Source organism: Astyanax mexicanus, unplaced genomic scaffold, assembly GCF_023375975.1.
Source record: "Astyanax mexicanus isolate ESR-SI-001 unplaced genomic scaffold, AstMex3_surface scaffold_34, whole genome shotgun sequence".
In the NCBI taxonomy this organism is placed as follows: domain Eukaryota; kingdom Metazoa; phylum Chordata; class Actinopteri; order Characiformes; family Acestrorhamphidae; genus Astyanax; species Astyanax mexicanus.
The window spans coordinates 2,752,548-2,824,636 of NW_026040044.1; the positions used below are offsets into that span (position 1 = coordinate 2,752,548).

General features: G+C 37.6%; 2 protein-coding genes across 4 annotated transcripts in view; one reads left to right on the forward strand and one right to left on the reverse strand.

Moving 5' to 3' along the window:
- The window catches only part of LOC125790027 (uncharacterized), an 11,944-nt gene extending 4,141 nt beyond the window's left edge, over window positions 1-7,803 (reverse strand). Inside the window, exons 1-3 of the mRNA XM_049473122.1 lie at window positions 7,770-7,803; window positions 2,576-2,845; window positions 2,189-2,236 (exon numbers count right to left, since the gene is read on the reverse strand). Of these exons, the coding sequence (XP_049329079.1) occupies window positions 2,189-2,236; window positions 2,576-2,845; window positions 7,770-7,803 (352 nt within the window). The remainder of the gene's footprint in view (window positions 1-2,188; window positions 2,237-2,575; window positions 2,846-7,769) is intronic.
- Window positions 7,804-10,076: 2,273 nt separating this feature from the next.
- On the forward strand, window positions 10,077-42,738 carry LOC125790046 (cyclic AMP-dependent transcription factor ATF-6 beta-like). 3 transcript variants are annotated; one of them, XM_049473145.1, is made up of 17 exons: window positions 10,077-10,783; window positions 18,121-18,200; window positions 18,938-19,019; window positions 20,797-20,856; window positions 21,029-21,111; window positions 21,883-22,024; window positions 22,134-22,307; window positions 22,403-22,575; window positions 23,608-23,787; window positions 27,549-27,631; window positions 28,012-28,227; window positions 28,455-28,562; window positions 29,789-29,894; window positions 36,269-36,339; window positions 36,431-36,530; window positions 37,485-37,569; window positions 39,777-42,738. In XM_049473145.1, exons 1-17 carry the CDS (start codon window positions 10,711-10,713, stop codon window positions 40,031-40,033), a joined length of 2,073 nt encoding a protein of 690 aa, XP_049329102.1. In that variant the 5' UTR covers window positions 10,077-10,710; the 3' UTR covers window positions 40,034-42,738. The 3 variants fall into 3 exon arrangements, with proteins under 3 accessions (XP_049329102.1, XP_049329104.1, XP_049329103.1); XM_049473146.1 differs by having other exon boundaries at window positions 10,078-10,783; window positions 36,272-36,339; XM_049473147.1 differs by lacking the exon at window positions 20,797-20,856.
- The last annotated feature ends 29,351 nt before the right edge of the window (window positions 42,739-72,089 follow it).

Genomic DNA, 72,089 nt, shown 5'->3' on the forward strand with positions numbered 1-72,089 from the left:
TCATCTTCACAGTTTAGTGTAGTTAAAATTAAACATCCTGTTATTAACAGGATAGCACACACTTAAAAAACATGCACACTTGTTTCTACTCCCATTATGCAGCATGTTATCAGCTCCACTGATCACATATTTCACTCTGCGGCTGTTTAATAATTACAGACTGTTATTATTATTATTCTCCTTACTTTCATCCTGTCCTTCAATACTCAGAAAACCATAGGAGACACTTAGAAACCACCACAGAGCAGCTATTATTATTATGACTTGGGCATGGTGGTGGTGCATGAGGTGATAGTGTGTCTTTGCTATCGTAACGACAGGAAAAGTACACCTTGCTCGTCTCAAAGCGCAAAGCAAAAGTCATGTACTAATTCTCTTAATTAATCATGGGTGTGGTTAATTAATTTTGGTCATAACGTGAAATAAACCAATCAGAGTGTCTCTTGCTCATCATTCTCTTTAAGAGTAGACCAGGTGAGCTCTGTCTTTGGTGGATTGCTATTGTAACGGTGCAGCTACCTGGACGTGTCCAACAAACTCTTCTCAGCAGAGGAAACTGAGCTGCTGGTTGACGCTGTGAAGGAGCTCCAGCAGCTCATTTACGGGAACAGCAATGTTATTTTATTTACTATTCTGTTTATTGTTGATTGCTGATGTGAGTGCGTCGTCAATTCACTGCCAAGATAGCAATGAACGTCTGACTGTTGTCAGGGTTTTAATCAGTCAGTGGAGCTCCTGTGTTTTCTGTTACCAAGATAAACAAGCAAAACTCCAGAAATGTACCTGAACACACCTCATTTCCAGAACACCACGCCCATCAGTGTAGATATATTCAGAAGATCTGAATCAGAATGATGAAATGAAAAAAGAGAATATTTCTGTTTTTACTCACTTCTTCTTGTTGTTTTCAGATCAGCGTTCTCACACGTATCCGTCACATTAGGACCTGTGATTGATGAATGAATAAATGTTAATTTAATGTATTTACTTGCAGATTAATATTAAAGGCATTAAAACGATTGAGGGACACATATTGAATTACGTAGTAAAGAGTAAAAAAATATTTTTTTAGTTATTCCTCCACATTAATCCCCTGATCTAAACCTGATGAACTGAGGGCACCTTTAAATTTATTGGATAAAACTTTTTTGTGTTTTGAGTTAAAGTTGAGGTAAACAGGTGGGATTGGTGTTGTACCTGGTATGACAGTGAGACAGGCGACTGCAGTGCTGTTACAGTAGTATAATCCAGCGTAGAAGGGTGAGACATGTGAGATCATGAGAGACAGACCGCTGTTTTGGTAAATTTTGGATGAATCATTGGAACGATTGATAAATCCATTTTTAATTACACCAATATCTTCTCTTCTGTTTTCACATATTTCACTCTGCGGTTGTTTAATAATTACAGACTGTTATTATTATTATTATTATTATTATTATTATTATTATTATTATTATTATTATTATTATTATTCTTACTTTCATCCTGTCCTTCAATACTCAGAAAACCATAGGAGACACTTAGAAACCACCACAGAGCAGCTATTATTATTATTACTTGGGCATGGTGGTGGTGCATGAGGTGATAGTGTGTCTTTGCTATCGTAACTACAGGAAAAGTACACCTTGCTCGTCTCAAAGCGCAAAGCAAAAGTCATGTACTAATTCTCTTAATTAATCATGGGTGTGGTTAATTAATTTTGGTCATAACGTGAAATAAACCAATCAGAGTGCCTCTTGCTCATCATTCTCTTTAAGAGTAGAGTCAGGTGAGCTCTGTCTTTGGTGGATTGCTATTGTAACGGTGCAGCTACCTGGACGTTTTCAACAAACTCTTCTCAGCAGAGGAAACTGAGCTGCTGGTTGATGCTGTGAAGGAGCTCCAGCAGCTCATTTACGGGAACAGCAATGTTATTTTATTTACTATTCTGTTTATTGTTGATTGCTGATGTGAGTGCGTCGTCAATTCACTGCCAAGATAGCGATGAACGTCTGACTGTTGTCAGGGTTTTAATCAGTCAGTGGAGCTCCTGTGTTTTCTGTTACCAAGATAAACAAGCAAAACTCCAGAAATGTACCTGAACACACCTCATTTCCAGAACACCACGCCCATCAGTGTAGATATATTCAGAAGATCTGAATCAGAATGATGAAATGAAAAACAGACTGTTTCTGTTTTTACTCACTTCTTGTTTTCAGATCAGCGTTCTCACACGTATCCGTCACATTAGGACCTGTGATTGATGAATGAATAAATGTTAATTTAATGTATTTACTTGCAGATTAATATTAAAGGCATTAAAATGATTGAGGGACACATATTGAATTCCGTAGTTAAGAGTAAAAAAAGATTATTTTAGTTATTCCTCCACATTAATCCCCTGATCTGAACCTGATGAACTGAGATGGTGATTTAATTGGGATCATCATTAACAATTCAGAGAGATCTACTGTATTCCACAAAGAAAAAGAAGAAGAGGATTTTAGCAGGAGGACACCTTTAAATTTATTGGATAAAACTTTTTTGTGTTTTGAGTTAAAGCTGAGGTGAACAGGTAGGATTGGTGTCGTACCTGATATGACAGTGAGACAGGCGACTGCAGTGCTGTTACAGTAGTATAATCCAGCGTAGAAGGGTGAGACGAGTGAGATCATGAGAGACAAACCTTTGTTATTGTAATTTTTGATAGGATCATTGGAACGATTGATAAATCCATTCTTAATTTCGCCAATATCTTCCCTTTCTCCGTCTCTGTCTCTGCTCCACATCACTGAGCCCTCGGTTAAATTTCCACAGGTAAAGGTGACTGGCTTATCCTTCTGGATCCTCTTATACTGAATATCTGACAAAAGATCCAAGAAATAAAGCAGTTTATATAACTGTTATATCACATAACATCAGAATTACATTATAAACCACACAGTAGATCTGCACGATATATCGTTTCAGCATCGACATCGCAGTATTCACATGTGCAATAGATAAATGAGGAACATTTTATTAAATAAATCGGTACCACTTTAAAATAAGACTACCTTTATAAAGGGTTTATAAATTGTTTACAATAAGTTTATTAATGGTTACTATGTAGGTTGTAAATGCCTTAAAAATCATTAATAATCAGTTATAACACATCGTAGAAAGGGCAACAAAGACCTGTTGTTTGCCAAATAGTGAACTACATTACACAGCCATCTATAATGTTGCCCTTTCTTCTTACCTTTATAAAGGTAGTCTTATTTTAAAGTGGTACCGATAAATGATGCTACAATTTACCTAAAATTAAACAACATGAACATTCACAGTGTTTTCATTTTCCATGACATATCTACCATAATATAGACATAGACATCTGCCCAATGCGATTTAACTCACTGCCACTTTTAATACACAGATATATTTTTAATATCATGACATGTTAAAACCAAAAAGCTGCCTGTATGTTTAAATAGCAGAGTGTGAATCACACAATAAAAATACATTACAGTGTCAGCTTTTTTAACAAAAGAAGAAGTAAGAGTTCCTGTAACTTACAGCTCTTTAACTTCTCATTAATTTCTGATATATCTCATTTAATCTGCCCTCCGAGGTACTAGATGGGCTACAGTGTATTGTTCTAGATACGGAGGTACTGTACTGAGGTAGCGCACAGAGGAAAACACTGAGGTAAATCACTACAGTACTGCACTGAGGCATGATACTGGGGTACTCCTGAAATAAAACACTAAAGTACTGAACCAAGATACCACAATAAGGTACTGAAACAAAGTGCAACACTGAGGTAGAACACTAAGTTACTGAACTGAGGAAATGAACTGAGGTACCACACTGTGGAAAAACACTGAGGTAAAACACTAAACTAAAACACAAAGGTACTGAACTGAGGTACTGAACTGAGGTACCACACTGAGGTGGAACACTGAGGTAAAACGCTATGGTACGGAATGAGGTAAAAGATTAAAGTACTGAACTGAGGTAAAACTCTAAAGCACTGAACTGAGGTAAAACATTGAATTACTGAACTGAGGTAAAACATTAAAGTACTGAACTGAGGTAAAATATTAAAGTACTGAACTGAGGTAAAACTCTAAAGCACTGAACTGAGGTAAAACATTACAGTACTGAACTGAGGTAAAATATTAAAGTACTGAACTGAGGTAAAACACTACAGTACTGAACTGAGGTAAAACATTACAGTACTGAACTGAGGTAAAACATTACAGTACTGAACTGAGGTAAAATATTAAAGTACTGAACTGAGGTAAAACATTACAGTACTGAACTGAGGTAAAACATTACAGTACTGAACTGAGGTAAAACATTACAGTACTGAACTGAGGTAAAACATTACAGTACTGAACTGAGGTAAAATATTAAAGTACTGAACTGAGGTAAAACATTAAAGTACTGAACTTAGATAAAACATTAAAGTACTGAACTGAGGTAAAATATTAAAGTACTGAACTTAGATAAAATATTAAAGTACTGAACTGAGGTAAAATATTACAGTACTGAACTGAGGTAAAATATTAAAGTACTGAACTGAGGTAAAACATTACAGTACTGAACTGAGGTAAAACATTACAGTACTGAACTGAGGTAAAACATTAAAGTACTGAACTGAGGTAAAACATTACAGTACTGAACTGAGGTAAAATATTACAGTACTGAACTGAGGTAAAACTCTAAAGCACTGAACTGAGGTAAAACTCTAAAGCACTGAACTGAGGTAAAATATTAAAGTACTGAACTGAGGTAAAACATTACAGTACTGAACTGAGGTAAAATATTACAGTACTGAACTGAGGTAAAACATTACAGTACTGAACTGAGGTAAAACATTACAGTACTGAACTGAGGTAAAATATTACAGTACTGAACTGAGGTAAAACATTACAGTACTGAACTGAGGTAAAACATTACAGTACTGAACTGAGGTAAAATATTAAAGTACTGAACTGAGGTAAAACATTACAGTACTGAACTGAGGTAAAATATTACAGTACTGAACTGAGGTAAAACATTACAGTACTGAACTGAGGTAAAACTCTAAAGTACTGAACTGAGGTAAACTATTAAAGTACTGAACTGAGGTAAAATATTAAAGTACTGAACTGAGGTAAAATATTAAAGTACTGAACTGAGGTAAAATATTAAAGTACTGAACTGAGGTAAAACACTAAAGTACTGAACTGAGGTAAAACATTAAAGTACTGAACTGAGGTAAAACTCTAAAGCTCTGAACTGAGGTAAAACACTAAAGTACTGAACTGAGGTAAAACACTAAAGTACTGAACTGAGGTAAAATATTACAGTACTGAACGGAGGTAAAACATTACAGTACTGAACTGAGGTAAAACACTAAAGTACTGAACTGAGGTAAAACATTACAGTACTGAACTGAGGTAAAACTCTAAAGCTCTGAACTGAGGTAAAACACTAAAGTACTGAACTGAGGTAAAACACTAAAGTACTGAACTGAGGTAAAATATTACAGTACTGAACGGAGGTAAAACATTACAGTACTGAACTGAGGTAAAATATTACAGTACTGAACGGAGGTAAAACATTACAGTACTGAACTGAGGTAAAACACTAAAGTACTGAACTGAGGTAAAACATTACAGTACTGAACTGAGGTAAAACATTACAGTACTGAACTGAGGTAAAACTGTAAAGTACTGAACTGAGGTAAAACATTAAAGCACTGAACATTAAGATAAAACATGACATTAAGATAAAACACTATAAAGGTACTTACGGCCTCTAGCAGCAGATATGCCAGAAAAGAACAGAAGAAAAATAAGAAAGAAGTTAATCTTCATCTTTACATCTATTCTTTCTTTCTGCTGCTCTATCACTCTATTTCAGAGCTTCTGCTCCTCCACTCTCTTTCTCTCTGACACCTAAAATATTCTGTGGTTTCAGAGGAAATGCTTTTAGCGCTTTTATTCACAGAGAGATATGGGTGGGGGGTCATTCTACACACTGCAGTGACACACACACACACACACACACACACACTCACAAAATGACCTCATAACCACAATTTGTTTCCTGCAACCATCAGTCTCTGACATCGAAAGTGTTTCCTACTCCTCCATGCAGAATTCTCTCAGGTTGGTAAAACGTGAGGGGACTCAATCACCCAACAGAATCTCAATATTTTAAGATTACTTTATTTTTTTATTTATTTTGGGCAGTATTTGATGGATTAACTGGAATGTTTTGAGTTATTGTCATGTTCCATGACCCAACTCCACTGATTTTCGACAGTGTCCTCTAGCCCACTTTGGTGGAGAATTTGTACAGGATCTGTTATCGTAAGCTTATCAATATTATATCTCAGATAATATTACTACGGTGTCCGAGAAAGCCCAACGCAGTGCAAATTGAAAAGCGCGGCAAAAGCACAAAACACATCCATCAAAATTACAACACAGGCGCAGCAACTAGAAAAACGCGCTGCAAATAGAAAAATGTGCTGCAAATAGAACCACAACGGAATTTTCCCGGGGGACCTTAAAAGATGCTGTACCAGCTAAGCTGCGTCTTCAGTAACGTCTCGGACTTCACTATGTGTACAAAGGACAATAAGTGGCAAACAAGGCGTTTTGTGAAGCAGAACTTTTAATAATATGCACACAACCGTGGTAATCACAGGTAATAAACATAACTTACTTTTCAGAAGCTTGTTTGCCACTTATTGTTCTTTGTATACAGCTGGTACAGCATCTTTTAAGGTCCCCCGGGAAAATTCCATTGTTTTGTGACTCACTTCCGTTGTGTTGTGGTTGTATTTGCAGCGCGTTTTTCTATTTGCTGCGCCTGTGTTGTAATTTTGATGGATGTGTTTTGTGCTTTTGCAGCGCTTTTCAATTTGCACTGCGCTGGGTTTTCTCGGCCACCGTTATATATATATATATATATATTTCTGAATAGTATTACAATCCCACACTTCCTTCTGTGTACAGCTTTATTATGATGGTGTAAATACAGTACATATAGAAATAGATTTATAAAGTACTTACTGGTCTCTCCTGTCGATAATCAATCAATTTTACATTTAAACTATTTGTAATTGTGAAATTATAAAAATTCACCTGAAAAGAAAGAGAGTTTCCATCTAATATAAACTGTGTATGCTACCACGATGATGAGCTGCATTAAAAACAGCAGAGTATAGAGATTTAATTTGGATTGGTTTTGGTTTTAAATGTATAAATCTTTTCTTATCTTTAATAAACACTTTTATTGTGGTAATTTCTGCCTCTGGAGCTCGTCTCAGGTTCAGCTGTGCTATAGGTGAGGATGATATTTTACTTTGGTACGCAGACACTTGCAATATGCAAATCAGTCAAACAATAGTCCCGTCCCCCTGCTGACGATGTCCAATCATCTGCGTCTCACCTCTATCAGAGACACACTACTGAGGCTCAGCCAATCAGCTCTCCCTCCTGCCACGCCCCTAAACCTATACATCATTTTTTTTTTTTTGAGCTGAGCATAGAGTTAGCTTTAATCAGGGGGTTTAGATACTCTTAACTATATTCTCCTAATTCTGTATCAGAATATCAGAATTCGTACACATGCATCCCTACTCTTAACTCAACTCTTAACTGAGTTCTACACAAATTTTATAAAGTCGGTGGAGTTTCCCTTTATTGACCCAACCCAGTTTTTACCATCACTCAAATACTGATCCATCCACACAGAGCTGAGTCCAAGCCCACCCTGCTTAATCCCGCCCCCAGCCCACAACTCACGTGCTGTAAACGTGAAAACCGGCAGGTGCACCATCCGGATCCGTACCCGTCCACATCCTGCACCCCATCCTCCTCGTGCAACACATACTGCCTACATACAGTAAAATAAATAAATAAATAAGTATGAAGTGGCTGTTAGTTTATGAGTGTGTTGAGATATACATTTAAACTAATGTATATAATTTTTATATTGCACCTTTCATACACAGTGGAAATTCAACCAACTTTACATTATAAAAAATAAAAGCATTAAAACACTCCTGAGCTCCAGCACCTCTAAATAAATATATGCTCTTGGAATTGTAACTATATTTGCAAAAAAACAAACAAATAAATAAAACGAAATAAAACGATTTTGTAATAATTAAAAGTAATTACTAAAAGAAAATATGTAGTAATACAAAATCAAATCATTAAAATATGGATAAATTGGCTTATTACGATTAAAATGTAAAGAAATAAAAGTCAAGGCTTTTTGTAATAAAGTTGCAATTAAAAACACACACAATTAAAACCAAAGGAACATTTAAAAAGGTAATAACCAACATATAATACTTTAAAAATAATTAAAATGAGGTAAAATTAGCTAATTAAAAATAAAGATGATGAAAAAAAATGATTTGGATTGGTGACATTTTGTTTCTTATAGCTTGAACTGTGTTCTTGCAATGCATTTTTAATTTTTTTTTTTTTTTTGTATCATTGACATTAATTGCAACCATAATTTTAACCTTTTTAAAATAAATGTTCTTTTTTCAGTCTGAGTCTTGAACAACAACAGTTATTAGGTTGTTTTATTGTATTTCTTTTTTGTTTGTTTTTTATTGAAACAAGAGCGATTGATTTTTATATCAGGCGCTGATCTCTGACACCTATCCCGGGGTCCTTGGGGAGCAGGATTTTCCGGGGGGGATGTTTTCGGCGCAGCACCGGAAGCGCCGCTGAGAGACGGTTGTTATGTAAAAGCTGCGGCGGATGATTCTAGAAACCCGTTCAGAAATCGCTTTTAGAACCAAATTTCCCTTTCACTCCGAATCCCTGTGTTCACAATTATCATAAATCTCAGTTTTAATCCGGTTTATATGGAAGCCCATTCCCGCCACCTAAAAAATAAAAATACTCCAGGAATTTTTTTTTATTATTATTAAGTAAATTGCTATCTCAATATTTTGAGATACTAAGTCAATATTTTGAGATACTATCTCAATATTTTGAGATACTAAGTCAATATTTTGAGATACTATCTCAATATTTTGAGATACTAAGTCAATATTTTGAGATACTAAGTCAATATTTTGAGATACTATCTCAATATTTTGAGATACTAAGTCAATATTTTGAGATACCTTAAATGCTGGCTGAATATACATGCGGCCACCTGTAGATAATGACCTGGGAATTAGGCCAAAAGTGAGAGCAATAACGTTTTAATTCATATTTAATTTTATTTACATTATATTTCACTCAGAGTTAAACTCTGTCCCTCGCATTGTGTTCTCCCCTTTATTCAGAGCGTTTTCACAGCACTTTGCTTACATGCTGTTTTTTACTGTTAAAATGCGACATCTACAGGCGGCCGCATGAATGTTCAGCCAGCATTTAAGGTGGAACGGAAATCTGAATAAGACACTGGCGAATAAGAAGCTAACTTCAGCCTCGTCCAAGATCCGGAGGCTTATTTTGATATTGTGTGATTCCTCTAAAAGTTCCAATATTTCATGATTTGTGAATCCACGTCTGAAGTAGTCCTCAATGATAGTATCCATTTTGCATCTTTGTCTCACCTGCTTCTGTCTCTGTACAGCCTACTAGTATCTCAAAATATTGAGATAGTATCTCAAAATATTGACTTAGTATCTCAAAATATTGAGATACTATCTCAAAATATTGAGATAGTATCTCAAAATATTGAGATAGTATCTCAAAATATTGACTTAGTATCTCAAAATATTGACTTAGTATCTCAAAATATTGAGATACTATCTCAAAATATTGAGATAGTATCTCAAAATATTGACTTAGTATCTCAAAATATTGACTTAGTATCTCAAAATATTGACTTAGTATCTCAAAATATTGAGATAGTATCTCAAAATATTGACTTAGTATCTCAAAATATTGACTTAGTATCTCAAAATATTGACTTAGTATCTCAAAATATTGAGATAGCAGTTTACTTAATAATAATAAAAAAACATTTTGCTGGATTATTTATTTTTTTTAGGTGGCGGGAATGGGCTTCCATAGGTTTAAAACACAAGCTATGCATAATAAAACGCACTAACGCCGTTCTGGCAGTGTTTTTGCTTGACTAGCATTAACGTGACTAGCCTCAGCTCCTGATTGGCTCGCGTTCGTGTCAATCAGAGGAGAGTGGGGGATGCTGGAACGCTATTGGCTGAAATTGCGGCGTAAAGAAAATGCTGATGCTTGATTGGAAGACAGAATCGGATGGGACCGCCCTCTGGGCGTTGTTTGCACTCATTTGCTGGTGATTCGTCAAATTATGCTCCGCCTCATGATTTGATTGGTCTACCGTGTTGTCGGTCAGCTTTTCTTACGCGGTGATTGGACGCTGCATGCTGGAGTGGGCGGGGCGTCATTTTTCTTTCTGTTTTTTTTTTTGTGTTTTAGGGAAATCGATTTCCTTGTGTGAAAGAGTGAGCTGCGGTGTGAACGTTACGGACATTATGGAGCATTATAAATAGCGGATTATTCGAATAATCATAATAATTCGGATTCATTCTGGACCCTATATGGATTAATCTGATGTTTAGAGGTCGGACCGCGACTCTCAGGGCTGTAGATAGATAGTAGCTTGTGTGTGTGTGTGTGTGTGTGTGTATGAGTGTGTGTTGTGTCTGATGTGTGTGTATTAGAGCAGATAGCAGCTCATCACCTGGATATTAATCACCTGAAACACCTGGTCTCATCAGTGGACATGACCGCCGACCTGCTGTCTGATCTGGACAGTCGATTCTTCGCCGATAATCTGCTCACGAGCGAAGACTGGGGTGAGTCCGAGTCCTGGAGTCTCTATACTGCATCCTGCACCCCCACTGCAGGCCTGGTCCTGATATATACTGTGGGAACATGATGATAATTTCGGTGCTTTGAATTATTTAGGTCGATTATAATAGATAAACTACAAGACAGGCGATTAATCGCAGAATTAAAACCAACCGCACGGTCATACACTGTAGGGCAGGTAGCTAATTACGAACAATTGTCAAAGAAATCACCATAGGGTGGATACACTGCAGGATGAATGAACTTCAGAGCGATAAATTAACATTAATTGTACGATTAATTGTAGAATAATAATGCAAAAGATGGGTAAACTACTTATGTATTTATGATTAGTTGTATTACAGTCCACCTTAATCATAAACTGGTAACAGTTATGGATAAATAACTTAATAAGAAGTATTACCCATAGGACGGATGATGGCAAATAATGGATGAAGGACAAATAAACTGCAGAGCGATAAATATCGAATAATTGTACGATTGTAGACTAATAAACAAACGCACAATCCTGCACTGTTCGGCAGTTAGCTAATTACAGAAAATTGCAAATGAACAATTGACCATAGGATGGACACACTGCAGGATAAATAAACTGGATTGCTAAAAATGACTATTAATTGAACAATAAATCGTAGAATAATCAAGCAAAAGATGGGTAAACTATATGACAATTACTGATGATTAGTTGTATTACAGTCCACCTTAATCATAAACTAGTATTAGTTATAGATAAATAACTGAATGAGAGGAATCAAGCATAGTGATATGACCAATAATTGTGTGATTAATTGTAGAATAATAAAGCAAAAGATGAAGATGAAAAAAGATAAACTACATGGCATTTACTACAAATGATTAGTTGAATAATAATAATAACACAACACGTTATTTACCATAGAATGCTTGTTAATCAATTAATTGCAGAATCATACTCCACAAAATGATTAATCAAAGAATTTTAAACAACCACACAATCCTACACTGTAGGGCATTTACACTGCAGGGTGAATAATCATGATTAATCGTATCACAACAAACACACAGCACAAATATGGAGGTTGCACTAATAAAGTAAAAGTGATGTTGGACGAATAAACTGCATAGCAAATAAACTATAATTGTAAAATGGTAAACAATTGAAAGACAATCCATAGGTTGGACAAACTGCAGGACATCAAAGTTAATCACGATTAATTGCATAATCATATAACACACTGAATGAATAAACTACATTATGTTTACTGATGATTAATTGTATAACCATAAACTCATATGGGCAAAAATTGGTACGATTAATTGGAATTAATCATAGGATGACAAAATGATGGGTATCTTAGCTAAACGTCAGATTAAAAGCAGAACAATGTACCGGAGGATGGATAAATTGTAGGGCTGCAAGTATTGATTATTTTGGTAATCAACTAATCTGCAAATTCTGATTAATCAATTAGTCAGCAATTATTTTCACTATTATGTTTTTACTATTAGTTTAAAACGAGAGAAACAGCTAAACGTGGGATTTAAATGCCCTTCAGATATATAGAAAGTTGTCCTTTAAATGCGGTGCTGATCTTTAGTGAATAAATGTGAAATCTGTTGTGATTTGGTGCTTTTGGAGACACTTATAGTCGACAATTTTTTATAATCGACATTGAATACATCGACTAATCGTCACAGCACTAATAAACTGTAAAACAATTAATCACGATTAATTGTAGGATAACAAACCACAAGACAGTTACAAGATGAACATTAGTAAAAAAACTAATTATTGAAAAACTGCAGAATGATTAGTTAACACACATTAATCGTTAGATTGGTAATCTGTAAAATCGACAAACAAAACTGGATGATTGTTCGCAATTAATCGTCAAACTATAAAGCGTACTGTACATTAACTGTAGAATGATTGATTACGAGTTAAACAGATTTGTATTTATAATGATTTAAATGGAAATTTCTGCTCTGTTTTATTTGCTGATCTTAAGCGTTTAAAGCTGTATAGATGGTAACAGATTGTGTTCCTTTTGACCCGGTTTCCACCCATCTGCCCCCAAAACACACTCAGACTGGCCTGGGGGTGAATGGTGGGGTCTGGGTGGGGGTGAATGGTGGGGTCTGGGTGGGGTTGGGTGGGGTTGGGGGTTAAATGCTGTCCTACATCCTTGAACAGTCAGGGTTACATTAACTCTTCACATGTTAATGCAGGTTAAACACTATTGGTCCAGGCTTCTTTTCTTTTTAGCTACTGTGGGGATCATTCTTGTTTGGACATCTGTCTCTGGTGTAGGGCTGCAACGATTAATCGATAAAATCGATTCCAAATATTAATCGTCGACTAATCGTTAATTAGTAGCACTACTTAAAATACTGAAATTCAATTTCGATACAGTTCTTTAAATTTGATACGATACACAAATGCTACTTTTTTAATATATTTTTCTCTTGGAGTACTATTCTACTTCTATACTACTTCTAATAGGTTACTAATTGGTTGCTTAATATGTTGATTAAAACTACATATTTAAGGCATTTTTAATTTACTTGAGTGCAAATATAAAACAGTGCACATATTAGTTAAACGTGTATTAATGTGTATTTAAATGTAAATTAAATAATCAGCATTAGATTGACCATTTTAAATGATATTATATATATTTATATTAGTGGTGCCAATTACTTAAATATTTGTTAAAATCATGATTATTTTTTTATGCTGGTATTTCCCAGTATTTGAGATCATGAATTTAGTTGATGAATGAACTTTACGTTTGGTTCTTTTTTGTGTCTGTATCTGCAAAGGAACAGTTAACAAAAGTTTCCTAGGATCTGTATCTCATGAGTGTCTTAATCACAGTAAAGGTACTTAGAATAAGTTAAAGGAGGTACCCAGCATCAGTACTAAATACTGGTAGATGGAGGTGAAGACCTCTGCTTGGTAGCATCATTCTCAGAAAAAACTGGTGCCCAGTGCCCACAGGAAAAGGTACCTAGATCCTGGTAATTGATCTGAGATGTCCATAGAAAAAGGTACTCAGATCCTGGTAGACAGCGATATCTGGTTTTCTAAGAAAGATACTCAGAGACTGTAGATTATGGCATCTGTAGACGAGGATACCCAGTGTCTGTAGATGAAGGTACTCTGCGTCCATAAAATAAACATATTCATCTGTCTGTAGATGAAGGCACTTGACTGTCTGTAGATGGAGATACCTGTCCATCTGTCTGTAGATGAGGGTACTTGTCTATCTGTAGATGAAGGTACTTGTCTGTCTGTAAATTAAGGTACCTATCCACCTGTCTGTAGATGAAGGTACTTGTCTGTCTGTAAATGAAGGTACCTGTCCACCTGTATGTAGATGAAGGTACTTGTCTGTCTGTAGATGAAGGTACTTGTCTGTCTGTAAATGAAGGTACCTGTCCACCTGTCTGTAGATGAAGGTACTTGTCTGTCTGTAAATAAAGGTACCTGTCCACCTGTCTGTAGATGAAGGTACTTGTCTATCTGTAAATTAAGGTTCCCTTCCGTCTGTAGATGAAGGTACTTGTCTGTTCATAGATGAAGGTTTCCTTCCGTCTGTAGATGAAAGTAACTGTCTGTTTGTAGATGAAGGTATCTGTATTTCTGTAAATAAAGGTTCCTGTCTGTTGATATACTAAGGTTCCTCGCCATCTGTAGATAAAGGTACATGTCTGTCTGTAGAGAAAGGAACCTGTCTGTCTGTAGAGAAAGGTACCTGTCTGTCTGTAGAGAAAGGTACCTGTCTGTCTGTAGAGAAAGGTACCTGTCTGTCTGTAGAGAAAGGTACCTGTCTGTCTGTAGAGAAAGGTACCTGTCTCTCTGTAGAGAAAGGTACCTGTCTCTCTGTAGAGAAAGGTACCTGTCTCTCTGTAGAGAAAGGTACCTGTCTCTCTGTAGAGAAAGGTACCTGTCTCTCTGTAGAGAAAGGTACCTGTCTCTCTGTAGAGAAAGGTACCTGTCTCTCTGTAGAGAAAGGTACCTGTCCGTCTGTAGATAAGGGTACCCATCCGTCTTTAGACAAAGGTACTTTTCTGTCTGTAGATAAAGGTACCTGTCCGTCTGTAGATAAAGGTACTTGTCTGTCTGTTGATGAAGGTACCCATCCGTCTGTAAATAAAAGTACCTGCCCGTCTGTAGATTAAGGTATCTATCCATGCATCTGTAGATAAAGATACCTGTCCTTCTGTTGATAAAGGTACCTCTCTGTCTGTAGATGAAGGTACCCACACCTTATTTGAGCTAAACTGCTGACAAGGTACAGTTTAATCTGATCTTAGCCGGGAAAAATTAAGAAAAAATGCTGTCTGCTGCTCCATGCTGTTTACATACTGAGCACAGTATGTGCTGCGTTCACTGCTTGCAGCTGCTTAACTCCTTTTGCTACGTGTACATCTGTGATACATGCGCACTGGAAAACAGAATCTTCTTGACAACTCTGACCAATTAGAGTAGACGATGTGCTCACATAGTTTATTGATGCACATTTTATTGCGTTTAGGTTTTTATACCTGTGTGAAACTAAACCAAACAGAGGGAGAAACTGATCCGGATCATATAAACTTTCACAACTACAGATGTGAAAACGCCTTAAAAATCTGTAGCTTAATTTAGCTTAAAGATAATAGCGTGTATTATTATAATAGTGAGAGCATCACTGTTGTGAACAGTGAGCAGCAGGTGTTGAGGGTCTGATTCAGTGTTTGTGTTTCAGTAGATCTGCTGTTTTCTCAGGTTTCAGTGAAGAGAAGGTGGAGATCACGACCCTGAGCTGAGCTTTTATTCTCCACAGCAACCCGTCAAAATTAAAGCAGAGGGATTACACTGATCTTACAGATACCTGAGCTTTATTCTGATCATTTATTCTCATCTTTAATTCAGATTTTACTTACAAAAAAATACAAACTATTTCACAGGTTCTATCTATTAATTCTCCCTCAATTTATTTCAATTTTGTTTGTGTTATTCGATTATGTTTTATTTTTAAGCTCTAAAAGAAAGTTAAGTTGTACTGTGTAGGACTGTGTTCTGTGTTTGTTTTTTGTCATTGATGGGAAATAGTCGCCAGTCGCAGCTCAAAGTCCGTGTCCACACTACCCATAACCCCCTAACCCTGTCTGTGTGTGGAACAGTTCACTTTTTAATGTATAAAACATAACAATTAAGGTTTGTTTATAATTTATTGATTTTTAAAATAAGAAAATTACATTAAAATGTAAATTTCAACACAATATCCAAACTCATATAAAAAACGCATAATAAACTTTACAATATTATTACATACAAACCATATAATTTATTTTTTTAAAAGGTCAGTTTGTCTGAATATTTGTCTTTAAAGTTCTTTTCCTTTTAAGTTTAACCATGATCAGTTTAAAACACTTCCACTTGTAATATTTTGTAATATTTTCTATTAACATTTTCTATTAGTATGTATCTATGCAACTCGTTTTGATACTCAGTGAGGCTTTCTTTACAAATTCCATATTTTATCGCTTTTAGATCATAGGTGATTTATTTTATCATTAATTTGTTTTAATTTATCCCATACTTACTTTGATATATAATACTGAAACAAAAAAAAAAATAAATGTTTCTAATTGGGCACAGTTTGGTATAGGACATACAGAACTATTTATTTCATAGTTCAATTTTATAAGTTTTTGTACTTTGTATTTGCTGTTAGCCATGTTATAGCTCTCATTTTTTCGGATATTATTTTATTAGAGATATGTATAATTGTCTGCCTTTATATGTTTAACTGTTAAACCATTATATGAAGCCAAAATATCTTTCTTAAATATATGTTTTTCAAATTGTATCTGATAATTAGGGGGTTGCAATATCGTATCATAATTAATTTTGGTCTTATAAATGGGCATATGATAAAAATACCAGTATCATATATTGAGTGTTTTGTTATTTATTGTGAAACTTTAATAGTATAATTGTTTGTTTGGAGTTTTTATGCATGCATTAAATATTCTGCACCCTAGTGTTTTTTTTTTCTTCAAACAAAATCTGAGTCTACAAAAATTTACAAAATAGATTTTTTTTCCCTACATAGTAAATGAATAGTAAAGTGATCTATCAGATTATGAAGGAACACATAATGAATCTTGTAGTAACTTAAAACAGTGTTAAACAAACCAAAATACTCTGTAAAAAGGCTTTTATCTGCTCTTATCTGGGGAGCTGTTAACCTGCAGTTTCTTGTCCTGAATGTCCTTTACTGGTGCGGTCCAGATGAGTGCCAGTTCTATCATTATAATTATTTTGATGGTCTTTGTGGTGGCTGCAATTGAGGATACTTTTAAAGTTCTTGAAATTCTTCGTTTTTTGGAGTCATATTTTTCTTTACCTAGTTGAGTAGTTGTTGCTTCTCATAATCTGGATTAGAACATTACTCAAATATTCACTATTCACTGTATTCACTTAGGACTGTGTATTGGCAAAAACTTAGAGATACGATCTGTATCACAATGCATGGGCTTCGATTAAATATATCACAATATATTGCAATACTGTTAACAATGCAATATATTGCAATTTTCAAATAGTTATAAAAAAGCACAATTATTTAATCTGAATAAAAGAACAGGTGGTTGGTGTGGCACAGTGGATAACACCACTACCTGCCAGTCTGCTAACTACCACATCATGTGGGAGACTGGGTTGCAATTCCTGTTCTGGGTCAATGAATGCTGCTCTACACCAATAAGAGTCCAAGACATTTAACACTACATTGACCAAACTCTGTAATAAGAATAACTCCGTTAGTCACTCTGGATAAAAGCGTCAGCTAAATGCCGCAAAAAATAAAGTAAAATGTACTTTTTTCATCCCATCAGAACAGTGGATGGAGCTAAAGACAGGAGCCACAACGCTGCTATGAACCACTTCTGACACCAATCTTTACATCTAAGCTAATATTTGATAAGTATCTTACTGTATTTTTGAGAATCGACACAGTTTTGGGAAACAAAATATCACAAAACTTCGATATATCGATATTTTTTACAACCCTACCAACTCTACCTCTTCACTACTTTACTTTAACTGATGCTCTCAAACACTTTATTAAGAGACAAGAAATTCAAGTAATTAACTCTTGATAAGTTCAGCACAGCTGTTAACTGAAAGCCTGAATTCCAGATTCCCGATTCTACCTCATAAAGCTGACTGAGAAAATCAAATCCAGCAGAGATGTGCAAAACTGATCATCTAAACAATCTTAATTTGATAAAATAAGATAAACTGATTCTTTCTCTCTCTCTGTCTGTCTGTCTGTCTGTCTCTCAGATGCCTGTCTGTATCAGTGTGAGAGTATGGAGGAGGGTGAGGAGGGGGACTTCAGCAGGGGGCTGAAATACGACACATCGGTAGGTATACACACTCATACACACACACACTCACAGCTCCGCTCGAGTTACGAGGTTTTGTTATTTACTCAGAGCTGAATTGGATCTGGGTGGGGAAATATTACATAATACTGTGAAGACTGAGCACGACACGATCACTACCAGATCACTACCAGATCACTACTGTTACAAACACACTTACTAATATACAGCACCAGTCAAAAGTTTAGATACACCTTCTCATTCTGTGTTTTTCTCTGTTTCTTTATTTAATGTATTTTCTACAGTGTAGATTAATATTAAAGAGATGAAAATGATTAAAGGACACCTACTGAATTCTGTAGTAAAGAGTAAAAAATTTAGTTATTCCTCCACATTAATCTCCTGATCTAAACCTGATGAACTGAGATTAAGGTGATTTGAGGCGATTTAATTGGGATGAGCTGGAGCTTCAACTGCAGCAAGAAGGAGAAACATGCTAATTCCTTTCAGTCCTTCTTTAAGGAACATTAAATCATGTTATAAATAATTTAATACAAACTGGAGATACTCTGATTATCTTTACTCATATCACACCTTTACTATGTTACTAAAGCTTGTGTGTTTGTGTGTGTGTGTGTGTATAAGGTGAGGTTCAGTAATAATACCCTGTACAGTCTGATATGATGGGTAATAATGTTTTATTGAACTACTCTGACTGAATAATCCACACACTGACCTAATTCTCTCTCTCTCTCTCTCTTTCTCTCTCTCTATAGCTGGATACTGACCTGGTGTTGACCCTTGACCCTGACAACCCCACGTCACCATGGAAACACCTGGAAGACAACCTGCTCTCAGGTAAATCAGAGTTTCAGAGAAGAGCTTATGTTAATGTTAAACCGGTTTAACTCCACAGTAAAACTGTTCTTTATTAATAATTTATTTATTTTAAACACATCCCTATTGTATCGTTATGATGCAATGTTTTATTTGGTTGTTTGGTAGTTTTAGTTACACAGAATTGAATTTTACGAGTGTTAGTTCTCAGTATATCAGAAAGCTAACAAGAGTGTTACCAATACATTTACCAATTTTACCAGTTTATTTTCAGGATGTATTGAGTACATTTGCTCTTCAGTTGTTCTGATCTGGTAAAAAGATAGAGAGAGATAGAGAGATAGAGAGAGAGAGACAGAGAGACAGAGAGACAGAGAGAGAGAGATAGAGAGAGAGAGAGAGAGAGAGAGAGAGAGAGAGAGAGAGAGAGAGAGAGAGAGAGAGAGAGAGAGAGAGAGAGAGAGAGAGAGAGAGAGAGAGAGAGAGAGAGAGAGAGAGAGAGAGAGAGAGAGAGAGAGAGAGAGAGAGAGAGAGAGAGAGAGAGTGTGTGTTTAAGGTGATGCTCGCTCGACCGTTTTAGAGTTATCTCCGTTATCTAAGAGCTTCAGTTACCCAGTTCTGATCAGGTGTGTGTTTTATGTGTTTATGATGTTGACCCACTCGTAGACTCAGTGGAGCTCAGTGAAGTTTATGATTTGCATATATATGTGTGTGTGTGTGTGTTTTAGTCTCTGAGCTAATAATAAACCAACACACACACTTCCTGTTAGTGGGTGTCACGGTCTAATACTCCCAGCATTACCTCCTGAACCCGTTTATACCCAGCCTGTGTGGAGGAGGAGGAGCTTCTTCAGTTTATACTGGAGATAAGAGGCCGGTTACTTATTAAAACTCTAAGAAGTTGTATTATTACAGTATAATATTTGGGAAAAAAAGGATGTGCTTTGAAAGTGTGCTCACCAACACAGTATATACTAGAGCATCTCAAAAAATAAATGAGAATATCATTGAATCAGTTTAAAATGTGAAACTATATATATATATTATATAGATGTATTAAACACAGAGTGATCTATTTTAAGCTTTATTTATTTTATTGTTAACAATTATGAAGCTTACAGCCAATGAAAACCAAAAATCAGTGTCTCAGAAAATTAGAATATTATATAAGACCAGTTGGTACTTTTGGCAGCGTGGGCAGTGTGCCAAATCCTGCTGGAAAATGAAATCCGCATCTCCAAACCATCACTGATTGGTGGAAACTTCACACTAGACCTCGAGCAGTTTGGACTGTGTGTCTCTCCACTCTTCCTCCAGACTCTGCTCCCTTGATTTACTTTAAATGAAATGTAAAATTTACTGATGATCAGTGATGGTTTAATGGAGAGACATGTCTGTCATCTGCTGGTGTTGATCCACTGTGTTTTATTATCAAGTCTAAACTCAGTGCAGTTTTGTTTTCCCACAAAATCTTACAGCACTTCATATCTTACAGCTTCCCTCTGCTGCTGACAACTTTTATAGAGATGAGGATTTCATTTTCCAGCAGGATTTGGCACACTGCCCACACTGCCAAAAGTACTAGTTGGTCTTATATAATATTCTAATTTTCTGATACACTGATTTTTTGGGTTGTCATTGGCTATAAAACATCACTCTGTGTTTAATACATCTATATAATATATGATTTTTACATTACTGCTTTATAATGTTATAAACTAACTGTGTGTGTGTGTGTGTGTGTGTGTGTGTGTGTGTGTGTGTGTGTGTGTGTGTGTGTGTGCGTGTGTGTGTACAGGAAACATGCCCATGATAAAAGATGAAATGACGATAACACAGCCGCTCCCAGTGGACATGTGTGAGTGTACTTTTCCCATGTGTATGCGTGTATAGTGTGTGTGTGTGTGTGTATATATTGTGTGTGTGTGTATATATTGTGTGTGTGTGTGTGTGTGTGTGTGTGTGTGTATGTATAGTGTGTGATTTAAAGTATGTTATTGTGTTAGATGCTAACAGTGTGTGTATTTCAGTGTTTCAGGTGAAGGCGGAGCCTCCATCACCGTCCTCCTCTCCATCCTCAGAGAGCTCCATGTCCTCCTTACCTGAACCCCAGGTACCTACATTTATATATTTGAGTTTTTATTATAATATTATATAGATTTAATTACAGGTAGACATTCTCACTGATCACTGACTTTATTACAGTATTTTTCGCACTATAAGGCGCACCGTATTATAAGGTGCATTAAGCGACACTAGTAAGGAACAGGGGTGTCACCATGTTTCCGTTCAAATTCAGCAGGTCTCCCCGCTATCTAAACAAAACTGTAATTCTTTAAAAAAAAAAAAGTATTTTTACTTTACTTTTAAAGTTAAACGAGCGCTGGATGTTAATCTACACAGATTTCTCTCCTGAAAACTGTTTATTTGGGTGAGTAAATCGCTTCGTTTATTTACAGTAAGCTTAGATTTCCAGGTTTACACTAAGGCTGGGTGCAGCAGCATTAGCAGTAGCGGCTACACTACACAGCACTACACTGAGTGTTCTGGTAAGCCAGGGTGATATTAGCTAGTGGGTCGTCTGACGTAGCATGTTTTAACACAGTAAACATGCAGACTACAGTCTGATATACTCACCTCTGAACAGCAGTGAAAGAGCTAGCACTTAGCACAGTTAGCGGCTAATGCTAATACTGCTCCAGTCTCGGTGCTGGAGAACTTTACTGAAACTCCTATATAACTCTGTACTTCAGTGGAGTATCTTTACTGCTCCTTAATACCTGACTGGTAGAATTCATACAAAAGGAGCACCGGATTATAAGGAGCTCTGATGATTTTGGGGGAAATTAAATGATTTTAAGGATAATGTTTATTTGTGTTTCAGGTTCTGGTGAAAGGTGAGAATCCCCCCACACCTCCATATATGTATGGAGACGTTCTGTCGCCCCCTCTGGCTACTATGGAGGTTACAGTGGCCACTACAGTCCCTCCTCAGCCTCAGACAGCGGTGCTACCTGCACCTACAGGTATATATATGTGTATATATAATAGTTATATAGATTTTAATAGTAAGGAATATTGTGATTAGTACATTAGTATATATAACCCCCCTCTCTCTCTCTATCTCTAACACAGTGATCTCGTCGGCGGCTACGCTAAAGGCTAGCTCTATCCTCAGCACTAAGCCGTTGCTGCAGCCGCGGCCGGTGTGTGTAGCCACCGTTCCTCAGTCCTCCAGTCCGGCTAAAGCTCTGATCCTGCAGAGCCTCCCAGTATCCGTCCCCAGTATCGACCAGAGCCGCGCCCCCGGTAAACAGTTTAGCCCCGCCCATTCTAATTTAATGTTTAATGATTATTGGTTGATTGGTTGATTGGTTGATCTAATCATGGCTGTGTTCCTGCAGTGGTTCTGTCTCAGTCGGTGTGTTTGGGTTCTGCTCCTGCTATCGTTAAAATGGAACCAGTATCTCCCAGCATCAGCCACTGCAGCAGCCCCACGGCCCCGCCCACCACCGCCAACACCAAGCCCATCATCCCAGCATCCTCTCTGCCCGGCAGCAACTGCAACGACATCGACGTGAGTAACAGCGTTCATCACTTATACATCTGTTATCTAACTGTATCAAGGTTATAAATGTAGATAACTGATTATAATCACAGCAGCCCTGTAACAGATCCTGAGCGGAAAATGCTCCTTTCCTTTCAAACTTCTTAAACTACAGCCCAATTTCCTTTTATTTTTTCGTAATATTGCATCTTTAATCTTTTAATATTACGACTTACGACTAAATTGTTTTTATTTGAGCCACTCTTCAAAAAATAAAAACAGCTCACTTCGAGAATAAAAGGAAATTAGAAGTAATTGAAGGACATTTATAAAAGTAATTTCTTCAGTTAAACTACCTCCATCTCCCAACATTGATCACACAAACATCAAAAACCCAGATGTTTAACAGGGTTCGTACGGTCATGAAAAACCATGACCAAAAGTCATTGAATATGAAAACAGCAATTTCCAGGCCTGGATAAGTTTTGGAAAAATAGAAACACCCATGAGTTTTGGAAAAGTCATGGAAATGTATTAGTTAAAAAGTGTATGAACCCTGTTTAAGTATGTAGCTGGTTTGGGTGGAGTTTGGGCTGTAATAAAAGTAAAGAGTGAACATTCAGTATCATTACAGAATTATTTCTGTATTAATATGGTCTGCAGGCTGGTGTAAGATCTGTGGGGTGGTTTAGTGAAATGTCTGAATTGCAGAACTTCTGATAACTGCAGTTTTAGAGGAGTTACGCTGCTCTTCCTGTCCGTTAACCTCCTCCGTCTGACTCAGCATTACTGCAGATCACGCTGTCCTCCTGCTGATTTTTATACTCTATCTTCTCTGCTAATGTAAACCCGTGCAGCACAGTGAAAACCTGTGTAAAAGTAATATAAAAGTTTCATTTAGCATTTTTATTAGGAAAAGTAAGCAGCTCCTTACAGCAGCTTTTATATTAATTATTGTGCAGAAAAACACCTTATATTTCAGTTAATGAGAACCACAGCTAACATTTCTCCTCTTCCTTTTTCCTCTTCCTGTTCTACCTCCCCCCTGTTCCTCCTCCTCAGATGAAGGTTCTGAAGCGGCAGCAGCGGATGATAAAGAACCGGGAGTCGGCGTGTCAGAGCCGGAAGAAGAAGAAGGAGTACCTGCAGAACCTGGAGACCCAACTCAGAGAAGCTCAGCAGGAGAACGAGAGACTCCGCCGAGAGAACCAGCAGCTCCGCCTACGACTCGCCGGGAAAGAGGTACGGAGAGAGAGAGAGAAAAAGAGAGATCAACATAAATTATTATCAGAGAGAAAAAAGGGTAAAAAAAGAGAAAATGAGAGATAAGAGTGATGGAGAAAAACAGGGAAAGAGAGAGAGAGATGGCGAAAAAAAGGGGGAAGAGAGAAATATACAGGGAGAAAGAAGAGCGAGATAGAAGACCGTGGGAAAAAAAGAAAAGAGATGTAGGCAAGGAGTAAGAGATGGAGAGAGACTGAGAGAGGAGAGATGGAGAAAAAAAAGGAGGAAAGAAGATTGAAGTTGAAAAGAGAGATAAAGGAAAAAGGAAAGAGAAAAGAGGAGGAAGAGTTTGAGATGAAGAAAACGGGGAAAGAAGAGCGAGATAGAAGAAAATGGGAAAGATGAGATGAAGGAAAGAGGTGTGTGAGGTGGATGGATAGAGAGAGAGAGAGAGAGAAGAGTAGAGAGATGGAGAAAAATGGAAAAGAGGGAGGAAAAAGGTAAACCGAGAGATGAAGGAAAGAGGTGTGAGATGTATTTAGAGAGAGAAAGAGAGCATAAACATTAACAGAAAAAACAGAAGAGAGAAGAGTTACCAAAAGGAGATAACAGAGTGACAGGAAAATAAAAAAAAGAGTGAAAGAAGAGAGAGAACACATGAAAGAGAGAGAGAATTAAAAGAAAAAGACTGAATAAAGAAAACGGTCAGAAAAGCTCCATGCTCCATTATATACATCCCCACTGAGAAACAGCATTATAGAACAGCCTCCCTACAGAGTGATGCTGCCGCCACCATGCTTCACTGCTGGTATAGTGTTGGGTGTGGGATGGTCAGTGTTGGGTTAATTGTTTAATTTCTGATGAATGGATCAATAGAAATGATTAAAATTTAGAATTTAAACTGTAATAAATGCAGGGGTGATAGCGTTCCGGCGCCGCGCCGGAAATCCGGCGTAGCGTGGCTCTATAAAAATATATATATATAAATAAAATAAATAAATAAATAAATAGAGCCGGTTCAGGTATTAAGTCCCGCCTCTCAGTAGAAACAGCCAATCAGCTTGCTGTTTTTGCGGCGCGAGGAGGAGTGGGGGAAGCCCCTCCCTTGCTGTGAGATTTAGCAGCGGGATCGGACGCAGCAGCTTCAGCTGATTTAAAAACAGATCTGGATATACGGAGATTTTTCTCAAAAAAGATAACGGTAGGCTAAACACGTAAACTGTGATGATATGTTTCTGATAGCTGGTTAAAAATACACTTCTTGTATCAGCACACAGATTAAACCCACTGTGATTAATAAACTGCAGCTGTGTTAGTGAGTTAGCTTGAGTTTGGAATTAGCTAGATAGGGAGTCAAGGTTTTAGAAAATAAATAAACTATATATGTAATGTAATGTATATGTAACTTGCCCTGTACCTGATCAGCTAATCACTATTTCACATATTTCACTGTCGTTATTAGTTTAGGATTACAGGAGAAAATGAATATAGCTAATTAGCTAGAAGCCAGATGTAGTGGATAGTCAGAATTTAGTACAGTACTTTATGTTTGTAGTTTAAAGCAGTTTCTTAACCCCGATCACTGAACTAAAATTGTGTTTTCCACCTGATCTTCATTTCACCTAGATTTTCACCTGATCTTGATTTTCACCTAGAGTGACAGCTGTCACAGTGAAAATGAAGCGGAGTTATGAAAGTGGTTGTGCTAAACGAAAGAAACGGGCAGAGAGCAAAAGAATCGCAGATGCACTGCCAAAATTCACCTCCTTTTTTACACCTCCTGAACCGATCAGTGTTTTTGGGGCCGATTCCGATCGCCGGTCGTCTTTCACCACGATGGGCCGATCGCCGATACCGATCTTGGGCGGGGCCAAATGCCACATTAATGCCACACAGGTGCCTGGCAAACCTGGCTGGTACAGATTCCCCTAATTACATCCACACCAAAGCAAACACTGGTAATTTACGCTGCTAGTAAATAAACATGAATGTTACTGACCAAAATAAACGCTTTTTAGGAGAGATATAAGTTCTGTGTAAATATTTATAAGACAATACCTGACAAAATCAGTTTTAATGACGTTAAATAAACATCACTGTGACAGCGCTAGTCGCAGTTTCACCGCAGTAAAGGACGAGGAGGTGAATCACTTATCTAACCAGCCTTTACTGATTTCTGCTCCAATAACCCTTTCAATAACCTCCAATAGCCTTTAATAGTCTTCAGTAGCCTTCAACAGTCTAACCTTGCAGCCGTGGTGTGTCCACTAAACTCCGTAGTTATAAACATCATGAGGTTAGCAGCGCGCTAACTGACCTGTTTATAATGTAATCCGAGCAGTGCCTCCGTGACAACTGCTGCTGTTAGCTGCTTGGGCTGAAAGGTGAACTGTAGAGAGCTGTATTATCCGTTTTTAAAACCTTTTCCTACACAGATGAACTTAAAAAAAAAACGTGTAAAAAAAAACGCTCCAGACTGGCTGAGCTGAGCTCTGTAGCCCGTGGCTGGGCTGTAGCTCTGACTGAGTGAAGAGAGCGGGGCTTGTGCTGCTGCTGCAGCTCCCACTAGTGGTTGGATGAGGAACTGCAGCTTCTTGTAAGTGAGCAGTTTCACCGGTTTCACCAGTTTCATCCACACACAGCTCTGATAAACTGCTTAACCCTAAACTCCTGAATCAGATCGGCTAAAATCATAAGAATATCTGCAGAACAGTGTTAATATGCAGTAGAATATGCAGAACAGTGTTAATATGCAGAAGAATATACAGAACAGTGTTAATATGCAGTAGAATATGCAGAACAGTGTTAATATGCAGTAGAATATACAGAACAGTGTTAATATGCAGAAGAATATACAGAACAGTGTTAATATGCAGTAGAATATGTAGAACAGTGTTAATATGCAGTAGAATATGCAGAACAGTGTTAATATGCAGTAGAATATGCAGAACAGTGTTAATATGCAGTAGAATATGCAGAACAGTGTTAATATGCAGTAGAATATGCAGAACAGTGTTAATATGCAGTAGAATATGTAGAACAGTGTTAATATGCAGAAGAATATACAGAACAGTGTTAATATGCAGAAGAATATACAGAACAGTGTTAATATGCAGTAGAATATGTAGAACAGTGTTAATATGCAGTAGAATATGCAGAACAGTGTTAATATGCAGTAGAATATGCAGAACAGTGTTAATATGCAGTAGAATATGCAGAACAGTGTTAATATGCAGAAGAATATACAGAACAGTGTTAATATGCAGAAGAATATACAGAACAGTTTTAATATGCAGTAGAATATGCAGGATCAGGGTTGAGAAACACTGCTGTAATGTGACTTCTGTTCATTTGTAGTTCACAGTAAGACCACATGTCCTGACGTTTATAAAAATCTCTATGAAACAAAGTTACATTATTTTACACAAGGACACCATCTTAAGAAGAGCTCTCAGTAGGAAAAAAAAAAGTGCACTTTTTTTTACAAGAGTGGAGAAAATGTAAATATGAAAATGAAAACGTTATCTAAAATGTGTCACTTGACAATAAGGTTATACACAGACTATTAAATGTTTGAATAATGTGTCAACATTTATGCCTATGTTACGTCACATATGCAGTCTGTTGTCCCTCCCCAACAACCCCCACCCTTCCTCACCCTGTTGGAACAGGAAAAAAAAGTTCAGGCTCAGGATTTTTTTTCACTATCACCCCTGTAAATGTTGCATAAATAACTGTGTGTGTGTGTGTGTGTGTGTGTGTGTGTGTGTGTGTTACAGGGTGGTGAATCTGGTAATAATAAGAGAGCGGTGTGTGTGATGGTGGTCCTGCTCTTCATCACCTTCAGCTTCGCTCCAGTCAGGTACCCACCCCTACACCCTTCTCAACCAATCACAGCGGACCGTTACACTGACATCACCACTGCTCATGAACATTCAAATTTAAATTACTAATGTTATTAATTATTAAATAATGTTATTAATTATAATGTTCTAATTGTATTAATGCTAATAAACACATTAGCTTCAATAATATTTGCATATTAACTATATTAATACTCATCTCTTTATTTCAGTAATGTATTATTGATTATAATGTATTACTGCACTTTAATAATACTCTGTAATTAACTATATTAATGCCAACATTAACGCTTAACTTTATTAATAATATTAACCCATTAACACCATTAATATTAGTGTATTCATATTAATAATCTGATGCTGTAATTCCCCTCTCCAGCATCACAGACAGGAAGCTGGACTCAGTGCTGGAAGAAGGGGCGGGGCCTCACACAGGAAGACACCTGCTGGTGTATGAGAAGAGTCCGGAGCCGAGCCGGGGCGGGGCGAGCGAGGGAGTGATGGAGGAGAGGATAGAGAGTGAGGAGGAGGGAGGAGAGGAGAGGTGGAGGGGAGCAGAGATGGAGAGAGAGAGCGCAGAAACCTTTCACTTCAGGTGAGTTCACTATCACTGATCCGTTATCACTGATCACACTGATTCACAATCTCTGATTCATATACAGGTCAGTTTAAATAATCTAACAAACAATTCAGGTGTCATGACAGGACATTAAATAAAAAAATAAACGACATAAAGCACATTTTCTAACAGTAAACACTGACATAAAATGTTCTATTTTATGACCCACACGTATGTAGATTAAGCATGGTGTCTCTCTGCAGGAATGTGAGCAGTGTGTTCAGTGAGGTGAAGGATCTGGTCCTGCAGGACATCGACCGGCTCTTCTCCTCCTCAGACTGCAGACAGTTCAACCGCTCAGAGTCCCTCAGGTGAGCAGTGAGAAAGTTGGTGAACTCTGTGCACTGTTCCCAGTCTCTTCCACTGTGTTATAATATCACTGACAGTTGGCTGTGGAATATTTAGTAGTGAGTAGTGAAATTTCACCACTGGTGCTGGAGTTCACTGAGCTGAGCTGCTGCTTTTATTAAACACCTGTGGAACCGTGGAAGTGATTCAGGATCTGGATGTACTTTTGGCAATATAGTTTGTTGTTACTGGTTCATACAGTACACCAGAAGGGAAACTAGAACCCGTATGTATTTCTCTCATACCATTGCCATGCCATAACACTAGAGGCACTGCAGAGCACCACGTAGAACAATACCACCAAAGAAGCACACGCAGCTCTGTGGAGTCAAATGCTTCTGCTTCTACTGTATGAGTGTTTTTATCGAAAATACTATAGCTCTGTTTAAATATATTAATACTGTAGCTTATTAGATATGTATTTGTTAACTGGAGAAAGAAGGGAACTGTGGCTGATTTTAATACTGTAATGCCTCTAATGACTTTAATAATAACATATTGTAATTTGATATTAATCTTGTTAGAGCTTTAGAGAAATATATCTCTTAAATACTTAAACATTGAGTATTTAAGGTTTATTCATAGTGTTCATGGAACTGTTTAAAATGTGTAGTTTGTAAAGGAAGCCTTGTTCAATATGTTGACGTATCTCTCTTTAAGGTCTACTGTTTTCGTTTTTTAGCTGTTTCTCTGATAATAAAGTCTGAGTTTTTCATATATTGTGTATATATATATATGGATCAAAGTAAACCCAATACTAAACAAAGCTTTAATTTAAAGCCTTAGTGTGTTTTATATTTTATGTACTCCTAACAGTACAGTAAGTCACAACCCTATATCAAAGCCCAGTCATGCAAAATAATAATATTAAAAATATATAATAAAAATACAGTACGGATGCAACGATTAGTCGATATAATCGGCAATGTCGAATATTTAAATACGTTGACTACAAATTTAAATTGTCGACTAAATGTTAATTTGTAAAAGAATAAAGGGTTAATGGAGCACTCACACAGTTTAAAGATGGTGAACGTGGCAGAAATAATCGTTGACTAATCGATTAATCGAAAAAATAATCATCAGATTAGTCGACTACCAAAAAAATCAGTTTGATTAAATATCTCTTTCTCTCTCTCTCTCTCTCTCTCTCTCGCTCTGTCTGTCTCTGTCTGTCTCTCTCTCTCAGGCTGGCTGATGAGCTACGTGGCTGGGTGCATCGTCATCAGATCGACAGGAAGAAGTCTGGTGGTGGTGGGAAGGCGAAGATCGCTCAGAAAGCAAAAATAGCTCAGGTGAGAAACCGCAGAGCTACCACACATAAACACACACAGTTTCAGATCTAAACTCAGCTCTTACAGACTGTTCACACTCACTGATCCTTTTCACCACTAAATATATTACTATATACACTACAGCATTTAAACTGCATCACATTCATACCTAAAACTGAGTACTGGCTATTACTGAGAAGGAAAATTATTAGAGAGAGAGAGAGAGAGAGAGAGAGAGAGAGAGAGAGAGAGAGAGAGAGAGAGAGAGAGAGAGAGAGAGAGAGAGAGAGAGAGAGAGAGAGAGAGAGAGAGAGAGAGAGAGAGAGAGAGAGAGAGAGAGAGAGAGAGAGAGAGTTTTAACCACACTTTATTAACAATATTAGTTAAAACAGACCATCAGTTACATAAAAACACAGGTTGGTTTAAGCTAAAAGATCATTAAAAATGAGTTCACCATTTAAAATTTTGCATAAAGCTCCTTCGTAGTCCCACACATTTTCAAACCCAACATGATCGTTCATTGCATCATAAAACATAAAATCAACCCTCACCCTGGCCTGTATTAACCGTTTAAAAAGTAAAAGAACATCACAAACTTGGCCTGAGTCAATTTTCTTCTTTCTACTAAAATAAATTGCACTCTTGGCCTGTCCCAAAATAAAATTCAACAAGTGACATTTCTTTTTTCTCTTTTGGCAGTATGGAAAACCCAAAATAAAAAGTGACAGTGTAAAACATTCATTAAAACAAGTAAAAAGGGAGGTTAAAACCCTAAACAGTAAAACCAGTCTTGTACACTGAGTAAAACAATGAAAAACAGTTTCCCTTTCAAAACAAAAAGGGCACTCAGAGGTCACTGCAGGGTTTAAAATGGAAACAAAAGCATTCACAGCGATAATTCCGTGTAAGATTCTCCACTGCAAGTCTCCAGCAGATTTGGTCAATGGTGGCTTGTACAGTGCTCTCCATGCTGGTTTGACGTCACAGCCAAGGCCAAAGTGCGCCCTCCAGGGGGTGTCGACCAGCCCGGCCAGTTTGTCTAGATGGATCACCTTCACACACCCCCTGTACATGGCCTTGGCATGTAGACCGTCAAACCGCATGTCTGTTAAACCGTCCAGCGATAAAAGAGGGCTCTGTGTGTTTAAAATGTTAAAATTGGGCCTGACCCAAAGACACGGAAAAGGGTCCGTCCTCTGAAGCTCCGCCTGCCCAGGTGTCCATTTTTCCAGAAGGTTCCTTTCTTTTGTTGTCAGCGCCTCCCGAAACCTGTGGAGCATCTGAGAAACGACCCTGACTGACCGTACTCCAAGTTTGTGAGCCAGTTCCTCCACACCATCCAGGGTCGTCCCAACAGTCTTTAGGAGATGCTCCACAGTAACTAGTCCCACTTCCATCAGTCTTTTGGACAAGGAACCTTCCGCGATGGCCAGGCGGGCTCCATGGACCACAGGCTCTTGGAGAAACCAGTACATGGAGGCCTGTCTCTCCACCACGTATAACTGCCAGGCCCTAAAAACACTTGCATAAAAAGAAGACATTCCGGCACATAAAAACTCATCAGTTCGTAATAAAAACACACTTTCCTCCAGACCCAGCCCGCCCGCTCTACGCAAAATAAAACCAGCCAAATGTCTCAAAAGGGTGTTAAAAGAACCAAATAAAAACCTCTGTAAAAATTGTAATCTAAAAGTTGCCCTCCTGCTATCAAGGTGAATGAGACCCTGCCCGCCCTCATCCCTTGATAAAAACAAAACACTGCGCTGGACCCAGTGAAGATTATCCCACATAAAATTAACAATTAAAACTTGAATGCCAGTTAAAAGTCCCCGAGGGGGTTCGAGAACAGCCAACCTATGCCAGAGGGAAGATGCTACAAGATTATTAACAATCAGTGTTCTTCCCCTAAAAGACATTCTGGGTAAAAGCCACCGCCACTTGGCTAGCTTGTTCTGTACAGCCTGTAAAACCCCCTCCCAGTTCTTTTTAACTACAGTATCACTTCACAGAAACACCCCTAGATATTTAAAACCATCTTTAGCCCATTTTAAACCCTCTGGCAAGGTTGGCTCCTCTCCTCCCCAGTTCCCTACCAGGAGTCCTGTACTCTTAGCCCAGTTCACTTTTGCTGACGACATTTTATTAAAATCTTTAATAATATCAGTTAAAATTCCAACATCTCGATTACTTGTGATGCCAAGAACGACATCATCGGCATAAGCTGATAGATAAAAGCGTGGAATTTCAGAGTGAATAAAAACACCTAAAAGCTCTTTTCTAAGTCGGTGAAGCATGGGTTCAATTGCTAAAGAGTACAGCATTCCTGATAGGGAACAGCCCTGTCTAATACCCCTCCCAACTTTAAAAGGAGCACACAAGCCACCATTGACCTTCAGTACACTCTCAATGTCCGCATAGAGCACTTTTATCATAGAAATAAAAGTTGATGAAAAACCAAAAGCTTTAAAAGTATCCCACAAGTATTCATGCTCGACCCTATCAAAAGCTTTTTCTTGGTCCAGGGAGACCAGTCCAAAGCGGGGACCCCACCCAGACACTTCTAATAAATCTCTAATAAGAGAAATGTTATCAAAAATTGACCTACCCGGAACACAGTATGCCTGATCCGTATGTATGGCCTGCCCAATCACCTCCTTCAGCCGGTTTGCTAGTACTTTGGAGAGAACTTTGTAGTCAGCACAGAGCAAGCTCACAGGTCTCCAGTTCTTGATGTCCGTGAGGTCTCCTTTTTTTGGCAACAGGGCAAGGACCGCTCTTCTGCAGCTCAGGGGTAACTGCCCCCCAGCCAGGCTGCCATGGAGCACTTCCAGCAGGTCCTCCCCCATCACCTCCCAAAAAGACTTATAAAAGTCAACAGGCAGACCGTCAACCCCAGGAGCCTTCCCATTGGCCATGCCCTGTAGTGCCCCATGCAGCTCCTGCATGGACACGGGTTGCTCCAGCTCTTCATTGGCTGCAGGGGACACCTGTGGCAAACCGTCATAAAAGCGCTGCTGTGCCGACTGGTCCTCCATCCACTCAGGGGAATAGAGCTCAGAGTAGAACTCCACAGCTCTCTCTCTGACCTCTGATGGGTCAGAGAGCTCCCTGCCATCGGCTGCACGGAGACAGTGAATAACCTTACTCTGGCCATTCTTCTTCTCCAAACTGAAGAAAAACTGCGACGGGGCATCCATTTCAGAGAGGTTTTGAAAGCGAGATCTGATCAGAGCACCCTGTGCCCGAAGGCCGAGCAGGTCAGCTAGGGCAGCCTTCTTGCCCTTAAGTGTCTGGGTGTGGTCCTGGTCCACCCCAGCTTCTGCAGTGCTCTGTAAAAACAATATATCCTTCTCTAAAACGGTAACAGATTGTGATATGCTGTTCGTGACATTGAGAGTGTACTGCTTACAGAATTGCTGGATTTGTATTTTGCCAACATCCCACCATTGTTGTACAGAATTAAAATCAACTTTTTTAGACCTCCAAGTGCCCCAAAAAAAAGTAAAACAACGTCTAAAATTAAGATCATTTAAAAGACTGGTGTTAAAATGCCAGTAAGCACTCTTAGGTTTAACATGATTAATAAAAACTCTCCCTGACACCATACTGTGATCAGAAAAACCAACTGGGGTGATAAAACATTCCTTAAAAATCTGTAAATGATGTTTAAAACAATAAAACCTATCCAATCTAGCCATAGAAATAAAACCATCCCTAGCGTGCGCCCAAGTATACTGGCGAGCAGTATTATGTTTGGAGCGCCACACATCAGACAATTCACGAGTTTCAATAAAATGATTAAGGATGCGCCTGGAAGCTGGATCAGGTTCAAAGTGATTCCGATCTAAAACATCACTTGTGCAATTAAAATCACCCCCAATAATTAAAAAGTGTTGTGTATCACACTGTGCTACTGTGGCAGAGAGTTTTTCTAAAAAAATACACCTGTCTTTAGGTATTACTGGTGAATAAATACAAATAAAAACCAAATAAATAAGTTCAAACTTTACAGTAACTTTTAAAAGACGACCCCCCACTACCTCTTCAGACACACAGGACTGGGGCATAAAAAAAGGTGAGAAAAGGACAGCAACACCGCTGGAGTTAGAGGTTCCATGTGAAAGGCACACCTTCCCCCCCCACTCCCTCTGCCAGTCCACCGCGTTCACCCCATCACTGTGAGTCTCCTGGACCAGAGCAACGTCCACTCGCTTAGTTTTTAAAAGTTCAAAGAGAACTGCTCTTTTTCTCACGTCTCGTGCTCCGTTAACATTAAAAGAAGCCACTTTAAAATCACTCATTAATAAAAACAAAGCAAAGCTAAAAAACAGAACAGAGACGGAGAAAAAGGGCAGTTCATACCTTTGAGTCGTCATCGGGATGGCCAAGTAGTTTCCTCACAGCTGTAACGTGTTTACGCAACCTGTGCACATCTGGCTCTCCTATCCCCCCCCCCTCCTCACTCCTCGTTAAAACCTTAGAACACTTTAAAAACATCTCCAGATCAGGGAAAAAATCCTCTACTTTTACATTTCGTTTACCTTTAGTTTCGTTTAAAAATTTATGCACCTGATCAGGAGTGTATTTGCTACTACTGAGAGCGCGTTTAACAGAGCGCGGTGAGTCGGAGGATTCGCGCGCGCACTCCGCAGCAGAATCCTCCGACTCACTCGCTGAACCGGTTTCAGCCCGGGGCCGAGAGGACACACTGGGTTTCGGGATTTTAGATGGTTTTGACTTTTTTGCCTGGCGGCTGGAGGTTTCCCTCAGAGCCGGCCGTTTAAACACGGGCTCTTTTTCACGCGCCTGACTCGGTTCGCACTCCATTTCATCATTATTAATACTGCATTCACTGTTTTGTGAATCAGAGAGCGTTACCGTGTCGCCGAGCTCTGCTGGCCCCTCCCGCTCGCGCTGATCTGACCCACTCGCACCGTCCACAGCACCGTCCGCCTCCGCCGCCACCTCCTCCTCCACCTCCTCCTCCTGCCGCTGCTGCCGCTCCGCGGCCAGCGGAGCCTCCGCCCGGCTCACCGCGGGCCGAGCAGCGTCAGCAGCGGCAGACTCAGGCCGAGCCCCCCCTGCCCGCTCCGGGCAGCTCCGCACCAGGTGCCCCTCAGCCCCGCAACCGAAACACTTCATTGTCTCAGTAGTAGCAAACACAACATAATCAAAACCGTCTATCTTAAATCTTAGAGCCAGATTTAATTCCTCAGCATTATCATTTAAAACCATAAAAACCCTTCTCCTAAAAGAAACGACGTGTTTGAGGAGATGAGATTTACAGCCTAAAGGAACCTTATTTATTCCCGACATTACTTGGCCATGCCGGGACAGCTCGCGGGTCAGAACAGAATCACTAATAAAAGGAGGGACGTTGCTCAGAATAACTTTTTTGGTTGGTTTAACCAGGGGAAACACAGTGATGTGTGTGCCTTTCAATGAAATCCCCGACACCACCAGCTGATTCACCTTTTCAACACTGTCCAAAAATAAAACAACGGCACTGTTCATCCGGGAGGCTGATAAAATGGAGTCATACCCCACAACAGCCCCCACCTTTAAACTGACCTCCTCAACGGAAAAATCTACCCCGACCGGCACTTTAACACCATGCCGGCGAGAAAGCCCGTCAAACTTCCCACCTACACCTGCACCTGCACCCGCCACCCCCGCCATGCTGCACGCCGGCGTCCACCCCCGCTAAACCCCTCTAAACCCCACTAACCCCTAACCCACAGCCCCCACCCGCCCAGTCCTGTGCTCACTACCCCCCCTTACACCCAAAAACCTAAACTAAACCCCAAATAACCAAAGAAAAACAGAAATAAACACAAAAGAAAGGGAAACAGTCGCTCTCACACACACACTCACTCCACACGCTCCACAAACGCCACGCATGCGCAGAGAGAGAGAGAGAGAGAGAGAGAGAGAGAGAGAGAGAGAGAGTACAGTAGATCATGCTGTTTCTGCATCAGCAGCCGGAGTCTGAGAGAGAGAGAGAGAGAGAGAGAGAGAGTACAGTAGATCATGCTGTTTCTGCATCAGCAGCCGGAGTCTGAGAGAGAGAGAGAGAGAGAGAGAGAGAGAGAGAGTACAGTAGATTATGCTGTTTCTCCATCAGCAGCCGGAGTCTGAGAGAGAGAGAGAGAGAGAGAGTACAGTAGATTATGCTGTTTCTCCATCAGCAGCCGGAGTCTGAGAGAGAGAGAGAGAGAGAGAGTACAGTAGGTGCTAGGGATCTGTTGCTTTCCTCCGTAAGCACTGTGATTCTACTTAGTTCAATTCTAACTTAGAGATGTTGCACTGATTGGTGGCTTTAATATATATATATATATATATTTTGTATATATATATATATGGTGTATAAACATGGTTCTGGTTCTCTCCTCCAGCAGAAAGCACAGCACAAAAAGACTAACTTCTCCAGGTATCTCCCCATCGAGGCTCACCGTTCCATCGAGAGGTAGAAACACTACATTTCCCATCAGCCTCTGCTCTAATATAGGTTAATAAGAGCGTACACATCTCTAATCTCTATTTTTTTTGGTGATCAGTCAGCTGCAGCTGTTGCCCGGACCGGAGGTCAGCTACAGCGACTTCCTGGACGCGATCGACCGGAGAGAGGACACGTTTTACGTGGTGTCCTTCAGACGGGTACGATATTACACTGTAATATTTACTACAGTAAGCACAGGAGCACTTTATATAAATAAAATACAGTGCTTATTTCACATTTAATGAATTTACTCTCATCAAAAAGTTTTCCTAATCTGCTCAGACTCAAAATCCTGACTTCAAGCTTTGGAATCGACCATAAAAAAATGCTATGGATATCTGTCTGGATATACAGGGGTTGGACAATGAAACTGAAACATCTGTCATCATTTTAGTGTGGGATTTTAGGTTTCATGGCTAAATTGGAGCAGCCTGGTGTTCAATCTTCATTAATTGCACATTATTGCACCAGTAAGAGCAGAGTGTGAAGGTTCAATTAGCAGGGTAAGAGCACAGTTCTGCTCTAAATATTGCAATACACACAACATTATGGGGGACATACCAGAGTTCAAAAGAGGACAAATTGTTGGTGCACGTCTTGCTGGAGCATCTGTGACCAAGACAGCAAGTCTTTGTGATGCATCAAGAGCCACGGTATCCAGGGTAACGTCAGCATACCACCAAGAAGCACCAACCACATCCAACAGGATTAACTGTGGATGCTGTAAGAGGAAGCTGTCTGAAAGGGATGTTCGGGTGCTAACCCGGATTGTATCCAAAAAACATAAAACCACGGCTGATCAAATCACGGCAGAATTCAATGTGCACCTCAACTCTCCTGTTTCCACCAGAACTGTCCGTCACCACAATCAATTATTGTGCTCTAAAACCAGGTGTTTCGGTTTCATTGTCTAAACCCTCTGTATAAAAACAAGTGTACGCCACAAATAGTCAAATATGTGCTGAAGTGGCAATAAAATCCCAACATCCAACCAACCAACTCTCAAAAGAACAACAGACTAGAAGTTTCAATTATGATCATAAACCCCTGATGTAAAAAAAAACATTTTTGTGGTTAATAAATTATTTGTTTTATGTTTTTTTTTTTTACAGGATCATCTGCTGCTTCCTGCTATAAGCCACAATAAAACCACACGGCCCAAGATGTCCCTCGTCATGCCAGCGATGGCCGTCAACGGTAAGATATTCAACCTGAAAGAGATTTATTCTAATAATATATTGAGCATTTAAGGACCTATTATAAAGAAACTGCCTGATTCACAAAAGTACAGCAGTAACTAGACAATCCTGCGGATGCGGTATTATACAGAGATCAGTGTGAGAGTGTGGTGAAGCTGTAGTTTACTTAGTCTTGTTGCTTTGTTCGGATCAGATCCGGCTGTTCCAGTCTGTCCTGTAACTGAAGATTAACTGTAAACTAAACTCAACACTTTTAGTTTCTGTTCTCTGATTATATTTGACCTTTAACATGATTAAAGATGAACTGCAGATCAGGTTTTAAACAGTAACATTAATAAACTAGTAGTAAAATAATAATTTCCAGTATATAATTTAAAACCATTTATCTGAACATCAGTGCTACTGCTGAACAAATGATACATAACATTAAAACCACTTGTTAAATGTGGCGTAAACCCCCTTAATCAGTTCTGACTCAGTGAGGTATGAACTCTACAAGATCTCTGAAGGTGCTCTGTGGTTTCTGGTACCAAGACTTTTTCAAATCAAATCTAATACTTATTTATGTAGCACTTTTTACAACTGATGTTGTCACAAAGCAGCTTTACAGAAACATGATCACAGGCAGTGTGATCAGTTCACACAAGCAATATTTGGTTTGTCTGTACTCTTGGAGTACAAGCAAAGACCCACGAGAGGAAATATTCTCGATCCGGTTCCAAACAAACTCCTAAAGCAGTTCTTTTTGTGGTGAGAACGTGATCCGGTCTCGATCTAACCCGGCTCTAAAATATACTCCTCACTTTTGAGCTAAACGGCTGTTCAGGTGCAGTTTAACCTGATTTACTACCCAGATAATAATTACCACAGCTATTACACTAATGCAACTCTGATATTTTTACATCTATTCTCAGCATGACTTCATTAAATAACCGCAGTAGGACTCTTGATATAAAAACAAAAACTGATGCATATTTACAAACAAACAAACAAACAAAATGAAATGCAAGAACGACGACTAGCATCAAACCTGTAACAAATTAAAACAAAGTAAAACAAGAAAAAAAAAAAAACATACAGATTTTCTGGTACCAAGGCATTTTCAAATCGAATCAAATATTTATTTTTATAGCGCTTTTTACAACTGATGTTTCACAAAGCAGCTTTACAGAAATTTGATTGAGGACAGAGATTCAGGAAAAACATTAAACATAGAAAATACAGAATACAGAACCTCCAGTTCACACCAGCAATATTTGGTTCATTTAAACAACCGGACCGAGACCCCCAAGAGGAAATGGTCTTGGTTCTAAACGAACTCCTAAGCGGTTCTGTTTGTGTTGAGAACCTGATCCGGTCCTGACCCGACCTGGCTCTTAAATATGCTTCTCATGTTTAAGCTATTCGGCTGTTCAGGTGCAGTTTAACCTGATTTATTACTCAGATAATAATTACCACAGCTATTACACTAATGCAGCCCTGTTTTCACAGTGAAGACGTTGTAATCCAGTCATTTTTTAGAACATCACAGTTTTTGTTTAGAACATTTTTCATTTTTCCTGCTTCAACACCAGTCATCAACTTCAAGAACTGACTGACTGTTCACTCGCTGCCTAATGTATACCGCCCCCTTACAGTAGGGCTGGGGAATAGGGCAATAGGGCATAGAATAGAACTTATCAATATGATAGATATCATGATACAGGCATACACTTAAGTATATCGTAATATATAAATCAGAATGTCACAGTATAAAAGTATAAAAAACACACTATTATATTAATAAATTAAATATATAAAATAAACCGTTTATTGTATCCAGTCAGAACAGCAGTGCATAGTACAACAATGCTATCGTCTGGGCAGTGTTTATACACAGCACTAAATGAACCACTTCTGACACCAACTTTTACATCTAATCTAATAATTAAAAATCAATTCTGTGTTTTTGAAAATCAATACAGTATGACAGGGGTCGGCAATAGGCGGCCCACAAGCATGAAATATCTGGCCTTTAAGGTTGTTTGAACTACAATGAACAATAATAATAAAATGCTTCTCTGGAGAGCTTTTGTTTACATGCCTCCCCTCTCTGTCACGCACGACGAAACTTTAGTTTCCACCCGTTCTCGTTTTTACGTTCTTTAATGTTATGGCTAATATCCTGCGCTCTCTCTCTCTCTCTCTCTCTCTGTGTGTGTATAGAGTCGGTGTATAACTCGTCTCAGGGAGGGTATGAGCTGATGATGCAGGTGGATTGTGAGGTGATGGACACCAGAATCATCCCTATTAAATCCTCCGCGGTCCCGCCCTCCCTCAGAGATCCGCCCCCGGCCCGCCCCTCTCATCATCACCATGCCAACCACACACGGCAACACCACGCCACGCCGTCATCACGCCAACCGCTTCCTGTGCGGAGGAGGGGGGCGGAGTTTCTGATCAGCCAATCAGGGTCAGACTGAGGTCCAAGAAGCAGAGGAAGTGGGAAAAGAGAAACACCACTAGAGGGCGACAGAGAGAGAGAGAGTGAACAAGAGACAGAAAGAGAGGAAGTGAGGGATGATGGGATGGAGGTCTGGAGGAGTGGAGGAATGATTAGGACCCAATATTGGAAGAACAGAGAGAAACTCTCAGAACATCAAAAAATATCCTAAACATAAAAGCTCAGAAATCTAAACGATATTTAATTTATCGGAAAGTCACATGACACAGTTCCAGAGCTCTTACACTGCGCGCGCGCGTGTGTGCGTGTGTGTTAACGAGCAGTGCTGGACACACACCACACACACACGATCACTGCGAGAGTGTGTATTCTCTGTATATTTGTAATAATATTTTTTTTATTTCTTTAATTTTATTTCTTTAACTTTTATTTTTTGTATATTTTGTTTAGTTTTGTTTGCTTTTGTCTGTTGGTTTCATTTTTGTTGGTTTTAGTTGATGCTTATCATCCCCTATTTTTGCTTTTGTTTGTTTTTGATGTTTTTTTGTTTTGTTTTTTTTTGTTTTTTTGTGGGTTTTATTGTTTATTTTTGTTTAATATGTTTAGTTTTTCTCATTTTTGTCTGTTTTATGTTTATTTTCTTTTAGCTTTTCTTGTTTTTTGTCTGTTTCTTTTGTGTTTATTTTTGTTTAGGATTTTCTTGGTTTTTGTCAGGTTTGTGTTTTATTTTTGTTTAGTTTTTTATGTTTTTTTGTTTATTTTCGTTACGTTTTTTTGGTTTTAGACAGCGCAGATTTTTTTCTTGTTTTTGTTTTAATTTGTTACAGGTTTGATGCTAGTCATCATTCTTGCATTTTGTTTGTTTGTTTGTTTTTGTTTTTTTATATCCAGAGTCCTACTGCGGTTATTTAATGAAGTCAGGATGATAATTAGATGTAAATATCAGAGTTACTGTGTGAAAACTTTAATCATTCTAACGTTAAATATAGGTTTGGGTTTTTTTTATATGTAATATGTATATATACACATACATACACACAGTCTGAATTACTATAGGGATGGACAGAATAACAGAAACACTGGGTAAAATGCTCTCTCTTGGCAGGTGTTTCTCAGCCAGTAAGTTCTTTAGAGCTGGACTTTAGGTTTACATTCCTTTAAAATGGTGTTTCTTTGTAGAAATGCACTAAAAAGAAAAATTTGTTCAAAACAGAACAAAATGAAACATTTGGTAGATTTTCATACATTTTGCCTCTTTCTTCACAGTTGAATTAATTAAATAGTCTAAAGGCATTTCATGTTGCCTTTCCAGTCGACAAGCCAACACAGCACAGTACATTTACTTCAGGAGTGCTATTCTAATCTCGCATTTACCTCAGTAGTGCTGCTTAAATCACATGTGAAACTTACATGCGATGAAAAATTAATCTAAGCTAATGCTACTATCCCAGTCCTGTACAGTTTACCACAGAATTATAAATGAACTTAAACATGCCGTTTCTCTGCATCATGATTTATATAAAAACTGATCAGTTAAAACCTAAACACCTAGCGCCACCTAGTGAAGATATTCTGTAGCATTTTGCTTCAGTAGATACTGGTAGCATCCTTATTATTAGTGTGTGTGTGTGTGTGTGTGTGTGTGTGTGAGAGGAGTGTGAATGAACTGGGCACAATCTATAACTGCGATATGTTAATTTGTGTTGTATATAATACTGATTTGTAATATTGCCTGTTTTGAGTCGCTGTATTTGTAATATCGACGGATGATCAGAACCGATCCGCGCTAGTCCTGCAGTCCAGATTAGATTTAGACGTTTTGTTTACTATCCTAGTTAATATATTCCGTAAATATATCTTTATCAGAAGGATATCATTTATGTATAATAATAATACAGTCATTATAAAACTAAAATAATTAATGAAAATTTGATTTTTTTTATACTTTTGTTTTATTTTTTGTTTGTTATATTTTTTATTAATATTTGGGATCTAAGACCCCGTTTACACCTGCTCACTTAAAATATCCTGTGTATCAGGATTATATCAAACCACTTCATCAGATGGTCTGAGACGCATTTAAACCAGATTCAAATCCGATTGCTTAAACCACTTCAGCACATGGTCTGAGACGCATTTAAACCAGATTCAAATCCGATTGCTTAAACCACTTCAGCACATGGTCTGAGACGCATTTAAACCAGATTCAAATCCGGTTGCTTAAACTACTTTTTTAGAAGGTGGTCTGAGACAGTCACTCAAACTACTTTAGAAGGTGGTCTGAGACACATTTAAACCAGATTTAAATCCGATTGTTAAACTACTTCAGGAGGTGGTCTGAGACACATTTAAACCAGATTTAAATCCGATTGTTAAACTACTTCAGGAGATGGTCTGAGACAGTTAATAACAGATTAAACCCTGATCACTCAGTTGAGTTAAATCTGGGCTCATTCTTCTGATATTGTATGTTTTTCTGCAGCTCCTGGTTTTGTTGTGATAAATCTGAAAGCATGTGTTGAGTTAATGCTGGTTGAGGGATTGATGCTGTAAATATGTTAAATATTCTTTTTGCCTTTTTAAAAGCTGTTTTTTATATTTAACTGAGGAACTCGTTCTGATTGGTCTCCTCGCTCGGCTGCGTGAGATTCCTGAACCACTGTCTGTTTTTTATTTGTAGAGGAGAAAAGAGAATTTGATAAATAAAGAGATGATCTGAGGAAATGTCTGCACTGTGTGTTAAACTCTATACTAGACACTGTAGAATTCATAGTGGATACCAGATAAATCATAAGATAAATACAAATTAAAGTGGTTACTAATTCAAAGAACTTATTTGAGAGTAGAATACATAGTGGATACCAAATAAGACACCAAATAATTTATAGTAGTAACTGATTTCTTTAAAAATTACAGAGAACTACACACCACAAAAACTACAAACACCGCACAAAAATTACATATATATTTAACCAAAACTAGAGAAAGAAAACTACAAACAGAAATACTACACACACTGCAGTAGAAATGATCTATAAATCTGTAATAATGATCTGATAGTGTAAATCTGATCTCCAGGTTTATATATTTAGTAATATATTTTAGTAAAGTGTGTAACTGTGGGATTATCACTGGTAGCAGGTAGGGGGCGCTGGAGTCCAAAACATCAAGACCAGAACCAGCTTTACTCACCAGTACAGAACTCTCATACTACACCCAGTTACAGTACAGATATATTACAGATATATTAGTTCTATTAAAGTTATGTTAGTTGTGTGTCAGATATATTAAAGCTAAATTATAGTTACATTGCAATTATATTAGTCACATTAGTTATATTGCAAGTAGATTATAGTTATATTACAGGTATATTACAATTATATTAGTTATATTGCAGATATATTACAGATATATTAGTTGTATTACATATATAGCACTGTTGTAGTAGTTATATTACAGATATATCACAGCTAAATTGCAGTTATATTACAATTTTTTTTACAAATATATTAGCCATATTTCAGTTATTATAGTTATATTACAATTATATTACAAATATATTCGATATTTTATTTATTTATTTTTATATATTTATTTATTATTACATATATTTCACAGTAATGGTTATAGTTATATTACAGATATATTACAGTAATAGCTATATCAGTTATTTTAGTTAAAGTTATATTACAGATATTTTATAAATCTATAAATCTGGGGTTTTAACATGGGCTGACTAATTATTTAAAGGACTTATTTTGTTATGCAATTATTTAAAAGCTGTAGAGTTATGATCAGCCTGTAGAGTGCGTTGTAGAGTTATGGTCAGCCTGTAGAGTGTGCTGTAGAGTTATGATCAGCCTGTAGAGTGAGCTGTAGAGTTATGATCAGCCTGTAGAGTGCGCTGTAGAGTTATAATCAGCCTGTAGAGTGTGCTGTAGAGTTATGATCAGCCTGTAGAGTGCGCTGTAGAGTTATGATCAGCCTGTAGAGTGTACTGTAGAACTGTAGAGTTATGATCAGCCTGTAGAGTGTGCTGTAGAGTTATGATCAGCCTGTAGAGTGTACTGTAGAACTGTAGAGTTATGATCAGCCTGTAAAGTGCTATAGAGTTATGATCAGTCTGTAGAGTGTGCTGCAGAGTTATGATCAGCCTGTAGAGTGCGCTGTAGAGTTATGATCAGCCTGTAGAGTGTGCTGTAGAGTTATGATCAGCCTGTAGAGTGTACTGTAGAACTGTAGAGTTATGATCAGCCTGTAGAGTGTGCTGTAGAGTTATGATCAGCCTGTAGAGTGTACTGTAGAACTGTAGAGTTATGATCAGCCTGTAGAGTGTGCTGTAGAGTTATGATCAGCCTGTAGAGTGCGCTGTAGAGTTATGATCAGCCTGTAGAGTGTACTGTAGAACTGTACAGTTATGATCAGCCTGTAGAGTGTGCTGTAGAGTTATGATCAGCCTGTAAAGTGTGCTATAGAGTTATGATCAGCCTGTAGAGTGCAGTGTAGAGTTATGATCAGCCTGTAGAGTGTGTTGTAGAGTTATGATCAGCCTGTAGAGTGTGCTGTAGAGTTATGATCAGCCTGTAGAGTGTACTGTAGAACTGTAGAGTTATGATCAGCCTGTAGAGTTATGATCAGCCTGTAGAGTTATGATCAGCCTGTAGAGTGCGCTGTAGAGTTATGATCAGCCTGTAGAGTTATGATCAGCCTGTAGAGTTATGATCAGCCTGTAGAGTGTACTGTAGAACTGTAGAGTTATGATCAGTCTGTAGAGTGTGCTATAGAGTTATGATCAGCCTGTAGAGTGCGCTGTAGAGTTGTGATCAGCCTGTAGAGTGCAGTGTAGAGTTATGATCAGCCTGTAGAGTGCGTTGTAGAGTTATGATCAGCCTGTAGAGTGTGCTATAGAGTTATGATCAGCCTGTAGAGTGCAGTGTAGAGTTATGATCAGCCTGTAGAGTGTGCTGTAGAGTTATGATCAGCCTGTAGAGTGCGGTGTAGAGTTATGATCAGTCTGTAGAGTGCGCTGTAGAGTTATGATCAGCCTGTAGAGTGCGCTGTAGAGTTATGATCAGCCTGTAGAATGCGGTGTAGAGTTATGATCAGCCTGTAGAGTGCGCTGTAGAGTTATGATCAGCCTGTAGAGTGCGCTGTAGAGTTATGATCAGCCTGTAGAGTTATGATCAGCCTGTAGAGTTATGATCAGCCTGTAGAGTGTACTGTAGAACTGTAGAGTTATGATCAGCCTGTAGAGTGCGCTGTAGAGTTATGATCAGCCTGTAGAGTGCGCTGTAGAGTTATGATCAGCCTGTAGAGTTATGATCAGCCTGTAGAGTTATGATCAGCCTGTAGAGTGTACTGTAGAACTGTAGAGTTATGATCAGTCTGTAGAGTGTGCTATAGAGTTATGATCAGCCTGTAGAGTGTGCTGTAGAGTTGTGATCAGCCTGTAGAGTGCGCTGTAGAGTTATGATCAGCCTGTAGAGAGCGGTGTAGAGTTATGATCAGCCTGTAGAGTGGGGTGTAGAGTTATGATCAGCCTGTAGAGTGGGGTGTAGAGTTATGATCAGCCTGTAGAGTGCAGTGTAGAGTTATGTTCAGCCTGTAGAGTGCGGTGTAGAGTTATGATCAGCCTGTAGAGTGCAGTGTAGAGTTATGTTCAGCCTGTAGAGTGCAGTGTAGAGTTATGATCAGCCTGTAGAGTGCGGTGTAGAGTTATGATCAGTCTGTAGAGTGTGGTGTAGAGTTATGATCAGCCTGTAGAGTGCAGTGTAGAGTTATGTTCAGCCTGTAGAGTGCGCTGTAGAGTTATGATCAGCCTGTAGAGTGCAGTGTAGAGTTATGATCAGCCTGTAGAGTGGGGTGTAGAGTTATGATCAGCCTGTAGAGTGCAGTGTAGAGTTATGATCAGCCTGTAGAGTGGGGTGTAGAGTTATGATCAGCCTGTAGAGTGCAGTGTAGAGTTATTATCAGCCTGTAGAGTGTACTGTAGAACTGTAGAGTTATGATCAGCCTGTAGAGTTATGATCAGCCTGTAGAGTTATGATCAGCCTGTAGAGTGCGCTGTAGAGTTATGATCAGCCTGTAGAGTTATGATCAGCCTGTAGAGTTATGATCAGCCTGTAGAGTGTACTGTAGAACTGTAGAGTTATGATCAGTCTGTAGAGTGTGCTATAGAGTTATGATCAGCCTGTAGAATGTGTTGTAGAGTTATGATCAGCCTGTAGAGTGAGCTGTAGAGTTATGATCAGCCTGTAGAGTGCGCTGTAGAGTTATGATCAGCCTGTAGAGTGCGCTGTAGAGTTATGATCAGCCTGTAGAGTGAGCTGTAGAGTTATGATCAGCCTGTAGAGTGTACTGTAGAACTGTAGAGTTATGATCAGCCTGTAGAGTGTGCTGTAGAGTTATGATCAGCCTGTAGAGTGTACTGTAGAACTGTAGAGTTATGATCAGCCTGTAAAGTGCTATAGAGTTATGATCAGTCTGTAGAGTGTGCTGTAGAGTTATGATCAGCCTGTAGAGTGCGCTGTAGAGTTATGATCAGCCTGTAGAGTGCGCTGTAGAGTTATGATCAGCCTGTAGAGTGCGCTGTAGAGTTATGATCAGCCTGTAGAGTGCGCTGTAGAGTTATGATCAGCCTGTAGAGTGTACTGTAGAACTGTAGAGTTATGATCAGCCTGTAGAGTGTGCTGTAGAGTTATGATCAGCCTGTAAAGTGTGCTATAGAGTTATGATCAGCCTGTAGAGTGTGCTGTAGAGTTATGATCAGCATGTAGAGTGCAGTGTAGAGTTATGATCAGCCTGTAGAGTGTGTTGTAGAGTTATGATCAGCCTGTAGAGTGTGCTGTAGAGTTATGATCAGCCTGTAGAGTGTACTGTAGAACTGTAGAGTTATGATCAGCCTGTAGAGTTATGATCAGCCTGTAGAGTTATGATCAGCCTGTAGAGTGCGCTGTAGAGTTATGATCAGCCTGTAGAGTTATGATCAGCCTGTAGAGTTATGATCAGCCTGTAGAGTGTACTGTAGAACTGTAGAGTTATGATCAGTCTGTAGAGTGTGCTATAGAGTTATGATCAGCCTGTAGAGTGTGCTATAGAGTTATGATCAGCCTGTAGAGTGCAGTGTAGAGTTATGATCAGCCTGTAGAGTGTGCTGTAGAGTTATGATCAGCCTGTAGAGTGCGCTGTAGAGTTATGATCAGTCTGTAGAGTGCGCTGTAGAGTTATGATCAGCCTGTAGAGTGCGCTGTAGAGTTATGATCAGCCTGTAGAGTGCGCTGTAGAGTTATGATCAGCCTGTAGAATGCGGTGTAGAGTTATGATCAGCCTGTAGAGTGCGCTGTAGAGTTATGATCAGCCTGTAGAGTGCGCTGTAGAGTTATGATCAGCCTGTAGAGTGCGCTGTAGAGTTATGATCAGCCTGTAGAGTTATGATCAGCCTGTAGAGTTATGATCAGCCTGTAGAGTGTACTGTAAAACTGTAGAGTTATGATCAGCCTGTAGAGTGTGCTATAGAGTTATGATCAGCCTGTAGAGTGCACTGTAGAGTTGTGATCAGCCTGTAGAGTGTGCTGTAGAGTTATGATCAGTCTGTAGAGTGCGCTGTAGAGTTATGATCAGCCTGTAGAGTGCGGTGTAGAGTTATGATCAGCCTGTAGAGTGCAGTGTAGAGTTATGTTCAGCCTGTAGAGTGCGGTGTAGAGTTATGATCAGCCTGTAGAGTGGGGTGTAGAGTTATGATCAGCCTGTAGAGTGCGCTGTAGAGTTATGATCAGCCTGTAGAGTGTGCTGTAGAGTTATGATCAGCCTGTAGAGTGCGGTGTAGAGTTATGATCAGCCTGTAGAGTGCAGTGTATAGTTATAATCAGCCTGTAGAGTGCGCTGTAGAGTTATGATCAGCCTGTAGAGTGGGGTGTAGAGTTATGTTCAGCCTGTAGAGTGTGCTGTAGAGTTATGATCAGCCTGTAGAGTGGGGTGTAGAGTTATGATCAGCCTGTAGAGTGCGCTGTACGAGGTTTTACTGCACTCATGAAAACTCGTTAAGGTTTCTCTTTAACGACCCTGAAGAAAACATGAGATCTTTTCCTGCTGTGTGTGAGAGAGGGATGATGTCACTGTGTGTGTGTGTGTGTGTGCGTGCTGTAGAGTTATGATCAGCATGTAGAGTGCAGTGTAGAGTTATGATCAGCCTGTAGAGTGTGTTGTAGAGTTATGATCAGCCTGTAGAGTGGGGTGTAGAGTTATGATCAGCCTGTAGAGTGGGGTGTAGAGTTATGATCAGCCTGTAGAGTGCGCTGTAGAGTTATGATCAGCCTGTAGAGTGGGGTGTAGAGTTATGTTCAGCCTGTAGAGTGTGCTGTAGAGTTATGATCAGCCTGTAGAGTGGGGTGTAGAGTTATGATCAGCCTGTAGAGTGGGGTGTAGAGTTATGATCAGTCTGTAGAGTGGGGTGTAGAGTTATGATCAGCCTGTAGAGTGGGGTGTAGAGTTATGATCAGCCTGTAGAGTGGGGTGTAGAGTTATGATCAGTCTGTAGAGTGGGGTGTAGAGTTATGATCAGCCTGTAGAGTGCGCTGTACGAGGTTTTACTGCACTCATGAAAACTCGTTAAGGTTTCTCTTTAACGACCCTGAAGAAAACATGAGATCTTTTCCTGCTGTGTGTGAGAGAGGGATGATGTCACTGTGTGTGTGTGTGTGTGTGTGTGTGCGTGCGTGAGAGAGTGTGTGTCTGAGAAAGTGTGTGTGTGTGTGTACAGAACTGATGTGCTGTTTCTAAACTGGCTTAAAGCTTTTAAATCAAATACTGATGACAGATGTGTGTGTGTGTGTGTGTGTGTGAGTGTGTGTGTGTGTGTGTGTATATCTCTTTTATTCAACTTAGTTGTTCTCTTTTTGTTTTATATGTTTATCGTTTTCTCTATATATACTTTATTACTATATATACAAATGTTTATAAACATGCTTTCTAATATTTTTTTATCTGAGTGCATTCCATCGCCAAATACTTTAAATTATATTTACAGCTCTGTAAAAAACTAAGAAACCACTTAAAAATGATGAGTTTCTTTCATTTTACCAAATTAAAAACCTCTGGAATAAAATCAAGAGGAAGATGGATGATCACAAACCATCAAACCACCAAACTGAACTGCATGAATTTTTACACCAGGAGTAAAGCAGCATAAAGTTATCCAAAAGCAGTGTGTAAGACTGGTGGAGGAGAACATGATGCCAAGATGCATGAAAATAAACTGTGATTAAAAACCAGGGTTATTCCACCAAATACTGATTTCTGAACTCTTAAAACTTTATAAATATGAACTTGTTTTCTTTGTATTATTTGAGGTCTGAAAGCTCTGCATCTTTTTTGTTATTTCAGTCATTTCTCATTTTCTGTAAATAAATGCTCTAAATGAGAATATTTTTATTTGGAATTTGGGAGAAATGTTGTCTGTAGTTTATAGAATAAAACAACAATGTTCATTTTACTCAAACATAAACCTATAAATAGCAAAATCAGAGAAACTGATTCAGAAACTGTCTGTATGTTCATATACAACCCCTGTCATTTTTTTGAATATTTTTCCTACATAGTAAATGAATAGTAAAGTGATCTATCAGATTATAAAGGAACACATAATGAATCATGTAGTAACTTAAAAACAGTGTTAAACAAACCAAAATACTCGGTGAAGTATTTAGAAGCTGATTCAAATTCCAGTTCGAATCCCGGTCATGCAGCTTGCCATCAGCTGCCGGAGTCCTGAGAGAGCACAGTTGGTCTTGCTCTCTCTCTGGGTGGGTACAGTACAGTAGATGGCGCTCTCTCTTTCCCCTCATCACTCATAGGGTGATGTGGATCAGCACAAGGCTGCGTCTGTGAGCTAATGTATCAGAACCGAGTCGCTGCGCATTCCTCCCAGCGTTAGCACTGTGATGGGGGATATACATCTGAGTAGCAAATGAATGGGTGGGACAATTGACCAGATAAATTATTATGAAATGGGTAAAATAACAGATTACTAAACATGAACGTTTTAGTGGCACCATATCTAATGCAAGGAGACAGGTTTTTAAAACCCCAATAGCTTACTAACTGTTGCTTTTGTGGCAGAATGCAATTAAATCCTAGTAGAAAAATGTAATAGAAAGTCTTCTTTGAACAGTAGAGATACAGTCACTCCAACAAAAACTGGAAAAAACTTTAATATACCCTTTAAAATACCCTTAATTTAAGAGAAAACAGTAAATAATAAGCAGATGCCCCAATGCTGTTTCCTGTACAGTGTGTATTCTTGTGTACAGGCTGTGTGTGTGTGTGTATGTTGTTGTGTAGAGTGTGTGTGTGTGTGTATGTTGTTGTGTAGAGTGTGTGTGTGTGTGTGTGTGTGTGTGTGTGGGTGTTTATATTTGCAGGTGTGAATATATATGGTTGAAATGTGTGGCCTTCCTCACAAATACCTTTATTATCAGGATTCTGCTAAAGTGCAGTCACCCGCAACACCACCGCCTCGTTAACACTCTACCTCCAGATGTGTGTGTGTGTATAAGTGTGTGTGTGTGTGTGTGTGTGTGTATAAGTGTGTGTATGTGTGTGTGTGTGTGTGTGTGTGTGTGTGTACTCTTGCGTAATGGCTGGCTCTTGGCTCTGACGGTGATGTGTTTGGTTGTATTGAAGCAGAAAGTGGTGGATTGGTTTTCCATGTAGGAAAGTAAAGAGGTTGGCACCTGCGGAACCGAGCGGTGTCGGTTCTGTTAGTCTGATTCAGCACCGGGCAGAACCTGCAGCCCATATAAACCATATAAACCATATACACGTCACACAACTCTCTGTTTAACAGCTCTGCTCGTTTAAACCCTTCATCATACACACATTCATTTCTTCCACATGCAGTTCTGCACTGCTAAAGCCTCAGATTTACTGTAAAATACTGTGTCCCGTGACTTTTGCCCATATCCCATGGATGCACTTACCTGTGGGATTTTAAAAATTGATATTTTTCTTGGATTTCCAGAGTCTAGAGTAACTTGTCTGTTCACAAAGCACCCACTATCAAACCCCCAATCTAAAGCTTTGGGACTCCAGAGAACCACAGTGATTCACTATTATTTACCAATGGAGAAAAAACATGGAACACTGGTGAACCTTCCCAGGAGTGACCAGCCAATCAAACAAAATTACTCCAAAAGGGCATGAAGAACTCATCCAGGAGATCCCAAAAGAACCACCTTACTCCAACTTCCATAATTTCACTGGCCTTAGTATGAGCACACTGACAAGTGTTCAATCAACCTCTCCTCACAATGTAGGGTGCTTTCACACCTATCATTGTCCTGCTGCAGAACCCACACACTACCACCCCCATGTTTTACTGCGTTCAGTATGATGATCTTTTACTGAAATTATGTGTTACTTTATGACAGATGTAACCGATGGACACACACCTTCCAAAAAGCTCCAATTTTGTCTCGTCAGTCCTGTAAAGAAATTTTACCCAAAGTTCTGGAGATCATCAGGATGTTGGTTAGTAAATGTGAGAAGGGTGGTTGTGTTGTTTTTGGTCAGCATAACTCTCTTTTATCTTATCTTTTTATCTCTTTTGTATTACTGAATCATTAACACTGATCTTAACTGAGGCTTTAGTGAGATCCTGCAGTTCTTTAAATGTTGTTCTGGGTTGTTTTGGGATCTCCTGGATGAGTTCTTCATGCCCTTTTGGAGTAATTTTGTTCAGTGGGCCGGTCACTCCTGGGAAGGTTCACCAGTGTTCCATGTTTTTTCTCCATTAGTGAATAATAGTGAATCACTGTGGTTCTCTGGAGTCCCAACGCTTTAGAAATGATTTATAATCTTTTCCAGACTGATAGATTAAGAGTCAATGACTTGGTTTTCTCATCTGTTTTGCTTTACTTTTTTCAATCAATCAATCAACCTTTATTTCCGCTCAGTAAATACATTAAGGGAAACCCTCATTTTCAATGTAGCCGAGCATACATAAAATTAAAGGGATTAAAAATAAAGTTTAAATTATAAAAACAAGCAAACAATGTAAGATTTAATTAAAAATAAAATTATTCAAAATAAAAGGATATGCAAGCAGGCTAAATGTAGAGCAATAAAACTAGGAGATAAACATGCAGAATAATACAATATATTAATTTTCCCCTAATGAATGAAATTACCATTTAAAAAGAGCTTTTTATATTTACTCAGGTTTTTGTATACTTTTCACGTCACTGTACACTGTACTGTTGTATCATCACTCAGGCTCTGTATGTATATATGACTGTAGGTCTGAGTCGGTGTGAGTTGGTGCTGGGCTGTTCCAGGTCGTGCTTTAGCGTATAACGCTCCGTCTGTTCTGATTCTCGGAACAGTGGTTTATAATGTTAAACGCCGCCTGTCTCTCTGTAGCGTTAGCTGTGTAAAACCCGTGCCACGCTCCCCTGGCCCTGGCTCAGCGCTGGGATCCCGGGCAGGCGGACTGTTTCGTCTGGCTGCTGTGGAAATTCTCCATTATAAAACCTCGCTCTGATTTACGACGGCGGGCCGAGCGGACCTGTTCGAGCGGAGTGAGCAGAGTGAGCGGAGTGAGAAACTGCAGACGTCCACTAAAACCTACATCAGGTATAATGAAAGATAAATGTGAGGGTGGCTGAGAGCGTTTGGCTGTTCCTGAACTGAGAGAATAATTAAAGTATGGAAACCTCTGAATCATCGTCAACTCCTTACTCACGCCTGATTCAGACTTCAGCCCAATTTTGACACGATTTTTTTTTTAATCTGAATTTCAGCATCACACGTGACAAAGGTGCGTGTAGAGCAGGGGTCGGCAATAGGCAGCCAGCAAGCATGAAACATCTGGTCCATGAGGTTGTTTATCTATAAAGAACGATAATGAACAAAAATAAATAAAGAAAATGTTTCTCTGGTGAGCTTTTGTTTACGTTCCTCCCCTGTCTCTTTCTTTCTTTCGCGCTCGGTGTGACTTTAGTTTCCACTCGTTCTCGTTTTTCCACCCGTTCTTGGGCTCCCTATGTCCTTATACAGGCGTTTTTTTCCCGACCATGTCCCAATTTACTAGCTGGTAAACTAGCGGTAGTGAATTGGACAGGGAAGCTAACGACACGGGTTGGATCCCGCAAGAGGAGCGGTGTTTCTTGAGTTTACGAGGTATTTTAGAAATAGAATGAAAGTTGGCCCGCTGTTAAGCAGGTTTTTATAATGTGAGATTCAAAGTTTGAACGCTAGGTGTCAGAAACGGGCCAAAGAGTCGGAGAGAGTGCGCATTTCTAGCGCAGAAAAACGGGCCAAAGAGTCTAAAAGCGGAGAGGGTGCGCATTTCTAGCGCAGAAAAACGGGCCAAAGAGTCTAAAAGCGTAGAGGGTGCGCATTTCTAGCGCAGAAAACGGGCCAAAGAGTCTAAAAGCGGAGAGAGTGCGCATTTCTAGCGCAGAAAAACGGGCCAAAGAGTCTAAAAGCGGAGAGGGTGCGCATTTCTAGCGCAGAAAAACGGGCCAAAGAGTCTAAAAGCGGAGAGAGTGCGCATTTCTAGCGCAGAAAATCGCGGCAAAAGAGTCTAAAAGCGGAGAGGGTGTGCATTTCTAGTGCAGAAAAACGGGCCAAAGAGTCTAAAAGCGGAGAGGGTGCGCATTTCTAGCGCAGAAAACGGGCCAAAGAGTCTAAAAGCGGAGAGAGTGCGCATTTCTAGCGCAGAAAAACGGACCAAAGAGTCTAAAAGTGGAGAGAGTGTTCAGTTGTAGCGCAGAAAAACGGGCCAAAGAGTCTAAAAGCGGAGAGAGTGAGCAGTTCTAGCGCAGAAAAACGGACCAAAGAGTCTAAAAGCAGAGAGAGTGCGCATTTCTAGCGCAGAAAAACGGGTCAAAGAGTCTAAAAGTTGCCGTAATTAAGGAGTTTAATATTAGGAGACATCATGAAATTAAATATCAATTTGTTTACACAACACTGTCAAAGATAAAGATAGTAAGTTAAGTAAAATGGTGTGTAAGTTAAATAATCAGGAAAAAAGTTTTATTTAAAGTGGTATATTTCATTATTTGTTTTATTACAGAGTCTGTGGCCCGTGACTTCAAATATATTTCTCCTTCTGGCCCCCAACAAAAAAGTTTGGACACCCCTGGCTTAATCTGATATAGTGAACAAATTTGTAACGTAGTCTGAGCTTGGCATTACTGTTACTGTTAAACTGTTTAAACTAAGGGCTTTCTAATTAAATAAAGGAGAATCAGGGCTGATCCCTTTTCCGATCCTTTGTTTTTACCACTGTGTTCAAGCAGACAACCTTTTAGTGTCCTCTAGGAGACAATAACAGACATTAACAGACACTATTCTCAGCTTACAGCAGTCAAGAGCATCCTCAGAAGATAACACAACAGGAACTACTACAGCAGAACATGAGAACTCAATATAACATATCTGGTTCTATCGCTAAAGTCTTCAACTCTGATTCTTGAATACTCAACCAATCCTGGGGCTCTATCTTACACCCCGCACCCCGGTGTGTGATGCTCATTACTATCTTTCACCCCACCATCAGTCTATTTTCACTCCTCTTTTCCTCCTGTCTGGTTTAAATAGCAGCAGAGCTTCTGAATATATCTACACAGATGGGCGTGGTGTTCTGGAAATGAGGTGTGTTCAGGTACATTTCTGGAGTTTTATCTTGTTTATCTTGGTAACAGAAAAAAAACACAGGAGCTCCACTGACTGAATACAACCTAGACAGACGCCAACAGTCAGACGTTCATCGCTATCTTGGCAACACAAACTCAGTTTAATCTGATATATTAGCCAAATAATATACTGCTATAAAAATACACTGTCCCTGCTGCTCCATGCTGTTTACACTCTAAGAGAGCGGTATGTGCGGTGTTCACTGCTTGCAGTCGCCTACTGTATATTTTCAGCATAATATAAATAGAATTGTATTTTACATGTCTTACATTCATACTTCCATGTACATATATCCTTTTTAAAATCTTGCGTCTTAAAAAGAACAAGTGTGATTAATCGCAGTTAATCAGAGAATATTGTTGTGATTTAATCGATTGACACCACTATTTATTTCACGTCACGCCCAAAACACAGCCATGATTAATTAAGAGAGTTAGTACATGCCTTTTTTGTGTTTTGAGCTGCGCAAAGTGTACTTTTCCTGACGTTACAATAGCAAAGACACACTGACACTCCCTAAATCAAGCTGCACAGTGCATGGTTCATGTCTCGCCTATAGATAAGCTAAAATAAGGGTTCTAGTTCTAGAATGAAGGACTTGTGTTCTGAAGTTTCGAATATGTTTAACAAGATTCTTTTCATTAAAAACATTTTTTTGTAATGCAGATTGGTTGTACTTGTTGTGCTATTCTGTTATGCAGATGTACACTCCCACCATTCAGCCTTCAGCTGTTTAGCCCACCCTGGATCTTGAATGAGGCCCAAAACAGGGCAGCCAATCAGAACAGAGGTCATTTAAATTTATTTGTCTTAAAGGCACTGTAAATTGAAAAATGGATAATAGTTGCGTAAAAATAAAATTTGGTTCATTAAACTCATATAAACATTATAATTGGAGGTCAGTGGAAAAAACTAAATTGTAGAATATGAGAACTTTGTGTGCGTGTGTGTGTGTGTGTGTGTGTGTGTGTGTGTGTGTGTGTGTGTAAGTGAGTTTAAGTCGTCTTATGGCCTCAATTATTTCAGCTCATTTCCCACTTATAAACACTTATAAACACTTATAAACACATCATACAGGAAAACACATCTCCGGCTCCTGTGCTCCACAAGAAGCATCACATGTTAAAACAGTAACAGTGGCTGATTGTTGATTGTGTGTGTGTGTGTGTGTGTGTGTGTGGGTGTGTGAGGCAGGTATGTAGACAGTGATAAACGGTTGTTATTAAGGTAATTATGAGTGTAATTATCAACTACTAACACCAATTACAGTTTAACAGCAGCTCTGCCTGAGGGGAGACTGACTCTCATTTATTACTGTGTGTGTGTGTGTGTGTGTGTACTACTAATCTACAGCTCTGGAAAAAATTAAGAGAGCACTTCAGTTTCTGAATCAGTTTCTTTGATTTTGGTATTTATAGGTTTATTTTTGAGTAAAATGAACATTCTCAAAAATATTCTCATTTAGAGCATTTATTTACAGAAAATGAGAAATGACTGAAATAACAAAAAAAAGATGCAGAGCTTTCAGACCTCAAATAATACAAAGAAAACAAGTTCATATTCATAAAGTTTTAAGAGTTTAAGAGTTCAGAAATCAATATTTGGTGGAATAACCCTGGTTTTTAATCACAGTTTTTTTTTTCATGCATCTTGGCATCATGTTCTCCTCCACCAGTCTTACACACTGCTTTTGGATAACTTGATGCTGCTTTACTCCTGGTGCAAAAATTCAAGCAGTTCAGTTTGGTGGTTTGATGGTTTGTGATCATCCATCTTCCTCTCGATTATATTCCAGAGGTTTTCAATTTGGTAAAATCAAAGAAACTCATCATTTTTAAGTGCTGTAGGTAAATGAATAGTAAAGTGATCTATCAGATTATGAAGGAACACATAAGGAATCATGTAGTAACTTAAAAGCAGTGTTAAACAAACCTAAATACTCTTATCTGGGGAGCTGTTTGTTAACTTGTGGTTTCTGAGGCTGGTAACCCTGAAAAAAAAAAACTCGCTCTAAAGTGCAGTTTTTTTTTTAAACAGTTTAGTTTCAGATTTGTTTCTTTGCTATATTCTGATTATTATGCCATAGTTGTATATAAAATAAAAATGGCCAATATCAGAAATAGGTGAATTTGTTCCCCGCAAAACTAATACAGCAGAAATTGTTTTAAAATAAAGTTTTATTTTGAAAATGCGCCGAAATCTGCACCCCCGCCATAAAAAGCACCCTCTCTCAGGAGCACACTTCTAATTAAAGTTAGCTAAAAGTAATTATCTACACTTTTATCAAATGTGTGCCACCCCAATGTCAAATACACTCCTACGCCTTTGCTTTTTTTGTGTGTGAACTTTACTGAAGATTTTACAAATGCAAAAAAAATACAAAATTTCATCACATATCAAAATAGTAAAATCAAGTTCCTTTTTTTCTAGTTTTTTTTTTTCAGTCAGTACTCCGTCTTCTTTCAGTTCTCTTACAGTTTCGTCTTCGCCCGTGGTGGTCAGTAGCTGCAGGGTTTTAGTAGACGGTGGGCGGAGACTCTCTCTCGTGACTGCAGGTCATCAGTCTGTCCCCTCGTCCTCCGGTCTGTCCTCTGGATGGATGGACATTGCTGTGTTTTCCATTAGGTCCTCCTGTTTCAGAGCCGGCTCTGGTTCAGGTGATTGTGAGTGATGGCGTGTGGACGTGGACTCGGCTCTTTAATCTGAACTCTGTCAGGAAAACAAACGAGGAGCTGCTTAAAAAAAGGCAAAGGCTCTGTTTTATTCTCTGAAATGATGAACAGATGAGTCAAACAGTCTTAAATCTACTTCATTTATCTGACTCTTATGAGACTTACGTTTTAAATCACTTTAAAAACAGTAGAGGAAGATACGGTGCACTGCAGCTGCTGACAGGAGATCAGCGCTAAAACCAGGAGGATTATATGGAGGACCAGAGTTAGGGTTAGGTTTAGGTTTTAAATTAGCATTAAGATCAGGATTAAAATCAGGGGGAGGTATAGGTTATAGGTTGAGGTTAGGATTAGGGCCAGAGTTAGGTGTAGGACTAGGAAAAGGGTTACATTTAGGTTTTATCTTGAGGAAAGGGTTTAGATTAGGAATTTACCTGGGTTAGATTTAAGTTATAGTTTAAATATATAGTTAGACTTAGAACCAAGATGCAGGTTAGGTTTGAAGTTGAGATTATGATTACGACCAGGTTTAGGTTTAGGACCAATCTGAGCGGGCTAGATTTAGGTTTTAGATCAAGGGTAAATTTAGAATTAAACCAGGGTGAAAGTTAGGTTTGAGATTGAGAGTTTGTTTTGAGGAGTTTGAGGTTAGGATTAAGACTACAATTAGGTTTAGGAGCAGGCTAAAGGTTAGGGTTTAGATTGAGGTTAGAATTGGAGGTTAGAACTATCGTGAGCATTAAGGTTTTGAACTGAGATTAGGACTAGAATTAGAATAAGGTAAAAGGTTGGGTTTGAGGAGATCCAGGTTGGTAATAAAACCAGGATTAGGGTTAGGACTAAGGATAAGGTTAGATTTAGGTTTTAGGTTGAGATAAAAGGTAGGATCCAGGTTAGGACCAGGATTAAGTTTATAAATAGTGTAAGAGTTAGGTTTAGGTTTCAGTTTGAGGTAAGAATTAGTTTAAGATATTGGGTTGGTGTTAGTTTTAGGTTTAAGATCAGGGTCAGGGTTAGGTTTGAGATTGAGGGTTAATTTTGAGGTATTTAAGGTGAGGATTAAGGTCAGGTTTAAGAGCAGTGAGCAAGCCTGATTTAGGTTTAAGACCAGGGTAAAATTTAGGTCTGGGGTTGAGGGTTAGTGTTGAGAAGTTTTAGTTTAGGATTATGAGCAAAATTAGGGCTTAGATCAAGGTTAGGGTTTGAGATTAGGAGTGCTATGGTTTTAAACTAAGGTTATAGAATTAGAATACGGTAAAAGGTTGGGTTTGAGGAGATCCAGGTTAGTAGTAAGACCAGGATTAGGGGTAGGACTAGGGATAAGGTTACATTTAGGTTTTAGGTTAAGAAAAGATAGGATCGGGGTTAGGACCAGGATTAGGTTTATAAATAGTGTAAGAGTTAGATTTAGTTTTTATCTTAAGGTAAGAATTAGTTTAAGATATTGGGTTGGTGTTAGTTTTAGGTTTAAGATCAGGGTCAGGGTTAGCTTTGAGGAGTTTGACTTTAGGATTAAGAGCAGAACTAGATTTAGGAGCAGAGTAAAAGTTGGAGGTTTGAAAAATGGTGAGTGTTAAAATGTTCGATTGAGGTTAGGGCTAGAATTAGGTAAAAGTGTCCCAGGTTAGTATTAAGACCAGGATTAGGTTTAGGACTAGGGAGATGGTTACATTTCAGTTTGAGGTTGAGGATGAAGGTCTTCAAGGTATAGTTGAAGATAAAACTAGGATCAGGAAAAAGGTTTGGGAACAGTGTAACAGTTATTTTTTAGTTTATTCTATAGATAGAAATAAGGTTGAGAAGGTTAAGTTTTAAGGCTGAGGTTAGGATTAGGACCAGGGTAATGGTAGGTTTAAGTTTTGGGGTAAAGTAAATGTTCCTTTTAAGGTTTATATAGTGAATTTAATAGATATTTAATCGACTGGAAATAAAGGTAAAGGTATTTTTTATAAATCAAAAATATCTGTAAATAATTAAAATAATTATATAATAATATTGTGAGCAGTAGTAATGTAGGCGAGGGTCAGAGTTCTGTGTTTTTCTGGTGAAGTAAATTTGCTGTCAGATGTAAAAGTCATTATCCTCTCATCTTTACTCTTCTTTCACCCCACTGATTTTAAGAGACTCTCTCTCTCTCTCTCTCTCTCTCTCTCTCTCTCTCTCTCTCTCTCTTTCTGTTTCCACTAAATCCTTTCGTAATGTTTCCACATTTCCTCTCTATCCGTAATCCAGAGTGTGTTAGAAGCTCCAGAACGCTGCGACTCTCTAAGTGTTGGTTCTGTCATCATGTTTGCAGGTAACAGGATTAGCAGTTAGTGATCTCCTCCAAGCGTGTTGAGCTCCAGTGGTGTTTTAATAGAGATATATTAAGAAGATACGTTGGAGCTTTTTCATGCATCTCAGAGGAAGACCGTGTTAGTCTTCATCCTTCCAGTACTTTAGACAACATGAAGTGGGATCCTATTAATGAGTAGAACTTGAAGTTACTAAAATTGGGAGAAATTTAGAAAAACACATGAATGGACAATCTTGATCAGATGAGACGGTATGCTTTTGATCTTGTCAGCTGATGTATAAAATATTCATCAACATATTTAACAGATTAGATATTATCAGGGGTGGATCTAGAAATATATTTCTGGGGTGGCAACATATATATATATATATGGCCACGGGCTACCATTTACAAACTTCTACAGACATACGTACTATGGAAAATTATTTTAAAAAATAGCAATGCACAGTTAATTAAATAAGTAATTTTAATCTGATTACTGGATAGGAAATACTAATGTGTTAGATTTCTCATTACTGGAAAAATGAACAGATTAGAGTAGCACATTACTAATGTGTTATAGTGAGCAAAATAAGATTTTTATAAGCTCAGAAAGCACATATATAAGCAAAGCAGTTATACTAGCACCATGCTTTCATTATAATTTATTTCGCAAAAAAATACTGCAGTCTGGCATTGGAGATTCACTCTCATAAAAGTCAAATGAGCCATAATAACTTTTCTTTACATTTTAGGGTGGCAGCTGCCCCTCTATGCCACCCAGACAGATCCGCCCATGGATATTATAAGGTGGATCTTGTGCAGAAGGTGAAGAAGAATTGGTATTTGTAGATATTATATAATATGTATTGGATACAAATCAATTCACTTTCATATTTCAACAATTTATCATGGGTATAGAACAACCGATACTCAGTTCTGCCTAATCCACCCAGTGGATACTGAACTCTTCATATAATACTCTGCCTAATTCATATTGGATATGTAACTATTCATTATAGAGAATTAATCATTCATAGTGGGTACTGAATCATCCATTGCATAATTCTCATTAATTCATAGTGGGTATGGAACTCTTCACAGTAGGCAGTGAATAATTCATAATGGATACTGAACTCTCCATATTATATTCTGCCTAATTCATACTGGATTGAAAAGCATTTATTGCAGGAAATCAATAATTCATGATGGATACTGAACCATCCATAGTATATTCTGTGTGATTCAGTCAATATGGAACCATTCACTGTAGGTAATGAATAATTCATAGTGGATACTGAACCAGCCTTAGTTCGTAGTGAATATTGAACCATTTATTGTAGACAATAACCAAATCATGCTGGAAACTGAACCATCAGCAATATATTCTGAGCAGTTTAAAGTGGATGTAAAACTATTCATTCTAGACAAGAAATCATTAATAGTGGGTATGGAACCATTCATTATAAACAATTACCAATTCATTGTGGATACTGAACCGTCCGTAGTATATTCTGCATAATTCATAGTGCATATGGAGCCATTCATTGTCAGTTCTAAATGATTAAAAATATATGCTAAAAATAGCAGGTACTGATTAATCTGTGATAAATGCTAAATAATATATATAATAATAATAATGTTATAATCAGTAATAGGATGCTGAATAATTCATACTGGGTGTTGGAGAGTGTAGGGCAAATCCAGCATGGTGTTTCTTGGCTGATGTTTTCAGTATGTATTTAACAGTCTCGTAAGCGTCCTGAGCGGAAAGACGAGAGCAGGACTTCACACGGTCCCGCCGGCCGACACTGCTGCTACGCATTAGCCTCGCCCGCTAACCGCCACGGCCAGACCGCGACCTCTGACCTCCGGAGCACATGGCCTGGTTCTGATGTCGTAAAACCGCCGCTCCTCTCGCGTCGCCAACAGAGCGACAGCAGGATCACCTGGATCAGAACAGACTGATACAGAGAGGAAATAACATCAGTACCGCTCCTGTTATATTATATTTATAACTATACTGAATTAATTTATTAATAACTTATACAGTTTAAGATCAATATATAAAACCACTTGGTTTTAATCATTAAACTATAGAAATCTACTTCACATGATTTCTCTGAGACATGTAAAGCTCCATCACATCTTTATTAAACATTAAACTGCTGCTAAAAACAGAGAATATGTACTCTTATTTATTTACACATTTCTGAATAAAAATTGTATTTTATTTCAACAAAGTTTGAAGTTTTACACTTTACTGAAATACACTCTTTGCACAGGTTTATATTTGGTATTGTCATATCTGCTGATACCTGCTTTGTCTTTTACCTTATTTATTCTGTATTATTGCATTACATCCTATCTACAGTTAGGTTACTTTCACTCTGTGTATAGTTTTGTATTGTTTGCGTTTATATATTCTTGTAAATGTTATAATATATAGCTCTGGAATAAGATAAAAAAGATGATCACAAGCCATCAAACCACCAAACTGAACTGCTTGAATTTTTGCACCAGGAGTAAAGCAGCATAAAGTTATCCAAAAGCAGTGTGTAAGACTGGTGGAGGAGGAGAACATGATGCCAAGATGCATGAAAAAAACTGTGATTAAAAACAAACAAGAGTTATTCCACCAAATATTGATTATTTCTGAACTCTTAAAACTTTATGAATATGAACTTTTATCCATGCATCCATCTATCCTCAAAATTAACACACCAGAACGATATCAACATTGCCCAAATATATGCCCATTAGCCTCTTTACAACTTTAGCACAGAATTAGTGATTACTATTAAATAACAGCAAAACTGGGAGTCAGTGGAGCGATACATGTCCTATTGTATTTACTTGATATGTATTTGAAGCAGCTTTCCCTCGTTTTTACTTTGCTTTTTTCTTACCTTTATCACCTTTGGACAAAAAGTAATATAATTAAATGAAAATAGTATTATTAATATAAATAGTATTATTTCTCTTATCTTTTACAGGCCAGCATTTCTGTTAATTTTCTGTCAAAATAAGTTTCATATTTGATAAGAAACATTACTGAAAATCCTAATGTTACGCCCTCGCTATGTTTTCCTGTGTTTTCCCCGTTTCCTAGTGTGTTTCTCCAGTACTTTTCCGTCACGTGTGTGTAATTTGTAGCTCCGCCCTTTCCCCAGGTGTTCAGTGTTTCATGTTACTATTTATAGCTCACTTTAGTCCTTGTTTGCCCGTCGGTCTTTGCACCTTCCCCCGTTGTCTGTCTCGTCACGTCTTTGCTTAGTTTTGACACGTATCCTATTTGCTCTTCTCCACGTTTCTAGTTCTTTGTTTAGTTTGTATTATTTGTTTATATCTCTTGTTTGTTTATATTCCTTGTTTTGTACATATTTACGTATTTATCCTTTGTATATTTGTTATATCCCTAGCCCTGTTTTGTACTTATCTGTTTAGTTTAGCTCTGTGTTTGTTTTCCCTGTTTGTTTATGTATATATATTTATTCGTTATTCCCCTGTTTGTTTATTTGTTTATTTGTTATTTATTAAAGTCTTGTTCTTACCCGCATTTAAATCCGCCTCCCGTCTGTTCCCCACGTTACACCTAATTGTACTTGTATTAGAAAATATTCAAAATTGTTGAAGCAAATCAGCAATTGTTTAAAATATAATGAATAAAAATGTATGTAAATAAGTTATTTTACTGCAGAGAAAAAGGGTTTTGTATCATCTACACTTGTAGCCTGTATACAGACCAAGGACTATTAAGTGAATTATGAATAAATTCATTAAGAATTACATTTATTTATTTTCTCTCTTAAAAAAAAACACAAGTGCAGTGATGCGTAATCTGTACATATATTTCGGTAAATTAAAGAGATGAATATTACCAAAGAAATTATGAATAAACGATTGTTCGGTTCTTTATAAAACCTCTATTTCTCTTTATCCACATTATCTAACTATATATAAACTACATATAAAGGTTGCTTTCACATCCACAAATCACACTGTAGGACTGATCCAGGAACAGTTTTGATGGCTCTTTTATTTTGAAGAGTGTTGTTGGTATAATTGTATAGAATTGCACTTTCTAACACCGGTAAATCTGTGAACAGGAGTAACAGGAGTGTAAAGCGTAGCAGTCCCAGCAGGTCTGGTCCTTTTTCTTACTTTTACTCCTTTCTATATTTAGTTTTTGACTAAAAATCTGATGTAGTTATATAAATATAGTAATACAGTTACCATAAAATATAATTATTTCTCTTATCCTTAAGGCAAGCGTTTTTGTAGATTTTCAGTAAGTGTTTTAGGCAGTTCTTGCGCCGTGCTCCTCCTGAGAAAGCTCTGTATGTTCCTGCATGATTCAGATCATTAGTATGATTTATAATATACTCCAGAATACTGTAGTACTGCCTCACTCCCACACTGAACACTGAACTGCCTGTTATACAGTATTATACAGTATATACATATATTTATATAACACGTTACATATACAGGGTGAAGCTAATTTCACATTTCACATAAAAAATGGAAAAATAATATAAAAAGTGAATAAATGACTAAAGCTTTGCAAAGACTAAGGGCCCTGTTTTATTGATCTACAGGCAAATCCGACAATCATGCAGCGTGCTGTTTGATTTAGGGCGTATCGGTGTGACTTTGCTATCATAACAACGGGAAAAGTATGGGGCATTGGGGACGTGCCAAGATAGCAATGAACGTCTGACTGTTGAGTCACTAGAGCACGTTTGATTTCTGAACACACCTCATTTCCAGATCACCACGCCCATCAGTGTAGATATATTCAGAAGCTCTGCTCCTGTTTAAACGTTCATTTTCAAACATTCATTTTCCAGCAGGACTTGGCAGACTGCCCAGCGAGCCATAATCATCAACAATAAAAGAAATAAACTCTTAAAATAGATCACTCTGTGTGTTTAATACATCTATATAATATATGAGTTTCACATTTTGAACTGAATTACTGAAATAAAGTAACTTTTCTATGATTTTCTATTTTTTTGAAAAAGAAAATAGCACCAGTGTATAGAACGTAAGTAGAAACCATTAAAGTTTTAATAGGGTCAGTGCCTGTATTGCATTATATCATATTTCTCAAAAGAGTGAAAAGAAGGTTATGCCTGTTTATTGGTTAATTCCCGGGTTTTTAAAGAGATTATTGTAACTGGGCCACTATAATTGAATATTTTGCTTATTTTATGAATATTTTATTTATATTTTATATTTTATGAATGTTTATTCTATGTTTATTTTAGTAAGTATGTCATTTGAACCACTCAAGTTATTCTGATTTTTGTGTCCACATTTAAGTAAAAAAACCCAGATTTTTACTTAAAAAGGTTTTTTTTTAAATCTTACGTAACTCTGTGTTTTTGTCTAGTTTTTGCCAGTGGCTTTTTGCAGTGTGGAAGTTGCCACAGCAGCATTTCAATTTTGGTCTTTGTTCACTATTTCTTTTTAAAACACAGTATTTTGTGAAGAGTCTAATTTTGATCTGTTTTCTTATTATATGGATGTCTTCAGTTTAACAGGACATTGGGATCCATCACTGTAAACTTCTGCATGCTCTTTAGATTAAATTCTAAAGAGGAGCTATAAACAGTTTTGTGGATTAAAACCCAAACCATCAGAAATCTGATTAAAATTTGGAAGATACTGGTGATTGGGGTCTACTGAATACAACTTTTTCCATTTATATTTAATTAAAATGTGATTTTTGGATCTGCATTTTTTTTTAATGACCTCAGAGAGTGATGTCTGTACCAGTTTCTCCTCACTAAAATAAAACCAGTTCAGTTCTGAGGTAATAAACCTTATTTACACACAACATTCCTGAACAGGACACTGAGCACAGGTCACCACAAAGTGGTGAAAGGTCACCATAGGTCAAAGAAACCCCTGTAAATAAAGCGGTTTTACAGGACAGAGTGTAAACAGGAGGATACAACTCTAAACCCTTTGTAAATCCAGTTTCAGGTGATTTTCCACTTTGGGTAATTGTGCTGATGATGCTCTGAGGACAGATAGAGATGAGATATGTTTAGGAGACAGGTTAACGCTGCAGCTTATTTTAGAGTCTGAGTGAGTTTAACCTGGAGACGACCTGAAGACAATTTACAGAAAAATCATTCTCTCTGATAATTCTTTTTAAACCTTTCTTTTTAAGATCCACCTGTTAGACATGGCTATCCTTAAAATCAATCCTCATTAATGTTCCTATCCTGGATATTTGTTTTAATCAGTTTACATGATAAAAATTCACTTTTTGCTTCCTGCAGACTCTACGGCACACTGGTATCCCACAGGGCTCAGTGTTGGGCCCGCTTCTTAACTCTTAAAAATTAAGGTGATACCAAACGATGCCCTAGAATAAGCATGTTTGATTCCATAATGAACCATTTGTGTGAGTAAAGAGCCTTTAAACACATTATCATATTAAATAACTTAATTATAAACACATACATGTAGTTCTTTTGTAAGATAGGATAAGATAAGATACGATAAGACAATACTTTATTAGATCAGTTAAAACAGTACACTACAAATAATAAAAAATATGGTATTTACAAATAATTCAATGTTGCCTCTTAATTGCACAAAAGTAATAATAAAAAAATATTTTAAATTATGTGACACTTAAAAAAAATATTTTTTTTACTTATTCTTATTCTATAATATGTCTCTTTTTGGAACCAAAGTCTCAGCAAGTTAAATGATCTAATTTCAAGTCAAGAAATAGTATTTTTAATTATTCTACTCATTCTTTCTTAGATTGGTTTGGCCTATTTTACGTAATTTGAACTCAAAATAAGCACAAAAAGTCATCAATCAAGATATTTTGATTATTGTGTCCAGATTTATGCTTATAAATCTGTAGTTTTTGTTTTATTTAAGTCTTTATTTAAGTCTATATATATATATATTTGCAGTGTAGCAACCTTATTTTTAAGAATGCATTTACTGCAAATTTCAAGAAAATAAATAAATATTTATTCTCTTACAAGACTTTTATTTTACTAAGCATTGCGTAAAAGTCTTATTCTGTAATATAAGTTATTCTGAATCTTGTGTCCAAATTAAAGCATTAAGAGAATAAGTGGTTTTTGCTTGATTTAAGTCGTACTTCACTCAGTTTGAGACTTTCTGATCGAGCTTATTTGAAGAAATTTTACTTATAAGAAAATATAGTTTATAGCTTAGCTCATTGGCTAATATTTTTGCTTAATATAAGCACATGCGACTCAATTCACATATATTTTGTTTATTTTTTGCCATTGGATTTTTTGCAGTGTTGCTGCTCATTGGCTCTTAGGTTCTTTATGTAACCAAAAGTGTTCAATTTGTGTTCAATAAAAAGTGTTCATTTAACACTGTAGATTTTACCTTCTGGTTTCTTCTGGTATTTTGGGATGACTGGTAGAAGTTGCACCACCTGAGCAAAAAAACACTAGCAGCTTTTTCCAAGCTTTCATGTATGGCTTAAACCTCTGGGGTTCTCAAAATCACCAGTGTGTCATATTCAATTATTTTACTATTATTCTAAGTTTTTTAGATAACACTTTTAGAAGTATATTACATTAAATTAGACAATGTTTTACTATCCCTTTTAAATCCCATCCACATACCATATATATTTAATGATTCTATTGATACATTTTTAATTATACAAAGCATTACAGAGATTGATGTATTTAAAAATTGATGTATAAAAAAAGGCTTTTCTTGTTAAAAACCTCATAACTCCAGATATGATCAATATACAATCCCTCAATAAATCACAATCAGAAGATCAAACTCTACAGATTCAGAAAATGCATTAACTGCTTTTTGAGTTGTATTAACCTAAATATATCAGTGGAAACATTTGGACAACAGGTGAGTTTAAGGACCTCAAGACTTCCAGATTCTCCAAATCTGGACATTTTAATCAATTTTCCATCCAGTCCTGAATTGTTTTCCCACTTGAATATTAAAGATCAGTTAATATCAGTTAATATTAATCGATTGGCCCCATAGTGTCACACCTACCAATAAATAAAACCTGGATTTAAGGCTCAGATGCTGGAATGAGCTCTCGCTGGGTTCCTCAGTGTCCTCAAATACCGAGTGATGACACAGTTTTATCTCCTGCACTGAGAAATACTGTAATTCAGAGGGTTTGTATCTTAATTTCTGCAGTGTCAGATCTACAGATCTACAGAAGCCGTCCTCGGTTCTGCAGCTGCAGCTCCCGGCAGCTCTGATGGATCCGCTGAGGGTGATGGTGTTCTGGTCTGGATGGAGCTGTTTGGCCTCCATGCTTTATTTACTCAGGATCCACTGTAGGAATCAGAGAACTGAGAGAAGATGAGCTGCTGAGTGTCTGAGAGATCTGGAGAAGATGTCACTGGAGTAATCCAATCTCTCATTTCTATAGTTACAAGAACTCTGGATACATGTATTTAGCATCCATCAGACTGTACACTCTATGAACAAAAGTATTGGAACATCTCCTCATTCATTATTTTCTTATTTTATTCAGTATTAAAAGAGTTTACCCTGCTTCCTATGGTCCATCCATTAACAATCAGTCTCCATAAACATGTGGGAATATATTATATCTTCGAATAGTATAACAGTTATCATAAACATGTGGTCAATTTACAAAAGCATTAAAATTAAAACAGCTGATGGGATTGTGTCTGGAAGTATGTAATTGATTTATGTGTATTGATCACAAGCTTCTGTCAATAATAAAATAATGCTGGTATCACTTCATTTGGATGGTCCGTAATAGAGGCTCAACAAACATTCAGCTAATGTTTAAATGCAACTGAACATTAAAATAAATGTAAATGATTCTTTATTAAATGTAACTCTACACCCAACTCTAAACCAAACTCTAATATTAACATATTAGAGTTAGGTTAAGGTAAAGGTAAACGGTTTTGGCTAATGTTTGGGTTTAGGGTTAGATATAAGGTTTAGGTTTAGGGTTTAGGGTAAGATTTAAGGTTTAGATTTAAGGTTTTGGGTAAGATTTAATGTTTAGATTTAAGATTTAATGTTTAGATTTAAGGTTTAGGGTAAGATTTAATGTTTAGATTTAAGGTTTAGGGTAAGATTTAAGGTTTAGATTTAAGGTTTAGGGTAAGATTTAAGGTTTATGGTTAGATTTAAGGTTTAGATTTAGGGTTTAGGGTAAGATTAAAGGTTTATGGTTAGATGTAAGGTTTAGATTTAAGGTTTAGGGTAAGATTTAAGGTTTAGATTTAAGGTTTAGGGTAAGATTTAAGGTTTAGATTTAAGGTTTAGGGTAAGATTTAAGGTTTATGATTAGATTTAGGGTTTAGGGTAAGATTAAAGGTTTATGGTTAGATTTAAGGTTTAGATTTAGGGTTTAGGGTAAGATTTAAGGTTTATGGTTAGATTTAAGGTTTAGGGTAAGATTTAAGGTTTATGATTAGATTTAAGGTTTAGATTTAAGGTTTAGGGTAAGATTTAAGGTTTATGATTAGATTTAAGGTTTAGATTTAGGGTTTAGGGTAAGATTTAAGGTTTATGATTAGATTTAAGGTTTAGATTTAAGGTTTAGGGTAAGATTTAAGGTTTATGATTAGATTTAAGGTTTAGATTTAAGGTTTAGGGTAAGATTTAAGGTTTATGATTAGATTTAAGGTTTAGATTTAGGGTTTAGGGTAAGATTTAAGGTTTATGGTTAGATTTAAGGTTTAGATTTAGGGTTTAGGGTAAGATTTAAGGTTTATGGTTAGATTTAAGGTTTATGGTTAGATTTAAGGTTTAGATTTAGGGTACGATTTAAGGTTTATGGTTAGATGAACCGGGTTCATCAGAAAACAACACACACATAAATACAGCATCAAGATTTAAGGTTTAGGGTAAGATTTAAGATTTAGATTTAAGGTTTAGGGTAAGATTTAAGGTTTATGATTAGATTTAAGGTTTAGATTTAAGGTTTAGGGTAAGATTTAAGGTTTATGATTAGATTTAAGGTTTAGATTTAAGGTTTAGGGTAAGATTTAAGGTTTATGATTAGATTTAAGGTTTAGATTTAAGGTTTAGGGTAAGATTTAAGGTTTATGATTAGATTTAAGGTTTAGATTTAAGGTTTAGGGTAAGATTTAAGGTTTATGATTAGATTTAAGGTTTAGATTTAGGGTTAGGGTAAGATTTAAGGTTTATGATTAGATTTAAGGTTTAGATTTAAGGTTTAGGGTAAGATGTAAGGTTTATGATTAGATTTAAGGTTTAGATTTAAGGTTTAGGGTAAGATTTAAGGTTTATGATTAGATTTAAGGTTTAGATTTAAGGTTTAGGGTAAGATTTAAGGTTTATGATTAGATTTAAGGTTTAGATTTAGGGTTTAGGGTAAGATTTAAGGTTTATGGTTAGATTTAAGGTTTAGATTTAGGGTTTAGGGTAAGATTTAAGGTTTATGGTTAGATTTAAGGTTTATGGTTAGATTTAAGGTTTAGATTTAGGGTACGATTTAAGGTTTATGGTTAGATGAACCGGGTTCATCAGAAAACAACACACACATAAATACAGCATCAAGATTTAAGGTTTAGGGTAAGATTTAAGATTTAGATTTAAGGTTTAGGGTAAGATTTAAGGTTTATGATTAGATTTAAGGTTTAGATTTAAGGTTTAGGGTAAGATTTAAGGTTTATGATTAGATTTAAGGTTTAGATTTAGGGTTTTGGGTAAGATTTAAGGTTTATGATTAGATTTAAGGTTTAGATTTAAGGTTTAGGGTAAGATTTAAGGTTTATGATTAGATTTAAGGTTTAGATTTAAGGTTTAGGGTAAGATTTAAGGTTTATGATTAGATTTAAGGTTTAGATTTAAGGTTTAGGGTAAGATTTAAGGTTTATGATTAGATTTAAGGTTTAGATTTAAGGTTTAGGGTAAGATTTAAGGTTTATGGTTACATTTAAGGTTTAGATTTAAGGTTTAGGGTAAGATGTAAGGTTTATGATTAGATTTAAGGTTTAGATTTAGGGTTTTGGGTAAGATTTAAGGTTTATGATTAGATTTAAGGTTTAGATTTAAGGTTTAGGGTAAGATTTAAGGTTTATGATTAGATTTAAGGTTTAGATTTAAGGTTTAGGGTAAGATTTAAGGTTTATGATTAGATTTAAGGTTTAGATTTAAGGTTTAGGGTAAGATTTAAGGTTTATGATTAGATTTAAGGTTTAGATTTAAGGTTTAGGGTAAGATTTAAGGTTTATGATTAGATTTAAGGTTTAGATTTAAGGTTTAGGGTAAGATTTAAGGTTTATGATTAGATTTAAGGTTTAGATTTAAGGTTTAGGGTAAGATTTAAGGTTTATGATTAGATTTAAGGTTTAGATTTAAGGTTTAGGGTAAGATTTAAGGTTTATGGTTAGATTTAAGGTTTAGATTTAAGGTTTAGGGTAAGATTTAAGGTTTATGATTAGATTTAAGGTTTAGATTTAGGGTTTAGGGTAAGATTTAAGGTTTATGGTTAGATTTAAGGTTTAGATTTAGGGTACGATTTAAGGTTTATGGTTAGATGAACGGGGTTCATCAGAAATCAACACACACATAAATACAGCATCAAGATTTAAGGTTTAGGGTAAGATTTAAGATTTAGATTTAAGGTTTGGGGTAATTTTAAGGTTTATGGATATATTTAAGGTTTAGATTTAAGGTTTAGCATTAGATTTAAGGTTAAGGTTTGGTTTATGGCTGGGTTTTAGGGTTGATTTATGGTTAAGGTTTGGGTTTTTGGGTTAGATTTAAGGTTTAGGTTACGGCTGAGGTTTTAGGGTTTTAGCGTTTGGTTTAGGGTTAGATGTAGAGTTCTGTAGATAATCATTCACTTTCAACTAAGAGTTTAGTTACATTTAATAGATATTCAGCTCATTGTTAGTTAAGAATCCATGAGGCATCGGAAATTGACCATCAAAATAAAGTGACATCATAATGCTTAATATGGTGTTGTGCTTTAGTTCCTGAGTGACCTCACCTTCTGTTATTAACTGTCATATATAGTTAGATAGCTACCTTACAAATCCCCCCAGTTTAAGAATAATCTTCCAGTCAGGATTCGGTCATCAGCATATCCAATAAATGAGAAATACAGCTCTGGATGTTCAGGAACATGAAGGTTTCTGGTCTCCTGAGACTTATCGCTGCAGTGTAGTGTCGTATCACTATAGTGAAGATAAATCTGATTTAATTGTGAACACTTAGCTGTGTGTGAGGTTTAGGATATTTGTGGATATCTGGTGTTTTTGTGGTTCTTCAGGAAACACTCTGTAGTGCTGTAGAGCTGATGGACGACCTGCTGCTGTTCTGGTGGAGCTCCAACATCAACACACCTCCAGCCACAGGAAAATCAGCCCAGTTACATCAGAATCAGTTAATGTGGAAACAGTACGAGCATC

What these genes read in the sequence shown, in the direction of transcription:
- LOC125790046 (XM_049473145.1), top strand. Translation starts at nt 10,711, where the DNA reads ATGACCGCCGACCTGCTGTCTGATCTGGACAGTCGATTCTTCGCCGAT. An exon ending in TACGACTCGCCGGGAAAGAG is followed by an intron (nt 23,788 to 27,548) that starts GTACGGAGAGAG and finishes TGTGTGTTACAG; the next exon opens with GGTGGTGAATCTGGTAATAA. An exon ending in ACGTGGTGTCCTTCAGACGG is followed by an intron (nt 36,531 to 37,484) that starts GTACGATATTAC and finishes TTTTTTTTACAG; the next exon opens with GATCATCTGCTGCTTCCTGC.